Here is a 71794-nt window from a genome sequence, read left to right on the forward strand (position 1 = left end):
ACTTGACATGTCATTGGGAAGCACCTACAAAGAAATCCATCACAATGAGAACATGTTCAAACCATTTGATTTTGTGACCAAAGGTGCTGGTGTAATGACTTGTAATTGTGACAGCCCTGACACTTTGATTGATATAAGTACTTGCTTTTGATGGATATATTATCTGTTTTGATTAAAGGACTTGCTTTTGAAGCATTGACTACTTATTTTGAGCAACTGACTTGCTTTTGAACAACTGACTTTTCTTTTTGATGAAGTGACTCACTTTTGCAAGTTATCCACCATGTTTTGCAGTTTGCACTAATTGTTTTGAGAAGAGCCTTAGTAGTGGTGCAGAGATCAATTCTGTTGTGAGAAATGCACCAAAGCAACTGAGAAAAACTGTAATCAGACATGTCTTACCTGGTAGGATGGATGTTCCCTGGAGGAAAAAATTGGGTTAAATGGACATTTTTTCGCTTATACAATATTTAAATATGTGTTGCAGTCTGATTCACTTTCACATTTTTCCTCTATTTTCTTTTAAAGATGGTTTCATGGGAATTTGGTTGTGCCAGCTTTCTTTGAACTCGAAAGCTGCGTAGACAGGAATCCTCGCAATTGCCCCACTTGTTCAGTAGATGCAGCGTGATGTAGCGGATGAAATCTACACTGTGGTCCTGAGAGACAAAAAAAAGATGGTGATTATTATGAGGGAGGATATACAGATAGCAAAGTAAGAAAAGTCTATGTGCATGTGTCTAATGGTAGAGTGTACTCACGGGTATCCTGAATGCCTTGTACCTGCCTGTCCACCGAGTACTACAATTGAGAAGAGACCATTTACGTTTACGTAACAGCTTTATGACAATATTAAACTGGCATTATCTAAATAAATTTTCAGCAAAAAAGTATATTTCATATTATGAGCCTCATATGTTTTTCATACCTCACTCATGAACAGGGTGGAAAAGTCCATTTTCAGCCCTCTAATACTGAAAATCAATCCTGGTGGATGAAGAGAAACACAGAATAAGAAGAGAAGCTTAATCCAGAAGAAAAGCACTAGAAAGACTGTAATTGTTTGTGGAAGGAGATCATTTACCAAAACACAAGGCCAGCACAAGGACCAAAAGTCCCAATGCCTTGATGGCTCTAAAGAGACCTCTGCTGCTGCCACTACTGTAGTCAATAAAATCATCAGTGGTGTAGTCCACAGTGTCACGGTCATCATAGTTGTAGTCCACAGTGTCACAGTCATCGTAGTTGTAGTCCACAGTGTCACAGTCATCAGTGTTGTATTCAACTGTGTCTTGGTTGTTATTATCAGGGACTGGACGGGGACGGGGCTGTCGCCTTTTAAAAATTCAGAATAGAAAAAACAAAATCATGTAAGAAAAAATGTACATGGAAGAACAAATGGATTATGATTATAAAACCTGCATCTATGTCAGTGGATGACAACAAAGAACATGTAGACCAGCACTAACCTGTATAAAGTGCCCTTGTAGGAGATTATCGGCTCTCCTTGGCTGCTGTAATAGCCCATAGACTGAAGTCTTTCACTTCTTCTCAACATGGCTGTAAAATGAAAGGAAAACATGGGGTTAAGTGAGTCTCTAACACAAAGCTTATCAGACGTCTCAACTATGATTTGAGCATGTTTCCATTAGAAGCATCTCTGTACACATCAGTGCAGATTCTCTTATATATAAACTTTACGGTGCCAGCTTGTTCTTTTTAATGAACAGAATAATATTTGAATCACACCCATTTATGAAATCCACTCTTAATACAGAATTTTATTTTCCCAGTGTCTTCAAAAACAAAGCGTCATATTGTTATGATTAATATCATAGCAACAGATCACAACATTTTACTTGCAAAAAAAATGTCTTTCACATGTCAGTATGTCAGTTTGTTTGTTCACAATGTAGCTGTTAAAATTCAGAAAAAGAGGAAATCACCACAGCAGTAAAGAAAGAGTCAAAGGAACTAAATGAATTTGGCCCAAAATCCTGTCCAAGTCTTTAGAGACATTCACACTAAAACTAAAAATTGTTTATAGATAGATATTATAGTTAATATAGAATGTGGCCTAAAATCGTATAAAAAGGTCTTTAAGAATTAAAAACTCTTTGTTTTTCTAGTTATTATACAAAAGGAAATCAATATTTATCAGACAGGTAAGCAGTAAAATCACCTTTACAGTAGAATGCACTAAAAAGTGCTTTTCTGACATAATCAACTGGATATCATTTTTAAAATGTTCAGATTTGAAACACATATATTAAAAGTAAGATGTGAAGCCAAAACATACTCTGTTTTTGTACTTGTTGATTTTTAGTCTAAAGATTGCACTTACCTTCACTTAAAACGAAAGTTGAAGAAACTGAATCGCTAAGTGTGCTTTTCCGTAAATTAGGACGTTTAGCGCTTCTCACTGAACTCATCTGAACCAGAAAATTTAGGTGCAGAAGAAAAATTTCAAACCGCAGCTTTTTCAGTGACGTTTCAAACAGATACATGCACAAATCGAATATAACGCACGCGCGTTCCATAAGAGCAGCACTTCGTGTGCGCACGCGCAAAGGTGTGAGCGTAGATCTGTTTTTTTTTTTTTTTTAATGAAATTTGCTCGAAATTTACCTTTCCTTCTCAGTCCCTTTATAAACACCACATCATATTGTCAAAATTCATATAGCACAACACATGCGCTCACGAGCCCATGTGCAAAGGTGTGTTGCAGTGAATGAAGAAAACTTTTCCATATTCACTGTCTCTAATTTGTTTGATTTTGCTGTGAGAAAATTGTGACGTATATGAGAATGAGGGAAGACCACGGTCATTTAAATACGGTATTAAAGTGTAATGAAACTGTTTCTCAGAAGGAACGTGTGATTTTAGGAGACTCGAGCCAAACATTAGCGGGCATCATTCTAGCTTATAATCAACAACGGATCCAAAGGATCCGGGCTAGATGAGCTGGGAAGCGACCGATCCAAATCGGGTCCAGTCACGATCTGTTCCAAACTCGCTGTGCAAGTGGACTCCGATCCGGACCCGGTTCGCGGATCCGTTACAGAGCCTGTAATGTCTTATTTATTTTGGTAAAACACGTTACTTCTTTTAGGCCAACTAAAACATCTTTATTGTTGCAATTTCTGCTATCCTCTTTGCCAGATTACCCTTAAAAAACACTTTTTTTTCATGGTTCTCCCTGTTTAGTTATAAGATTTTATGTTTCAAATTACCATAAAATCACAGGAGACAAAGGGTGAAAAAACAACAACATCTAAGCAGAGAGAAAGACTGCTTAGTCAGTCCAAATCAAAAGTTCAAGAGAAATGCTAGAGTCTAAAGCAAATAATCTTCTTAAGTTAGACAGGGAGTTCACTGAGCCCAGAAGATATGGGGAACAAGTCCAGGAAGGAATCAGTATCCGGCAGAGGTGTAGTTTCACATAAACACAAAGTGCAGTCAAATGGGTTACAGATTATGTTGAATCACTGTTAATATGATTGACGAAAGGGTCAGAGATTTCAACAAATTCAAAAGTGTCAGCCAGATGATAGCGAACCTCTTCAATACACAAACGTGCAATCCTGTCACATAGCCAAACCCTAAACAAGGGGAGAGATGGTGATTTCCAGGCTCTTTTAGCTACAATCATGCTGGCTTTCTGAAGGGGACGATGTTGTTATGTTTTGAAGAAATTTAATTCAGCCCAATTGAATTCATTTTAAGTAGGGGCAATTCACAATAACACTGTGCTTAACAAAATTAGCTTCATATGTTTTTCATACCTCACTCATGAACGGGGTGGGAAAGTCCATTTTCAGCCCTCCAATACTGAAAATCAATCCTGGTGTATGAAGAGAAACACAGAATAAGAGATGAATAAGAGAATATGAGATGCTTAATCCAGAAGAAAGTGTTGTAGTCAACTGTGTCGGGGCCAGAAAGGGGCCAGAGATGTCACCTTTTGAAAATATACATGTGTATTGCAGTTGTTGAAGAAAACTTTTCTACAATCATTCCTGTGTCCCAAGTTAAGTGTGTTTCAAATATTAATAAATATTGTTCTTTTCATAAAATGTGGTTATATTTGTTCAAATATTTAGGGTACTTATATTAAAGATGATTACCCTACCACCCAGTCACCAGTAAAGCATGGTGTTTAGCATTATTACCTCACAGCAAGAACATCCTGGGTCAAATCCACCATCTAGCCAGAGCATTTCCGTGTGGTAAGCATATTCTTTGTACTCCAGGGTCCACAGTCCAAAGACATGCGGTTACTGGAATTAATGTTAATTTGTGATTTTAAAATTAGTGTGAATGGTTCTGTGTTGGCCCTGAATTGCAATAGCAGAAGAAAATGGAAGAATGGATCGCTTCATCTAATTAGGCACATTCCTCAATCCTTCTTTATGGTGTTAGAATAAAAATCTGATTTTGGACATGTGGGTCTAACAGGACAAAGATGGTAGAAAGACGTAATAACTGCTGATGTAACTGCATCTAAACACCTTGAACCCATTTTGCTTAATCCCACAGCTACAGTGAGCAAGAAAATCAAGATGAACCGCTTCTTCTCTAACTGTCCACTAGATGTCACTCTAGTCCAGAGTTTGAAACTGGCTTTAGAGAAAGTAGGGTGACAAAATGAAGCTTTTCCTGTAAAATCAAGAACTTTAAGAGCCAGGAAAGCTCATGTGCTCTCAGCAGCAAGAGCCGGACACTTAGAGAGCTGTATTCAAAAGTAGTAGTTTGTTTAGAAAGCTGATGGTAGAATTTCATGTTTTCATGTATGAAAACATGAAATTTATGTTTCATGCTACATAACATTTATGTTATGTAGCACAATGTCTTAGTCTAATTTTTTGCTGAGTGAGTTTTTGTAAATTCTATAATTTCTCGCAGCTGTATCAAAAACAAAATTTAGTGCAACATTATCTCAACTGGTCTTGATACTGTACATTATGTGCATCATATTTCTGAATCTTTGTGCTCTCTCTCAGATGTTGCTTATTCCCAAGAAACTTTATGACAACGGTTCTTTTCAGCAGCACAGGTTGATCTGAATCAGCAGTCTCTCCTATGAACAGTTTGTGTGTCAAACAAAATTCATTATCTGAGATAACAGACCAATTACATCTTCTTCTAAGACTACGTGCAATAGCGTCAGTGGTCGTCCTCTGAAGTAATAATGGAGCGTGGACTGAAATATGGATACAGCCTTCGGCATGCTTCGAGACTACATCAAAGAGGTCTTTGGTCCTAAGCTGAAATCAGTGCAGCGTTTGGGCTTATGTAGGTTTTAAGCAAAGTATGACCTCCTTTCAAGGGATTTTGGAAACACCACTGATCAGTCCGATCAGCTTCATCTTACCCTTAAAACGGAGAATGTTGGTACATCATTTATATTGAATTCCTGCTTAATTCTACTTTTAGTCTGGTAGTGAACACACCAAGACCCCAGGCACAAATAAACTGTCTCATTTTGGAACCAATTCAAGGATCGTTCATCAATGTAGACCTTTCCTGTTTTGCTTCAATTTCTTAACTGGAGCACGGGGAGGTCTGTAGATAACTTTAAATTCTGCAGAGTCCAGAGGAGAAAGTTCTTCTATGACAAGAAATCTACAAACTACAGCCACAAGCACCACTCATTTGAACAATGCTTTTAATGAAATCATATTTTTTAAACATCAAATTTACATATAATAAGAATTACAAGACATATTTAAATATATGAAAGTTACATTACATAGGCTTCCTGCAGATGAATCCAGCTCTTGTGAAACTACAAAAGCTGTTGAACTTATTTTGTGAGTGCAGCTTTGGAGCCAACATCAACAAGAGGCCATTAATAAGCAAAAAACAGAGAAAACAAGTGCTTGGGCAGAAGCCTCGGGTCAAACTACTGTTTACAGTTATCGTAGCTGTTTGTAATCATGCCACTTACTTTATGTGACAGGTTAAATAAAGTGTTATTAATACTGTTGAGCTCCATGTAAACATAATGGAGTCAGAGGGCTGTTATAGATGTCATAATAACTTGTTCATAAAAACAACTTGTCTGCTGCTGGTTCTCAATGATGGGTTATGAAAACCACTGGAGCATGCGGTCCCAGCTAAGCATACTGCTTGCACATATAAAAATAAGTTTTATCCTGGCCTTTCTGAATGTTGTCAGAGATATCAAAACATTTTTAACTTACAATACTTAAAGCAGTGTGTGAGCTGCAAAGGCATCAGAGCAGGTGATCACAACATTCACCATTCATTCACCTGCACGATGCCTAAGGAAAATCTTGTAAGACATAATATTTTGTTTGCGTAGCGTTAATAAAATAAAAGGGTTTTTAAAAAAATATTGCTTCTCTTTTATGTTTGAAAGACGATTAGCATACACCGTTTTACAGGTCTACTGGAAGTTAAACAAGCATTTAAATATGCTGCTTTCTCTGCTTGGGATCAGTTGTAAAATCAGCGATACAAGCTGAAGGCAGGGGTGCTTCCAGACTTTTTTAAATTGGGCGGCATGGAAGAAGCAACAGAAATGGGGGTGAGGGAGTAGCAAATCAGAATATTTCATAAGAAATAAGATGGATTATTATTTTGCAAATAGGAAATAGTATTTAGACTTATACTTGAAACATAAAACGTACAATTCTACTTAAGTAGCTTAATAATGCACAAGTTGTACATTCAAAATAGATTTAAAGTACTTAACGTAACCACACTCATTATACAGAATGACACTTTTTATCTTAAATGGTGCTATATGCGATTGATTGATCTGTAATCATGCAATTAATGTGCAAAAAGAATAAGTGACTAAAGCTTTAAAATAAATAAGGGGGGCATAAGGGTGTAAAAGCAGAAAGTAGCATAACAGAAATAATTAAACTATGCACAAAGTACTGCTGAGTTGATGTACTCATTTACATTCATACTGGCCCTACCCATGCTCTCATCCAACGGTGTTGGGCATCGTAAGATTAACAGTGTTATAGTCCAATCACACTGACGGGGTGGGGGTGGAAGGGTGTAGAGTTTTTCCTGATTATCACTACCCCTTCAAGGGTTAAAAAAATAACCGCAGCCAGTGTGAAAGCGCCAAAAACTCAGTTTTTTTTTTTATAAAGCACTTTGTGATCTTTGTCTTGAAAGTTGCTATATAAATAAAACTTACTTACTTACTTTAAAAAAAACTCAAAAAAGTCAGTCCCTGCAGACTTTTATGTTAAAACAGCAAACTTTAGCCAACTTGAGCCAAATACACATGTTTACAGCCTGGTACAAATTGCACTTTTAAGTCTCTGTGCCAAATTCTCTACCTCAGATAACAGTATCAAGGTCTGAGTTGCATTAAGGCTTAAAATTTGCATTATTGGAGCCCTTGCCACTGACAAGTGCTGGACTCAACTGGACTGCTTCACTGTGTTTTTCATTTTGCTGCCTTTGGGCTTGTTATTATTATTTATTTTTTATGTATTGTAACTAAATATGTCAAATATTCTAATTTGTGCTAACAGACAGTCTAAGAAGTCTGTACTGCAGCTTTGGTGTTACTTTGCAACAGCTGGCAAGTCTGAGCCTGTACCATGCACACTTGCAGCAAATCAAGCCTTCCAATGTTAACTGTTAGTATGCTTTACGCTTTCTTTCAAATACAGCCAGGCTTAGCTTCAACAAATCGAATCTGCCTCGGTGCTAAAATCGAGGCTTCAGAATGCAAGCCTACAGGCCGGTGGGGGATTTAAAAGATGACTATACTGATCTTTATACACTCTAGGAGTTTTCTGTATTTTACTCTGCTTCTTGACTTGTTGTTGCTTATCTTGGGTGGAAAACACTTGCAAAAAGGGTTTATCTCAAGTCATTCGCTCCCAGTTAAACAAAGAACAAGTAAAAAGTAGAAAAAAAAAACTTGTTGCTTCAGAGATTAAGATCGGTGTTAAACAAATAAACTGTGTCACTTTGCACCCCTGCTAGAATATCACAGATAGATATGAATCTAGGAAGTCGAGGCTTACATGCAGACCTTAAAAGCAGCATTCTGTTTTTTCAGAGCTTTCCGCCGAACAGTTAATGTCTCTGTTGGCCATCCTTTTCCTTCTCCTCCCACACAGCCAAACCAATATAAACATTTCTGTACAGTGAGGATACTCCCCAACTATCCTTCCTTGTTAGGTCGCCTAAAAGCGACACAGACAGACTGAGAGAGACAGAAGGAGGAGAGAGTGAGAGAGATGGCACTAACCGACAGCCAAAGTTCAACTTTTCCTGAGATAGTGGAGCTAAACGTGGGCGGCCAGGTGTATGTGACCCGTCTTGAAACTCTCACTGCGGTGCCCAACTCTCTCTTGTGGACCAAGTTCACTCAGAGCTCCCCGGCCGCCCTGCCGAAAGACAGCAAGGGCCGCTTCTTCTTCGACCGGGACGGCTTTCTCTTCCGGTACATTTTGGATTATCTACGGGACTCCGAGCTTTCCCTGCCGGAGTTTTTCAAAGAGAGGCGGAGGCTGCAGAAAGAAGCGGACTTTTTCCAGTTGCCCGAGCTGTCGAGGCGCCTGGCGACGGTGAGCAAAGACAGCTCGTACACGGAGGACAGCGGGGAGCCGGATGAGGCTGAGCTCTGCAGCCCGGTCACCTCTTCTTCCTCGGACCGAACCCTGCGGTCTCCCGGAGCCACTTCCGGCTACATAACCATCGGCTACAGAGGCAGCTACACCATCGGGAGAGACATCCAGGCGGACGCCAAGTTCCGCAGGGTGGCCAGAATAACCGTGTGCAGCAAGATTTCGCTGGCTAAGGAGGTGTTTGGGGAAACCCTGAACGAAAGCCGCGACCCGGACAGACCACCTGACAAGTACACCTCCAGGTATTACCTCAAGTACAACTTCCTGGAGCAGGCGTTTGACCGGCTGGCCGAGGCTGGTTTCCACATGGTGGCCTGTAACTCCACCGGGACCTGCTCATACGGCAGTAATGACCCCGGAGAGGACAAGCTGTGGACCAGCTACACCGAGTATATCTTCTCCCGGTGAACTGGCAGGAGTGCGCACGGTTGACCCGGGGAGAAATGAATAGGTTACAGTAGTTGCATTTCCATCCAAAAACTGTCGATTTGTCAACTTCGGTTTCTGTGTTCTGTTTTTGTGGCTCTCTGCTCTGTGCAGTTGGGTCAGGGTGCAGCTAGAATGAACTTTCTGCTATTTTCTTTGCTGGCTGCTTAACAAACAAAGACAGCGACCTTTCTGATGGCCCTGGGTTTGGTTAGGCTATTTTTATGCTCCAATTTGGCCTTCCTGATTTTCACAAAGCCTGCGTTGTTCTTAAGTAAATGTCATAAATGGCTCCATGGGACTGCAGAAATGTTAGGAGCTCCTGTTTTTCCTCATCTTTAGTGATCTGGGCTGATATATTCTCGCTACTAGGCTATACTGCTGAACACCTTAACCATGCACATGCGCTGTAAATATTCTAATGCACCTCTTCTTGTGTTCTTCCTGTAACTCTCATGTCTATTTCGTGCATTGACAGTGAATTCCTTTCATGGGGTTTTTGTTTTTACTGGTTATGCTGAATTCCTTCAGACTGACTGTGCATACATTGCTGTAGATGTTTTCTCTGGTGCATCCAATAAAGTCTGACAGTGTAACAAGATTGAACTCTTCATCCTGTTAACTTAAGTGTATTACGTCTTCCAACCAAGGTTTCTTTCTCATCGGATCCACAGTATCAAAATAAATTGATAATTTTATCCAGCATCCTAATCATCTATAACATTACTTGCGAATACTTTTACAAGTGTGGGCACATCAAAGACCAAACACACCTCCCCTGCTGAGCAGGTGCTGACCTCGGTAGCCTTATACAAGAGGTTTGATGAAAACCGGACCCGAATAAGGTTGCAGCAGTATTGTTATTAACATTAAATGTGACGTGAACAAAGCGCACTTTCAAAGGTCACTAAATGGAGAAGAGAGCGATGAGCTGTTGCACACTGCAGAATATCAGACGCAATCTCCCTCCGAGTCGTGTTTCCTGGAAAAGGCTGACATCACCAAACACACGAGATGTGCTAAAATACAAAGATGGTGTCTTGATTTCAAACCCCATTATGAGTTATCTGATTTATGCAAACATAACGCAATTTCAGCCCAATCGAATGATGCCACATTCTCATTTTTAAAGAGGTCCGTCAAGCACACCTCTATAAATAATTTACTCTACGTTTAAGATTTCAGCTCCCTGGCTTCCCCTTTAGTGTTTAGTTTTGCTAAATGTGAATGAACCAGAACGAGAGCTTGTTCGCTGATCAGGCAGACCACAGCGTCCTTTCCAACACAGATGAGGTCTGTTATCTCCCCTAGGCAGGATGGGGGGAGGTGGGGGGGGTGGTTCTGTTTGGCTGACAAGTACAGTAATCAAATGTCTGTTCCCTTGTGGGATCCTGAGGCACAAATCCAAGCTATCCCAGGATCCAGTCTAATACAAAAAAACCATTGTGTGGGCTGTATGAGAGTGTACTTGAATACAAATGTACCAAAAAAGGAAAAAACAGCAAAGCGAATCATCTGTCAGATGCCCACAAACATCGGAAACGGTTTACTGTACAATACCTTATAATGGGTTTGTTCCTTAAATCTCCCTAAGCAAATATACATTAACACAAATACACACAAATTCTGTCTCTCTTTCATAAACACACACTCTCGCTTCTCCAACCTCCCACGCACTATTCTGCAACCAAGAAGCTTCATAAGAGCTCTAAGGATTGACAAGAAAGCTCGTATCTGTCGTCAGCTGATGCTGCCATCTGGACAGGAAAAGGGAAGGATAGACCGCGACTCTTCCTCTGGTGCTATCCCCAGAAACAGGACGTAGGACTCACTGTCCTCAAGCAAAATGAAACAAACACACAGCTTAGGATAATCAGACCCACATGTCTGCCCTTAAATTTGTTATTATGCAGAAACAATATGCTTGAAAAATGCTCTGAGAGGCAAATTACATCCTCTGCTTTGGACTGAAATCACATGAAAGAGTGAAAGCACGTACGCACACACACACACACACGTTTAAAAGACTTGAATTTAAGCCATCTTTTTATGTTCTGAGACAATGGCGAGTTTCTTTGCCTAACAATTATTTCTGTTACTGAACTCTCGTTCTGTGTGTGTGTGTGGTCTGTGTCCTTGGTGATAAAACACCTCCAAAACACATTTCCCTCGACGCACACTAGTTTGTCTCAGTAAGAAAACTTGGTCACCACACGCTAAAAATGTGCACGCACACTTATGAATACACACGGCGCAGGAGGGAGAAGCCAGCCAAATTAGCCAATTTGAGGAGCTGGAGATACAACAGGCATGCTGGCTTTTTTTCATATCAGCCTCTATGTGCTAAATCTTTCACACTTTATCACAGTGTCTACTTCTAGCTCGCTGTGACCTGCTCGTCTTTAATACTGCTTTCAGCTCCTCTGATATAGACACATCACACTGCTCGCACAGAGAGAACAACACATAAATTATTAATTCAAGCTGTGTTTGTCTTTGTTTAGATCTGGTGTGAGAACTTGTATAAAAAATGATCGCCCTCAGGTGCGTGTAAGACTATTTTCCTTTCATTCTCGGTGTTATCTGAAATGTTTATTTTAGAGCTCCTTCGCTGCTAGTTTTCACATTAACGGCTGCTCTGTTGCTTTTATATATATATCTCAATACTGTGACATATACTATAGGCGCTTAAGCTCATGCTAAAGTAATACCTAAATGAGAAATGTAACATTAAACCTAAATGATTTTTCATTCAACAATAACAAAAGAAAACCCCATTAAACAACAGGAAGAAGTAATCATATAATTTTTCTGCATTTATTTTCTGAAGGTTGAAACTCTTTAATATTCAGATAATAAACAAGTAGCATGGCCACTACTAAAAACCAGCACACTGCAAAATGCTCCACAATCCTTAAGACATTTTGACAGTAGCAATAAAAAGAAAAGCAACAGATCTGCATAAACATGTGACCACATCTCTGAAACAAACAAACAAAACTGTTTGCAGAATGGACATATTCCGTTCATATACTGATGTATTACAAGATCTATATTACTATACCAGGTGTTTGACATCAATTAGTTTTCTATCCTCTAACTGTATTTTTACTGGATGTTTGTTTTTCCTGTCTTAGACTTTTTAATATTACTTTGAAAGGTACACCCGTTCAACTGCTTGTTAACACGAATATCTAATCAGCCAATCACATGGTAGCAACTCAGCGCATTTGGGTAGGGGAGACCGGGGATAGTTGTAACATTTTTGACATTTCTGTCTGTAATTTGGAGCTTGTTTAAGGTAGTGGATTCAAAATGTAAGGCAAAGTATTTACATGTCTCGGCTATTAAACAGTGCAGCTATTTTCTCTGCAGCACAATTACCCATTGTATGGTATGGTCTCAAACACAAAGAGTGAAATGTTACAATTAACCCCATAGTCTGGGTTAGTTGTAACATAACCTGGGGTGAAATGTAACACAATGAAATAAGGGTACTAACAAAACATTAACATGTAATCTTTGTTTATTCAACACATGAATGCACTTAGAGCCATTTATGTAGCTGTGTGTGTGTGACAGAATGCAGAAATCTAGCTTTTGAACATATTCCAACCCCCCAAAAAAGACAAATTATGGAATTTTCTGCAACTGAATATTTCATTAATTTTGGTTGGTCTTCCTTGAGTTTGGCCTCATTGGCTCAGTGGACATTATAACCTACAACTCTTGCACCAATTTTGAACATAACAAAGAAGCTGAAAAAATGTAGTTGTTCACCAGCATCGCAATTCCATTACTTTTTATCATGGCGTACCTTGGTGTGGTTTGCAAAGTGCTTCAGAAAGATGAGGAAATCTGTTTCTTGCACCCATCCTGATTTATTTCCACTACCAATACTTCCTACTGGTCCATCTCTGACACAGTGGTCTGCATAATGTATGTGTGGGGAACACAAACAGTGGAGGAATTGTGTTGCCAATGGCATTAACCACATATACAAATGCGACCAGTGAACCTCTGTCTGCTGATGTCATTGCCCCAACTTGTTTAATATAAGTTAAAGTAATAGTGTGGTAAGTTGTAACATCTGCATTATTGTTACAACTAACCCAGACTGTTGCTGTTACAACTGACCCAGACTCCTATAGCCATGAACTAGCTAACATTACAGCCAACGGCTAAAACACTAGCACTAAAGACCTACACAGAATATATCCCCATAGACATACAAATAACATAATTTAAGTTTGATGAGTTTAACTGCAAAGCAGATAATGCTATTAAACATTGAAATAAAGTAGAAAAACTTACTTTTTGGCATGCAAATTACTTTTTTTCATGTTAAATTGTCTGTGTTTGACAAAATGTGCTGATTTTTCACATGTGATAGCAGAACTGAGTTGGGCATGCACAGGATGAGTCACATCATTTGAAACTTAGCCCTGACTGGAGAAATTGGAAGTGTTACAACTGACCCACGTTACAACTATCCCCGGTCTCCCCTATGCAGACACGGTCAGGACGACCTGCTGAAGTTCAAACTGAACATCAGGGGTTTTCAGAAAATGGTCTAAAAAGATAACCTATTCCTGCTGACCATGGTCATCTGTTTATCACCATACACTGCAGTGATAAAGGGATGTAGCATGATGGCTGTACCGTGTCACAAAGCTTAAATAATCTCAAACTGCTTTCTTGAACATAACAGTGAGTTTGCTGTACTCACATGGCCTCCATAGTCACCAAATCTCAGTCCAATAGAGGATTTTGAGGATGTGCTGGAATGAAATATCACAGCTGCTAAATCTGTAGCAAGTGTGTGATGCTATCATGTTAACATGGACCAAAATGAGGAAGGTGCTAAGGAATGGTTCCAACACCTTGTTAAATCTATGCCATGAAGAAATAAGACAGCTCTGGAGGAAACATGGGGTCCAACTTGGTGCTAGTGCCTAATAAAGTGGCCGGTTTTAAACGTGAAGCTAACGCCTGCAACAGGTTAGCTTAGCACAGAGTAGAAATGGAAAGAAAGGAGAACTGTTAGCTTTGCTCACGATAACTTAATTAAAACAAATATATCGACTATTTTACTAAAGTTTCTGTAGCTGCAGGTTTCACAAATAAATCACTGGTTAATTAGTTAAATATCTTACTTGTTCAGCTGTGGCTGTAGCTTAACAAAAGTCAATTTGATACTGTCATCCTCCCTCAACACATCTACAGGTAAGTGTGTTTGTCAGTACAAAGAACTCCTTTTATGGTCTCCTGCAGGTGAACTGACTGATATTGAGCAGAACTTTTCTTATTAATTTACCCTAAAAAAAAAAAAAAAAAGCAAATATATTAAACAGCAACATAGAGACCCTGCAAGTTCATTTATAAACAGTTCAATTATAAACTTGGGCAATTTATGACATAGTTCCTTCTCAGCTGCAAAACACATAGTCAAGGGCAATTACCCAGAAAAACACTGCTTAATTCTATAGTCCTTAGGATGGGTCAGTGCCCTTTAAAAGTGCTTATTTTGAGCAAGGCACTGTTGACCCATAAGTCCACAGTGAGTCACAAAACAAATTCAGCATTTGTAATGGTGTAAAGGTCAAAACCTCCATCCACCCATGCAGTTCAAGGTCACAGCATAGCTATATAACTACATAAAGCGGTGTAGGCCATTTTTAACTCAGATTAAAAGTAGCCAGTTCAGCATGAGGCAATCCTCTTCTTTTTTCTTAAGATACATACCACCTTGGACCTATAAACAATAACAAACTAGTTTATCTCCATACTCAAAAAGTTTGTATGTAAGTTTTTTTTGTCATAGACACAGGGGGACAAGTCTAGTATGACACTGTTTTTCAGTGGTGATCTCCATTGGATTTTTCCTTTAGTCTGACAGTAGTCTTAATCCAAACCTGCTACATGAGTCTGCATGAAATCCAAGACTCCTTAACCATGTTTATTTAAAAGTTGTAATTTATTTAAAAGTTTTAATTCCATTCTTGACTTTAGAAACAGCAGTTGAGCAAACAACTTAAGCTCCACTTTTTCTGCAACTTTATCTTAGCCATTTAATCTCTTCACTAATCTTGGTAGTAGAATAAATACTTGACTGTTTGAATAAGCCTAAGGAGGCTTTCCATCACTGATGGCTAATGTAACAGATGAGCAGAGTCTTGCTTCACTACAGACATTTAATGTTTGCTAACCCCCTAACAGCATAATTAACACCGTTAAGTGTTTGTGTTACTAAGGAACGAATCCATTTAAGGTCCTCACATTCCTTAAATCCCCAACATTTAGAATTTGGCTCTCTCTACGTGCAGTTGTGTTTCATTATACGTTTATGTATAAGTGAACTTTTCTGTTAGTACGCTGGTGCTTTCATAGGAAAACAAACACTCCTTTTCACAAATCCCTCCCCGGAGCAGTAGTGTGGCAGAAGCAATAAAACACTGCTACAATCCATCATCTGAAAGCTGTACTACGCTCTCGAATTGCGCAACTCTAATCCACAACAGTTTAATACTGATATCTTTCATTTTGTACTGTCGTGCAGTTTTACAATGCGACATTTGGATTGCAGCTTGTGTTTTTTTTTGGTTTTTTTAACCGATTTTCTCTTCAGTTGTGATAGATTAGCTGGGCAGTACATGTTTGTGCTCAAGTACACTATAAATTTCAGATACACCACAAGAAAGGTAAGATGCAGGAAATGAAAGGAATAATACATTCCGGTCAGAACTCGGCTCTGACTCTACAAGCCTGACATAAGCCTGTTTCAGCTTACGAACTCCCAGCAGTAAGATGTACTTATGGAACCTGGAGACAAGCTTTTGTTCTTCTATGCCATTAGATGCAAATATGAGCACGGTAACACAATAATAATGTTTAAAAAAAACAAAACAATTTCACAAAAACTCCAAGGAACTTTTTTGCTGGACTTGTTGTACATTTGGCTGTAAAATTACAAAATAATTCTCATCTGTCAGGAACAATCGGAAATCTCCCTCTAGTCCATCAGCGTAACTTTGTGCTGAACATTGTGGGAGTCAAGATCTCTGTCTAAATAAATAAATAAATCTGGGTAAATTCCCAGATGATTAAACATGCAACTATTTTGCTGGTAATACCTGAAACGAGTAAAGTCATAACCCCCCTAAACCCGCTGGAAATTACTATGGAAATTAATGCTATCATATGATAATGTGAATGCTTTGTTCTAATGTGATAAACATCCCCATAAAGCTCGTCTTCTCTTCTTTCCTAAACTGCTTGAATTGTTTTACAGCCAGCTTTGATGTGCAAGAGGCCATTTAAAACTATTTCATTTGTCAACTTGAACGAGTAGAGCAACAGAAGTGCGCTGCTCCCCTTCCTAGTTTTGTAGTTTTGTTTAGTGTTGATTTCTCACATTTGTCACACCTACATGTTTCACATCATCAAACAAGTTTTAATATTAGACAAAAACAACAGGGTTTAATATGTGACAAAGTAATTTTTGAGACTGTGGTAGGTTTGAATAACTTTTTCCTTTACTCGTGTTATCTTTCCCCAATATTAAAATGTGTTTGATGATCTGAAACATTTTATTGTGACAAATATACAAAAAGCTAAGAATGGCTTTAATGTCTCTTGGTTATAAGCAATTACAGACGCTTCTCTAGGTGCACTCGGGTGACAAACACAACTCAAAACTGCAGCTAGGTAACATGGAAGCTGGCCTTCATCAAATCGAGAGTCTGGAGGAGGATAAAAGCCAGGTATAGCTACAGACAGAGAGATTAAAATCTGTGATCCTCCAGTGGCCATGTTATGTGTCTTCAAGGACATTACCCCCCTATCTCTGACTACAAAGCTTTTTCTCCTCATCTGCTCTGAGTTCTTTTTTTGGGAGTGTGGCGGGGGGAGTAAATGTCGCCAGTCTCCGCTGAGCTGCTCTCAGCACCCAGCAGCAGACCGGAGATTGGTGCAGCTCCCAGTGACAAAGCTGAGCCTTGCACTGTGCCGGTAAACTAAAAGGTAAAAGGCTGCCAGCATCAATCAGCTGCAGGGTATAGAGAGGAAGAGAGGGAGCATCCTCCTCCCCTGCTGTTGCTGCAGTGTGTTTCCTTTCACAAGAAGTGCAGCTCCCCTCTCCCTCCCTCTCTCTCAGGGGCTATTGGAAAGGGCAAGACGTGAAAGGAGCTGATTCAAAGTCCATCACTGAACTGTCTTATTCTCAGTGTGTTTAAGACATTTACAAAGGTCACTTTAATTTAAACCTTTATGCGCCATTTCAGTTGCAAGATAGTGCTTTTTTATTTATTTTTTTACTTGGTGTAATGTGTTTCAACAAAAAAAAATTTTGTTTTGGGTGTTTCACTTGGCTCATATCAATCTTTCTATTTACAGGCTGGTTTTGTACTATTGTACATATTTCAGTCTAGTTCAGTACATGCAAGCAAAGCTGGCTGGCTGTCAGAGTGCTATATTACTAAAGTTGACTGGAAGGGAAAATGAGAGGGATGACTGCAACCTTGGAGGGAGGATTGTTAAGAAGAGTTGACTGAAAAACTTGGAAGATCTTCACAAGGACTGCTAGTGCACCAAGAGCAGGCACGGACAGGAAAGGAGCTGCAACTGTCACATTCCTGGCTCCATATTGTCACATACGGAGCCACTATTGAACCAGAGAAAACACTTCCCTACTCAAAGTGTCAGCTCCCTCCACAGATTTCCTATAGGACTGAAGTCAGGGGACCTTGTGGGTGCTGCAAGATTTCAGTCCATTACTGATAGTGTGTTACCAATGGTGTTCTTGGTGACTGTGGTCTCTCCCCATTGTATAAGCCACAATTGTCAAAATTAAAACAAAAGGCTTGAAATATTTCCGCCTTTTCATGATATTCTGCTTTATTTAAATGCACCGATATATATTTTCAGAAAGTATTAGCTCGTTCATCCTCTTCGTGAAGTGTATGCCTGCCGGTTCGACCAACACTTCAGTCCAAAGTGAACTTGGTCATTAATAATAAAAAGCCTGCCATGAAAATTACATGTTTATGGTAACCAGGTGATGATTCCCAGACTTTTTTTTTTTTTTTAAATCAACATACAAGAATTTTTCCACTACTTTGACATACTATGATTAAATGAATTGAATGACACAATTCATTTAAGTACAACTGTTCTTAAATCTTAAGTGCAGTTTAAAAAAAAAAGTATGAAACACAATTTTAAACGGTCCTTAATTACATGCGAGGAAATGTAACCTTCATAAATGTTCATCATCTGAATAAATGTACTGGAATCACAGCTGAAAAACAGTCATGATTAGAGATGAAATGAGGATTGTCAAAACAGATTCCAGATCAGCCTGGAGGCCGTCTGTTTAGCTTGATTTCTGTGCCTGTCTGTTGGGGCTCTGGATAATGTTACAGCACGCTTCACTCATAGGACGCATCGATATCTGCAAGGCGTCGGCCCGCCCACTTCTTCCTCCTGGGTGCTTCCTGTGTTGCCCAGATAGGCAGCCAAATATGGGGTCATAGTGTAACAGATGATCTGCATGTAGACAAGAAGGAGGTTTTGTGGCATATTTGTAGCTTAAATTTCCTCATGTCAGCATCTTTCCTGCGAGATTGCACAAACACTGGCTGTTCAGTGCAGCAGGCTGGCAATGTTTAACTGTCAAGCTGTTTGCTGTGTTATTATAAAAACATCATCAGTTATGAGACAGGTGCTATATCTCAGTAAGACCAGTTTTTGTGTTGTAAAACATCACAAAGCTCAGAGACTAAGCGATGGTCTTTTAACTTTAGCATTTGCAGAGATGAAAACAAATGACCCCATTTCTTCTGGTCCTATGCCTTGGGATAGTTTTGTATATTTGTCAGACGGGGAATTTGAGTACAAAACTGTGTGGGAAGAAGATGCCAATCTAACAAAGAGAGTAGTAGTAGTCTGCACGCTATGATTAAATGTGTCCAGCTGAACAAATAAGCACTCTGAAATTTTGTGGGAAGAGTTTTGCATGAAAAACCCTGTCCTCCGAAACCACCGGCAGAAGCAATTTTAAATTAGTACCATAAATAACAGCCTTAGGACATCTCGAGGTACTTTCCCTTTACCCAAAGGAAGCAATAAGCCTTAAGAATTCTTAAGATTTCTTGACAAAGACCAGGGTCATGATTTTCCACTTGGCCACTCTGAAATCCTGTTTTTAAGAAAGAAAAACTGCAGCTGTAGCCCTTGTCATACACTATAGTGATGTTCAGCAGATTTTTCCCATCATGCATCCTTAGGTTAATTATTGCCACTTAAAGATTTGTCAGATTTAAAAACATAAAAGCTTTTTAGTTTAAAAATAATTCCACATCATTCAGCTGTCTACTTGTGGTCCAGAATTCTTCCTGGTACATGCTACACTGGTGACTGAATGCGGCCTTTTGTTAAAGCCTCACAGGTTTTGCTTATTTGACGCTCCAAACATCATGGCAAAAGCTAGAAGGGAAAAAAGAGAGACATACAGCAGACTCCTGCTGCATTCCCAGTTTTATTGGTGACTGGGAAAGCGTTAACATCTTGACATGTAAAGAATTCAAGTCTCAGCGACAGTTCAGTCATTATGGTGAGAGATGTGTTTTGGTATAACGTCTCTGTAAACATTGTCCTACTTCTGTTTAGTCTTTTAGCTCGTGGTAAATATGTTAAGGCTGCACATTGTGTTTGGTTCTCCGCTGTCCTCATCTTACTGTACTTCTGGTATTTAAATAGGTCACAGCGGATCCACAACTGTCATGCTCAACAGATGGAGCATGTCAAACTGAAAAAATGTCTTTGGGGAGCTGACCTCGCTCTTCCGAAAGACCAGATCACAGTAAAACATTTTAAAAAAAAATTCCTTCTCTTAAGCCCAGAGCTCCAAATGACCAGTGTTCAACATGTCAGAGCGAGTGTGTATTCCTAGAGAGCTCAGTGATCCAGCTACCTCTGACAACGCTGTTGCCGTATTCTCATTTTATTCATCCAGTGCAAAACAAAACATCAGGCAACGTTGTCTTTGTGTTGTGAATAACAACACAGTTGCATTGGCGCACAACTTCCTCCTACGAATGAAATGCTGCCTTTGTTTTGCCCCAGTATTTGCATAATGGCCATATTCATGCAAGTAGCTTTCCTCATGTTTCAAAGAAAAGGTCACCAGTAACCCCGAACCGACCTTTAATGCCCATATTAAGCTGGAGCTAACATTACAGCCTCTTAAAGCTGGATGACAGACAATCTACCACTGGACAGCACTTCCCCATTGAAAGGTTAGAGGACAGTAAACTTTCTCTTCCTTGTTGCTGCTTTAAGCTTGCTTCATCAGCTTCCTGTAAAACAGTTCACTCAAATGACACACGGACATTTTCTCTCTTACGCCAGCATTTTGGAGGCGAGAGAAGTTTTGTCTGTCACTGCTCATTTCAGAGGACATTTCCTTTTTACAAGCTTTGAGGGGATTGGCATTTGGTCCATAAATGGACAAAGTGTCCACTAATGTTTTGACATTCTTCAAAACTGTTTAAAAAGCAAAAAGTACTCCCTTCACACTTGGAAGGCAAAAAAAAATAATAATAATAATATTGCACCTTACACTGCACTGCAGCAAATTTGCCAAAAATGACTGCCATACAAGTCCTTTATGCTTAACCAGTGCTATCATTTTGTCATTGCTACTGCATGCAAGTGTAGCAGAGGTAAATAAAGTCATCGTCTAAATTACAGAACAAGTCCTCATTAATTCTACAGTCCTGCGAAAACATTTTTACATGACTGTAGAATTTTAGGTAGAGGCTAAGATTCAATAGCCTGTAAAACCACCTTCAGCAGCAATAACTTGAAGTTATCATTTTGTATGCGACTATCAGTCTCTCGTGTCGCTGTGGAGGAATTTGGCTCACTCTTCTTTACAAAGTTGCTGCAGTTCATTAAGATTTGCTGGCATTTCAGGTCGAGGTCTGGACTTTGGGCCATTGTAACATCCTGATTCTTTTCTTTTTTAGCCACTGTGTAGATTTACTCTGGTGTTTGGGATCATTACCCTGCTACATGACTCAGTTTGGTTGAAGCTTTAGCTGTTGGACAGAAGGCCTCATCTTTGAGTCCTAGAATACTTTGGTATGTAATTGTTCATGGTTGAACTGCCCCCAAGGTGTCCATGGTGGCTGAAAAACAAGCCCAGATCATCACCCCTCCCCTCGCTGTGCTTTACAGTTGGTATGAGGCGTTTGTGCTCACCAGTTGTGCACAACTGCTAAACAGCTCCACTTTGGTCTTGTCTGTCCAAAGGACATCGTTTCAGAAGTCTTGTGGTTTTGTTCAGATGCAACTTTGCAAACCTAAGCTGCGCTGCCATGTTTTTAGAAGAGGCTTCATCCTGGCAGCTCTTCCAGACAAGCCATATTTTAGTCTCTTTCTAATTGTACTGTCAGGAAGTTCAATAATCAGTGTGCTGACTGCGCGTGTAGAGTCTGAGATGTAGCTTTGTTTTTCCTTTGGTTTGCAGGGTGCCCACTCCTGGGAATTTTGCTGCATTGTGTTAACAAATCTAAATAGTCCAAACCAGCAAAGCTTATGCTTTTACAGAAGCACTCACACTTCCCAATGATCAATTAAATCAAGTGTTTTTTTTATTAGCAGCACCTGGCTGCTATTTACCCTCTGAATTACTAAGAAAGCAGTGACGATGTACTTGGCTTTTTTGATGTTTTGGGGTGTTTTTTTTGTTTTGTTTTGTTTTTAAAAACAGAAATGACTGGACTGCTTTCTATTACCTCATCATCATCATCATCATCGACTAAAGGTGCAACATCATCCAGTATCTGGCTGGGCGAAGGCTTTCAATTTGTTCCTTCTTCCAAATTTCTTTTACCAATGTAAAACACGTTGTGTAAATGTTCTGCTTCTTTCGTTTATTGATGACACTTTACTCCAGTTAGGACATTAGTACGTCCAGTAATAAAGGTGCACTGGTCATTGCATTACCTGAACAGTCAGTATGTTCACCAACATGTAAAGACAGTCAACTGTGAAGTCATTTCTGCCTACAGTGACAATTAGATCAAAGTGAGATCAATGCTGCCACCATGTGGTATACAAATGAACAACAAATAACACTTGTATATGTTCAGTCCACTTTATTTACAAAGACATTTCAATTAAGAGGCTGATTTGTATGTGAGACAGTCATACATTATATATATATATATATATATACACACACACACACACACACAAGTGATTTACCCCAGTGTGTATTCGGTGACATTACAACAGAACAGAAAGTGCTTCAGTACACGTTAAAATTAATTTCCATACCAGAGTTACACGAATAGCCTCAAGAAATATCTGATAATTTTAACACGGCACACGGATCTGAAGACACTAGCATTAAGATGAAGGCGTAAATCAAACAGTTCCCATCATATCTTTATTTCATATATTAAATCTAACTTGGAAATAAATTAGCAGGAGAAAGGTGGTCGAACGAGGCACCTCTTATCTCATTTAAAAAATAGAAGTAAAGGTTCTACTTTGCCAAAACTCTATATAAAGTTTTACCGATGCTCAGGAAGTAGAAGCTGTGAATTGGCTGCGATTTCCTCTGTACAGCATAGCTTTGCTCAGAGACCCCCATGCCACTGTATTTACTCTTCAATCTGGAGTACAGCAAGCTGCTCACATGGGGGTGACTAAAATGCAAGTAAACATGGTACCTTGAAAAACAAGCTCGAGTTTGTAAAGCTGTAAATATGTGACATCTTAAACACATTTTAAAGTATTATAAGAAAAGTTAGCTTTCAGTGAGTGATGGGTAATAATTCCAGTTTTTCTACAGAACAATAATTAAACAAAAAATGATTTTATAGACTAAGTCATGCATAATGCAATGTTAAAAAATGAAAAAGCAATCTGGAAGGTTAATAGATGGACAGAAACTAAAGTGTGATGTTCATGTCTCACAATGACCAATACTTACACCTGAGTTGGAAATAGCAGCGTTCACAGAAGGGCTTCCTGTTTCGGATTTGAACCTGGGCTCCATTCTCTCTTCCTCCGAGATGTTGACGGCAGCCCACGCACTGAGGGGAGGACGGGGAAGTGAGAAAGGATTCAGGGACCATCTAAGACAAATCCAGCCGAGCTGTGACGTGGGTCTTTAGCGTCTAAATTATTTCACCAGACGGTCCGCCACCCGAGCACAGGATAACCAAGCTTTGTTTTGCGTAAAAATCCCACAGCATATAAATATCACAACAAGTGTGATGTGCATCTGTGACTTACAGGGAGGCAGAAGTGAAATTGCTTTTACATCTACATGCTAATGAACCAAGGCCAGCTAAATCTAGGGGTCCCCTGCCAGTGAGACTTTCACAGCAAGGATCTAAAAGCAAAGCAGGACAGCAGGTTGGCTTCTTCCACTCTATGCGCATAATAAGTAACTGAGAAAATAATGACAAACATAACAGTGGGCTTGACCACCACCCCCAGAAGCTTCACAGACAAAGAGACAGACTGGCTAATGAAAATAGATTCATGAAAGTGATAGAAACGCTCCTCCTAGCAGATGCAAACTGATAACTATGATTGGAAAACAGACCACAGACATGAGACTCCTGCCAACCTCACAAGGCAAGTTGCAGTCACATTAGTCTCAACCCTAAAATTTTGTTCAGAATTAACCCCCAAAACACATACAGGGTTCAGTTATACTGGGTGTATGTTTTTCTTTTCTTAAATGTTCATTTTAACTGGGACCTGTTATGTTAAGTAGTGCGCAAGAATAAAAACTGAAAATTGGAGTAGAACTGAAAACTTGCATAAGTCATGTACATATTAGGCCTCTGCATAAAACACATCATTTTAGCGCCTCTCCCTTTAAATCAACTTTCTTCTGATAGGCTGTCCCTCGCAAACAGATTCAAACAGCAGATGGGTGTGGCTTCTGTTAAGCCAGAGCTGTGTGCTTGATATCACCATATTAAGATATACCTTAATCTGTATCATATATCTATCATATCATAATATCTATCATAAATCTATCATATATCTATCATATAGATGATAGATACCCAGATGAGATCATAAAGGGGTCATAAATCTAAAGTTTAGAGGAGTCTGAGCATTTAGCTCACAGGGATAGATATGCATACATGTGCAAGTTAAGTCCGAAACTTTACCTCTTTAGAAAAATATAAAATAAAATATGTCCATCTACCATAGGGCAGAAAATAAGAAAAAAAGCAAAATAGATCCACTACTGTGGTGGAAATCCTACACTCTGGCAGTATTGAACTTTAAAGTTCCAAAATTATGAGAACTTTGGTCAACACATAAGAAATCAGGACCAAGTCTGTTGTCTTCCAGTGACAGCTTTCTTGTCTCTTGCCTACAGATTCTGCAGCATTGTATGCAGATTCACAGAAATTATTGCTAATAAGTCATCATGTGTTTTGTGCATCATTTGCAGTTTCCATTTTGTTGTTGCGTTCAGAGTTTAAGTGACTGAACTATAAGAAAGTAAGTTCTGTGTTTCTATTGGCCAACCATGAACTCTGATCACATTTTAACTATAAAAACTGAAGGACCTCATGTCAAAAATGGAATAGTTTCCTTAGAGATGAGGAGCAGTTGCAGCTATTTGCAGGTATTGGAGCTATTGTGACTGCACCTTAACCCAGTTAAACCCTCTCACCTGAAAACAGCCAAGGTGGAAGTAGAGACTAAGGGCCTCTATGACCATAGATGGTCTACTACCAAGGATACGCCCACAGACAGAGCAATTCCTCCTGCCATTGACCATCCTGGGGCAGGCACATGGTAACCAAGTAAGGCCAAAAATGTCTGTAAAGACTTTTTTTTTTTTTTAAGTACATTTACAAGAGATGAAAGCTTGTAGTTTACATAAATGTGTACCTGGCCTGATGACAGGACTGTATGTAAGGATTTCTCAGGGATAATACTGATCCAGTGCTGTATCGCGAAGAGGCATTCCTACTCGGTGTAACGTAACCTGCAGCGGCCGAGTGTGGTCGAGGGTAACTATAGATTGAGGATTGGGGCTGACGCAAATTATCAAGATTATCCAGAGAGTCATATCTGCAGGTAAGAAATCACAGTAGTAGAAGAACAATTGGAAACACACAGACTGAAAAACAGGCCATTGGGCAATGAGTCCAATCTTAAATGCAGCTTGGCTGAGGTCTCACCTTTTCAGAGGAAGCCCAACAATCATGGGATCCTTGTACAAGCTGCTGCGCTGACGTATCCAGCTGTTGTCAGTCAGAAGCTGAGTCCTTTTCTTCATCTCCTCTAAAATCTGCTGCCTTTCTTTCTCAGCCTTGGACACAGACAGTCCTTTTCTTTTACTCTGATCCCCTGAACAAAAGCACATTGAACGGGTTAGAGAAGTACATCTCCAACACAGAAACGGATAATATAAGAGGAAGAGCTAAACTCACCTCTAGAATACTTGTGAGGCCCAGCTAATACTGGGGAAGACAAGGACTTTGTCCTATAGGAACAACAAACTCTGCATTATTCAACCCTGAGAGCAATTTTTAATTCAAGTCCACAACATTTTAATGTGATTTTCTTTTATTTCTTTTAAGAAATTGTGCTTTGAGTCATAAATCAAGCATTTGTTAAAAGTGTTTTTCTCTAAAAGAAAAAACAAACAATTATCTACCTTTATAATAGCTTAATTTACAAAAATCACTGAAGTGGTGTGCAAAACCTGGACCTGCGTGACTAAAACTACAAATACAGTGGAAATTGGACCAGGCTTGATCTGACCTGTGTGCAGGGGACAGCTGAGCAAAGCCACATGAGCCATCAGCCCTTAGGTACAGCATTAGCAGAAATAAGGCCCAGCAAAAGCAACAGGAGGCACAGCAGAAACAGCAGTAATGATGATTAAAAAATGCTTTAGAACGTTTTGCAGATGAGACTCTTTGTAATAAACATGCTCTTTGTACCACATGGATAAGAGCAGCATTAAGAAAGAAGCAAAGCTTTTATTTACCAGTCTTGTTGGGCAACCATCTCATTCTGCACTTCGTGTGCATTACTTTGCCGTTTTGGCCCCAACAACTCTTTCAGCTTTTCTCCATCAGTGCTCTGCTCTTCTTCTCTGGTTTTCTTCGGCATTGCATTCTCTTGCTGCTGGGTCCTGGCGAGGTCCACATCACCAGAGGTCACCTCAAAGGTTTTCTGGCGCTGAAACATGAATATTGTACATGTAGAGTATTTAGAAAAACGAAAAACAATATAACACACTGATAAAAGTGAGCAAAATAATTCAGTGCGGTGTCAGTGTCAGAGCTGCTGACTGAAAATGCAACATTATAGTGTAACCAGTGTAATCTCAAAATGTAGTAAAATGTCATACATTAGGATCTTTAAAAAAAAAAAAAAAAAAAAACTTCCCTTCTTTGGTGCCTTAGTAAGGAAAAAAACGATTATAAAAACTGCTGTAAAATGAACGCGACATTACCCCTGACTTCTTGGGGTCTATTACATCCCGTTGGTCTCTCTGCCACTCTGCCTCCAGCCTCTCCTGGTCCCGCTGATATTTCTCCTAAAAGCAAATCCAAAAACACCAGAGCACTTTCATAAAATTGCACTAAACTTCAAGCATATGCTCCTTAGTTCTGTTTGAAAGAGGCTTCACCTGTAGGAGGCGCTCCTGTTCTTCCTGCCACTTCTCCTGTCTCCTGCGATCCTCCTCAAGGTCCCAAGACCAGCTGGATGAGGGGGGGCTGAGCGATGGCACCTGGAGCTGGTGATGCACAGACAGACTAAGTTCAAACGTGATCACACTGCAGTACATCAACTCTTTAAACACACGCAGGTGACATATTTCTGACTGTGCACATCCTTTAATCAAATAGTACAGAAACTTACATCAGATATCGCAGATTCTGACCCTCCTGTGAGAGAGAATAATAGTTTAGGACCTGTGTAGTGTTTTGTTTTTTCCTAGAGTAGAGTACCATCATGCAGGTCTAAACAGATGCAATTACTGGGGACACATTAGAAGATTAAGGAAGACTGGAGAAAAATGTAGTGGATATTTGATTTTGTTCCTGCTTCAGTCAGGAAAGCTCTGCTAGAGGCCTTCATCTGGCCAATCCCAGACAAGCTATATAAAAAAATAAAATCAAATAAAATAAAAAAAAAATAAATAAAAAAAAAAATGACCCAAACCGGTCACTGAAGACTTACCAGTAGGACTGAATTAAACACTTCTCACCACTCATTCAGGATCATCACTCTCCAATGATCAGGGCCAACATGCCGACAGTTTATCAAAATTCAGCACACTATTCTGCTAATGTATCCCCAGCTAAAGATGCTGCACTGCAAATTCTGAAAAAGAAGCTGCAGAACAAAGCCTCAAGAACTTGTAAATGCAAGAAAGGTATCACAGTGTGCGGTAAAGCAAGCACAAATTTGCTGTGTTTGCTTGATGATGCAGCCTGACACACAGTGGGTCTTTAGATTTCAGCATCGCAACAGCAGCTACACACAGTGCAAATATTTACCACATAAGTACACCCACGAGCTGAATCCTGCACAGCCTGAAGAGAAAAGCCATCGTAGGACACACAGAATCATCAACAACCACAAAGGACAGCAGAGGATATCAGTCTTCGTGCCAGAAAGTTACTGATCAAACAATGAAAACAACATAAAGAACCGTTGCACACAGTGGGCTCTTCTCATTTCTCTGTTTTGTGCCTCCTTATCTCCTCCGCCTCCTGTCTGTAACCTGGAAATCAATTCCAGTGTGTCATTATTTAGGGATGCCTTAATTTCCAAAATGCATCTCAAGGAGAGAGGAGCCAGGAGAGAGGCAGGTTGCTGAAGGGACATATGAGTGAGGAAGTACTCTTGGTATATTTAAAAGAACCATCATGATGTACCTTTGGTATATGATTAAAGTATAGAAGCTGCCATAAAATATAACGGTAAGCTTAAACAAAACAGACATCACATAGTTATATGGGGGGGGGGGGGGGGGGGGGGTTAAAAAAGTAAAAAAAAAAAAAAAAAAAAACCTTTCATAGGACTACATACAGACCTATAAAAAACTAGGTAAAGGTCAGCAGCAGCAGATGTTGGTGATCAACTGCACTTGTTTGATGGATCACCAGCACGTGTGAGCACCTTTACAGAAGCAGAAGTTTTGGCAGTTTGCAGGTCTGGAGCACTGAAGTGTGCTAACACAATGCCATCATTTTCCCAGAAGTGAACATCCCAGTGAATTCACCCCAAGGTCAGACCGTGCAATGCTCCGAGAAAATGCAAAAAGCCCAAGAGATGCATCTTCAGACTCTACAGGAGCTGCCAGGAGAAAGGCTCTTCTCTCTAAGAGCACAGCAGCACAGCTTCTAAAGGTTTGCAAAGCTGCATCTGAACAAAGCGCACGATTTGTGGAACAATGTCTTTTGGACAGACAAGACCAAAGTGGAGATGTCTGGCAACAATGCACAGTGTAACATTTGGTGAAAACCAAACGCATGAAAACACACAAGCACATCAGCACAGAAGGATGGCGTGTTGGTCTTGTTTTTCCAACCACGGGAGCTGAGCACCTCGCAGTCAACGAGTTCACTAAACTCTTCTAGAGTCAAATATGAGACCACAGCCAAAGAAGTGTTGCAAAGGCCCGGTCAAAGTCCAGATCTTAACTTGATTGAGAGGCTGTGGTCACACCTTGAGGGACCTCTGCATAAACGAACGCCTTCACACTTAAGTGAACTGAACCAATGTTCATCCACAATGATTTGAGAGACCAATATCTTCCCCAAAACGATGAATTCAAGTTTTCGCTGCTTAAGATTATTCTAAGCTACTGAATCATGGGGCTTTCCACAGGACTTTATGCGGTCCTGGAAAACCTTTTACATAACTATTCATCTGCAATGACTTCAAGATGATGGCTGCAAAGCTGCATCATTGTCATTTTGTTAAATGCCTCAAATTCCTGACCCCTTCCTGCACCTGATAGGAACTAAGAGGAAATCAATGCAAAAACTGAGAAATGAGAGGAGATCATCTTAATATAGGCTTATATTTATTGTGGTCTCTATATTTTGGACATGATCAGTGCTGTATCTCTGTGGCTGTTTGGTTAAAATTGGCCAAGCACTGTGAAAAGCAGTACAGTCTGCGCCCCTGCCCTCAGTTCTTCTGCGATTTTTCTTGAACAAACTGTACAACGAACAGCAATTTATAGAAATCCTTTAATAGCTGATTTACTTTGGTGTAATTTGTGGTTACACTGCTCTGATTAAAGCACTGCTAGAAATTATAATAGACTGATGTTATCACAGTGGTTATCTAGTAAAAGGCAATCAGCTAATCACCATGCATCTTTTGATTCCTTATAATTAGCATTTCCTAAATATTCTTTAAAAAAAACAAAAAAAAAAACAAGCATACTAAAAATGCATATTTAGTTCTAATGACAACTCAAACCAAGCCAAGCACCAGCCACCGAAGCCGCTTCACATGAAGTTCAAACTGCCATTTTACCTTGCTGCCTGAAAAATTCTGCCCTCCTTTTCTGATTTTTTCTAATAATAGTACTACAATCTACATGAAGAGGAAGGGTGGGCAAAGTGAGAAATTACACATATTACACCCGAGTTATTTTTAGAGGAAGTGTTTTTTTTAAATATCACTGCAATTACACTTTATGCTTGGTGTTACCTTTATTTCTGGCTGTCCTATGTGTCTCACAAAGTTCTCCACCCATGACTTTACCCTGCATCACCTATGCAGGTGAAAAAAAAGACACCACAAACTATAAGAAGAGCTTTGATCATTTTTTTTTTTTTTTTTTTTTTTTTAATTGCTGTGATAGCTGCTAAAATAGTGCTCACGTTGTCTGTGTGCCCATTGCTTTTGAACCCTTGTGTGACTTGTGTGTCTGGAAAGGCAGCACTGTTGGCATGGTGATCAGGGCACCCTATCAGGACAGGCGAAGAAGCAGCAGTCAGATTGAGGGTCACCCTGCTCTGGCCTGGCTGGCTGTGATGAGTCCCCTCGCCGGTGCTCCAATCTAATTAAAAACAACTAGCCATCAACTCTAAGACCACGCTAATAATTTCAGGAAGTGGTAAAACAGAGCCGCTTTTACTCAATATCCTACCCTTGTTGCCATAGCGCCGAATGTCCATGGTCAAACTGCCGGTTTGCAGGGCAGATGCCATTTTATCCCTCCACTGGTCGTAGTTCATGTGTGCCACCGCAGCTCCATCGACAGCCACGATCTCGTCGTCGACACGCAGCTGGCAGAGCTCGGCTGGACTGCCTGAGGGAAGAAATGAAGAAAGATGAAAACGAGTACGGCATAACATGAAAAAACCAAAGTGCCAATTCAGAAATTATTTGCTTAGCATGAAGTGAGAAACACAGTAGGAGCTGTTCCTATCTGAAAGTGGGCCACTAAGCAGCGAGTAAGTGACACCTCTCTCATGTCCAATCCATTATTCATGGTTGCGTTTTAAATCACTGGCTACATTTGGTAGTTTGATGCTCAGAAGCCCTCAAATACTGTAAAACTCCTAGGTTAAAGTTTCTCTTCCCTACAAGTAACTGTATACATAATTACCATGTTCAGAAAACATAATCAAAATGTAGCCGTTTTGACATCTCTCCCCCTCCACCAGAATAAAAAAATAGCTTTGAAATTCTGCACTCTTCCCCTTCTGCTGCATACAATTTCCCTCATAACAAAAATCGACCCACTAACAAATTTGATGCCTTTTTAGTCTGTGACCTGAACTGTCAGTGTCATCCGTTACCGTTTTATTCTCTAAGCGTTAACCTGTGAGAGCAAATTTCCTCTATAAAAAGCAAAAAAGAAAACATCTGTCACTGACTTGTTCCTGTCTCACACAAAGATGCTAAATGTAACGTTCTGTTCTTGTGACAAAACTTCAGCACTCCAGAGTTACATTTAACAAGAGTCTTACCGGGCTGAATGAGCTTAACTCTCGCCCCCGTCGAGTCCCAGTGAGTATGGAAACCAAAGTCAGCTAGACTGTTGGGTTTAAGAGTAAGGCTCACTCTCATGTCACTGTGATCCACCTGGAAATACACACACACACACACACACACACACACACACACACACACACGTAAAGGTGACACCGTGTGATCCAATGTCGAATGCTTCCTAGTGGAAATTAGAGACTTGAGTGGCCCGCTACACAAATATAGTAAGGAAGGGATACACTGAATGACCAGTTACTGTCAGAAATGCCATATTAATGCTGCTTTAAGTTTGAAACACTGTAGTGAATGGTAATTTAAAAAAAAAAAAAAAAAAAAAAAAGAAGTTGTCATGACAACACCATTTCATCACACACCCATTTAACCTTATCTAATGATATAAATGACACCAGTCTACAAGTCAAAATGTCTGAAAATAAATATTTCCCAATATTCCAAAATGTTAATTTTCTGGTCGTCACTGAGCTTATTTAATGAGAACAATCATTCATTACACCTTACGATCCCTCTCCAAGTGTCTAATTTCATGATATAAAAGACGGGTGTAGCCATCATGGCTGTTCCCTACATCCCATCAAGCCCCATTTTAAAGCCTTGGGATGAGCACTCTCACCGTTGTTTTTTGGATAGATGCAAAGAGGAAAGTGAACATGTGTGCAACCTGTCAAACAAGTCATTAGCCAATAATCACACCACAGATAATTCTCAATTTTTTAAACATTTTTTTCCCTCCCAAGACAACCCAAAATAAGTCAAACTAATTTTGGGTCAAAAACTCCGCAGGAAACTGTTTACAGAAGTAAAGACAGAAAGCTGCTTTCCCAGACATCTATAGGACCAAAAGTCTTTCTGCAACCACAGCTTTTGCCACCTGGTGGCTTTCACATATAATGCAGGTTTAAGATGTTTCTGCATTGGCTTCATTGTCTAGTGTAAAATTGTGACCTTCCAACTTGGACAAAGATTGAGGAAACTCCCAGGAGCAGACTGTCAATGCTCTAGCTCTGGGACAGTGAAAAAACAAAACAAAAACAACAACAAAAAGAAAACCAAAGAAACAAAAGAGCCGCACACATGCAGCTGGTCAGGCCCCTGAACTAATGCACTTTGAGAGTGGAAACTGGATTTTTCCACTGAAAACTGCTGTTAGCTTTCACTGTAGCCCAGGTTCATGAAAGTCAAGTACATTCGATACAGAAGCTGATGTTTGCTCTCTGCACAAGTCTGGGGTCCATAGTGTAACTACACAATAACTGCAGGGGGTCAGAAAGTGACGTTGGGGAGTGATTTGAAAATGGCAGCAGCTCTAGAACTGGTCCAGATCCAGCCAGTTTAAATCTGATTTTATATTATCATCCTCCTCATCCTTTATTTATCCAGGTGAAAAGTTTAATTGAGATTTAAATCTCATTTCCAAGTGAGACTTGGCCATAGGGCAGCAAACTTTTATAGGAGTTTGTTTCATTCATTTTTTCTACAGAGCAGTGGGTAATCACATAAATGTCATTGATTTGATATGATCTTACAAGTTCAAAAATACTCCAGCATACCTTTGGAAGATCTGTGCTTCCATCAGCTGAGAAGGTCAAGCCTCTATTTTGACGAGACTGCAGATTTGAATAAGGTTGAGGCAGTATCTGGCTTTGAATGGAGGGTCGATAGTAATAGCCACTGCTCTGAAAGGAGGTCTGGCTGGAAAGATTGGAGCTAGTCACTTGCTCTTCCTGTCCTGCACCAGTCTGCTTCCCCTGGTTGGTCTGATACGGACCGCTCAGCTGGGCGGTCGCAGTCTGTCTTTTCAGAGATGGTGAAGATGGAGAATCCTCTCTCTCACTGTTCAGCAGCACACCCTGATTGTCATCTACCTAGAGATTAAGAAAAACAAGATGTGCTCAGAATCTGCAGCGCTGAAATGTTAAAGTAGGGCCTTAAAAATGTGTAAAACCAGCGGATTCGTGAGAAATGTGTAATCTGGGAATGAACTCCGCAGTGCAGCAGCACTTCTTTTATTAATGAGGAAGGCAATCAAAACAAAAGGTAACAAGTTAGCTCACACAGTGTGCACAGACAGACACACACATACATACATACATACACAATGCTCTCATTACACCAACTTACTTAAGCTTATTAGGCTGTCTTAACAAATCCCTGTACACCACCTCAGACACTAAAATGCCATTTAGCCAGAAAAATAACAGGCCGACTGTAAAATAATGTCAGAACGACAGGTTTTTCTGTTAAACAAAAAATTAAATAACACTTTTTTTAAAGTTTGGATTTAGACCCAAGGTTTCCTGGCATCCATGTTCATCACCATCAGCATTTTCAGCTCTTATAATTGCCCAAACATGGTTTTTAAGCTTGATCAAAAACCTGAATGAATTGCAGGTTTGACAGTGACATTGTTAATATTTAAACTGAGTCAGCTGAGGAGGAAGATGGGTGTTAGGCTGGATTAATGCAGTTAAATGGATACGGTGTGATAAAACCAATCTTTTTAAAGAGCAACAGGGCCACAGCGACCAGTGAACTCACATTGTACATTCTGGGCAGTGATGACACTCTGGACTGCTTGGTCCCAAAGGGTCTGGCTGTGATAGCAGAAGAGAGACGGGATGAGCCCTCAGACCGACGGTAACCACGGGGAAGGCTGGCTGAGCCAGACCAGGAAACAGTTCTGGGCAAGAACTTGTAGACGCCTGGAGTCTGCGGGGCCGTGCTTTGCTCTGCTGCTGCTTCCCAAGAGGACTTCTGTCCGTCTTCCTGAGAGTTGTCGTTCTGATGCGATAAATCCTCACCAGCAGTTTTAAGCTCCGGATGAACATAAAAAAATGCTTTTCGTTCACTAGACATGGATAAAGTGGGACTTTTCTTGCTTTTAGAATTTGTGGTCTCGTTCAGCTGTAAAGCTGTAAAATGAGTGGAGATTTGGTTTGTAAGGCCATTTTGTGGCTGGGAAAGTTCACAGGTGGACTGGAAAGGAGCTGTGCTGCTCTGGGATTTCACTTGGGTTTGAGAGATCACAGGAAAGCCTAGAGAAGGCATGCCAACTTTTGCTTCATCTAAAGCCGTGGAGGCAAAGTGGATCTCCTCTCCCAAGACTTTTCCATCAGGGACAACCACTGCTCCACCCTGAGAGGAAAGGGCCAACAATGAGTACAGTTATGCCATCTGGCAATATAATAAAAACACCTAAAAGGTTATAACACTTTTCACAACTCAGCTGTACTCAATAAATTTTTTAAAATCATAAGCATTTTTAATCCCATTATTAAAACAGTGTGTGGTGCTCATTAACATCAGGGAGGTAAAACTCAATAGTGTAAACCTACTTGAGCATGGGTTGAGCTCTGGGAGCTAAGAGGAACCGTGGGGCTGAAAGGTGCCTCGGTGGCATAGCTGCGGGCCAGCAGAGCTCGAGTATGTGGCCGGAGATCAGAGCTTGATTTTGATGGAGACGTTGTTGAGTAAGGACGAGGCGCTGTGTTCCTGGTCCAAGGTGACTGCTGGTATCTGGGGTATTAATATGCAGGGGAAGAGTAACCGAAGGATTACAGGTAGCAGAAAACATGGAGGAAGGACAGGAGTATATATACAGTTATAAAAAGGTACAGTGCTGTGAAACTGTATTTGACCTCTTGATTTATTGCATATGTGAAATGTTTCATATCAAACAAATATTAATATAAGACAAATATAAGCAGAGTATGAATAAAATGAATTAAGGTTAAATGAAAAGTTATCCAAGCCTACTTGGCTCTGTGTGGAAAAAGTAGTTGCCCCCTAAATCTATTAACTGGTTGTTCCACCCTTGACAGCAAGAACTGCAATAAAGTATTTGTGATAACTAGCAAAGGGTCCTTCACATCGCTGCCCACTCATCTTTGCAAAATAAGTTTCATTCAGTCACACTGGAGGATTTTTGTCCTGTTTAATATTATTTAAGAATGAACTCTGACTAGGCCACTCCTAAAGCTTCATGGTTTGCTTTGGTTTTTTGAGCCATTCAGAGGTGGACTTGCTGGTGTGTCTGGATCACTGTCCTGCTGCATAACCCAAGTGGTTTTGAGTTCTGATGGTCTGACATCCTGCTTCAGGATCTTCTGGTAGAGAGCAGAATTCATGGTTCTATCAATTACAGCAAGTCATCCATGTCCTGAAGCAGCAACAGCCCAGTGAAACTGAAATCTGCTTTCTGAAATAAATGTGATTAATCACAATTCTTGATTTACTTTTTCCACACAGGGCCAGCTTTGTTATGATCGCTTTCTGCCCTTAATAAATTAAATTATTAAAAAACCTTTTGTATTTATTCAGGTCATCTTTGTCTAATATTATTATTATTATCTGATCGATGATCTGAAACAAATAAGCCAAAAATAAATGAATAAAGAGTAAAAAAATTCTTTCATGCCACTGCAAATAGCTGTTTTCATACATTAGGCATTGTTTAAAAATATTTAAGAATTTATTCTTTTTAAAAACAATTGTAGCACAAACATACTTTAGTTTTGCTTCATTCTTCTCAATAGTTGTCACAGACCCGTTGATCATCTTATCCATTACATGCTCTCTGTCTTGTGATTTAGTTCGAAGTTCAGACTTTGTGCTCCTACGACGGGTCTTCCACTTTTTCAAGTCCTGAAAGAAATGCACAACATCAACCAACTACACCACTGCCTGTGTGCTTATCAAAAACTACCCCCCCAAAAAGCCACTTCAATTTAGACCACATCTGCATTCTTGACTTAGTAGTTTACAAATACTGTATTTGTAAACTACTATTAACCAGCATGAGTATATTCAGATATGCTCTTAACACACTGAGTTTTTTGATCTCTAAACATTCAACTATTTTCCACTTTTTAAGAGATGATTTATCCAAATTTCAGGAGCAAGACGACCATATTATTGCTAAAACCACTTTCTAGATGGATGCAAACTGCATTTCGTTGCCTTGCACTTGTAACGTGTCCAATGAAAATAAAGTTGATTTTTATTCCATTACTGCTCTACAGGCTGTTTTTTATTTATTTATTCTATTAACGTCATGTCCCACCTTCTTAGCTCTCAGGTTTCTCCTTAGTACCCGAGGACCTTCCCAACTCAGGAGCTGCTGTCAATATTCTTAATCCATTTGCCATTCTCTTACAACAAGTGTCTAATTTAGCGAATCTTGAATTTGTAATATGAAATGTCAAAAATAAGCTTTAAATTTCAACTTATAAGAATACGAAAGAGGAGTCATTTAAATGTGCAGAAAAAGCAAAATGTGAAGATCTACAATCACCATCTGATGACAAAAATGCTCAAAAGCTTCAAAACACCAAACGGACCGTGAAAAATATTGCTGTGTCAGCATTTATGCATCAACTTACATCCTGCCACTGAGCTTCGGCATCCTTGGCAGCAACGCTACACTTCCTTCTGTTGTCTTGATTCCACATTCTTGTCAATCCGGTGTCCTGACTTTCATCATGAGTAGTGTTTGCATCAGGAGCCTTTCGCACAGGGTACACCATCGGGATGTCACTGAGAGATTTGCTCCTGGTTCAGACACACGGGAGGCAAGGCACTTAAACAATGATGGATGACATTATATGATTACACTGCAGCTTCATATTGCATGAAAGTGACACTTCTGAGCACCACGTAGCAGGGTATGCATGATAACAGCCACATTGCTTGCATGCACGCGCACACACACACACACACACACACACACCAGGGTGCAGTTCTGCCAGCTGTAGCAGCACATTCTGCAATGAAATGACAGAATCCTCAGCAAAGTGCGAGCACGAATGTAGCATGCCAGTCAAGCAATGCAAAAGTATTGGAAAAGAAAAGAGAGAAAAAAAAATGTAACAGATGTTGCTGTCTGGATAACACAACAGTCATGACTCATAACAGGTAATAACACTGCTCTGGGCAACAGAGGATGTCATACATGACATTCAAATAACTTACAGCAGCATTTAGAAGGTGGTCTATCAAAACAATGACATAATCTGATGGGAGGAACCAAGACTGATTACAAACAGTCCTGTCATAAATTCCACTGTCAAGCCTGTGCCCAGAAAATTAATAGAGGTGATGTGCACCACACGCTCCACCTTCATGAAAAGGGAAACTATTCTGGTGGCATTATTTTGGTTCTTTAAAAACTGAATGCAAACAAAAGCATACCTGGATGAAGCGGCAATAAAGCAGTCACGTCAAAGCGGCCTCAGACATTTTTGCTACGATTTTATGTTTAAGACTTCGGAACTTACCAAATCCAGCCAGGATTGACCTGAACTGGTCTCTCAGGCTTGACCTGGGTTTGACTGGCTCTAAAGAACCAGAGAAACAGACATGAAGACTGATGAACATTGTGTGCCTACATGTAGTGGACCTGGTTTGATAAAGCATCCAGCAACATGCTGCATAATATAAATTTAAAAAGAAGTGGTCAGGATAAGAGGTTAGACCACAAAACACAAAGAGGTGCTGTATGAATGAGACCATGTTTTTGTAATACACACAGCTTCAAGACCACAGCCACTCAAACCCATCTCACACACTAACACACACCAGACAAAATGTTTTTGTACTGCATATAAAATACTCCACGCAGTTTCTTGACCTGTGGCATCATACTTTATTTTTCAAAAGCGATGACATTCACACAATAAACTGGAAAAAAAAAAATTGAAGGCACAGCTCATGTTATAAAGAATGTGAACAAACTAACAAATGCATCACTCAGCAATGTGGCAGATACAACATTTGGCTGGTTTAAAAAAAAAAAAAAAAACCAAAACAATGATCTTGATAATTTCATACAATAAATGAGAAAACTGTGCATGTTTTAACATCTTCTCATTAGCTGGATATTTGTAAATGTGTGGAAAGGCTTCAATCCACAACGAGAGCAGTTTGTGGTTAGGATTGTTATGATCGTGTGCTTGTTATGTACGGATCTTCAGGACAGCTGCAAAAGTTCAGGCTTCTGGGGCTTTCCAGATACGAAGTCAACGTCAAACTCTTCTGCAAAAGCCAAGGCTTTACGGCTACAGTCAAAGAAAAGAACAGCAAATATATGAAATGTGTGCAACACAATTAGCAGCAGACCTTATAGACACAGGTCTTACAATGAAAGATTAAAAACAGGATTAAAAAATATACACTGCAAGATCCTAGATCAGCTTTAAATGACATTATTCTTGCAAACTACTGCTAGCTAATTCCTTGTGCTTAGCAAACTAATATTTAGTTTGCTACAGCTGGCATATAAATCCACTGCTGCGTCACACTTTGTTATTTTAGCATCACATCTTCATGTTAGAGTTTAATGTAAGTAAAAACTAAGCTCAAGCCAGTAAAGGCAGCCATTATTTTATTTCTGCTTTGCAAAGCAATCCATGAATTATTTCCAGCTTTAAGTAGTACAATACTGCAATTTTACCATTGTTTTGTATTAGTTTTAAGCATATTTCTTTGTTAACACTGCTTTGAATGATAAAAAGAGACAGACCTCAGGCGCTGCATTTTATGGTACCAGGGGACGTCTTTGGGAGCCAAGGTAGATCCTGCGTACACGAACCTCCTCTTCAGGTGTCCAATATTGGGGTAAGAAGCGGTCATAATGCAGATTGGCAGATGTCTGATGAAGTGTCTGCTGCATTTGTCTGAAATGCAAGTCGTCTAACACTGGGTCTGCCTCAGTATAATCATCCTCCGAGTCTTCCTCACACAGAGCTTGCAGGAAAAGCTCTTCAGTGGCACACTCAGGAGAACAGATAGTGAAATGGCATTGAGGAGACGGAGGGGCATCTGCAGTGCTGCAGTAAACAGTGATATATCCAAATCTACGTTTAGCCACAGCCAATAGTGATCATAGATAAATCAGCTGGAATGAGCTTGAATGGAAGCGGCTCCAAATGTTACCAAGCAGACATTTGATTAATGCCTAAAAGCAAATCACTCTTTAGTTCTTGAGGATATTGTTAGATTTACAAAATTACTTTCATTGTTCATGCAGTGAAGATGCTTTTTATTGTGGCCGAGTAAATAGTAAAGCAGAGCATTTGCATCCGTATTTAGTTTCAGGGGAAGAAAGAGGAAAAAAAAAAAAAAAAAGGGACTGGCACAAGCAACAACCCGTGGAGTCAAAAATAATGTTTAAAACTACAGTTCCTGGAGTGAGCCTGACTCCAAAGATGGGTCCGTGCTCATCGACCTCTCAAGTCTGACGTCATTAGCGATTTCGCTCTTTTCAGTGACAAAACTCTTCTTTTGTTCCTAACCTCAAACACTGCAGCACCACTGAGACTTAAAGATGTCCTAAATTCGCTCAGTTTCAAAGTATCAGTGCAGATTCATGACATTTAATGGAGTTTGAAGTTAGCTTCCTAGTTTCCATGTAAAGATGATATCCTGCGTTCTCACTGTGAGATTTCTGGAAAACTAAAACATATGGCTCTGCCATCACTATGGACATAAATGGAGACAAACCTGAACTAAAACTAAACCATTTGCTCGCTATGAAAAATTCCTGATCTTCAGCTTCACGTACCCATTCAAATCTTCATCAGCTTTGGTGATTCTTTTTTGAAGCATTCAAACTTTTGGTGTCTGGCAAACTGTGAGCACATGTGCTGTAGTTAGATTGTGAGATTTTAAACCCTAAGCTTAAATATGCCACAATAACAGTGCTAATAAAAAGCCAGAGAGGCCTATTAGCTTATTTTAGGGTATTGCTTATGTTAAATAAAATAAGATACAAAGCATTAAAACATTTTTATTTTATTTTTTAAAGACAGCCTTAATAAACGGAGTAGGCCTTTATAGAGGATGTCTCCCTTTGTGACAACTGTACTGTGGATGTCTTATTAAAAACAAGTCAACCAGTTTGGAGAATTTCACTCCTCAAAACTGAATTGCAAAACTTCTAAAAGAGTGGATGCTATAAAGCAAACTTTTGTCAGTTACTTCGTACCTATTAGCAGAGGCTGTGTGATGCATGTATAAAACATCCATAAACTATACGCTTCATAGACAACCATGGCTTTTAATAGCCAACATGGTGATAACCCAAGCACTACAACTGAGCCTTTCAAATGCAGAATACAGAGGACAAGTCTATGAATTAGGACAAGAACATAGTTTCAAGCACAGAGGTTCCATCAGGGCAAGCAAAGCAAACTGTGCTTTCCCTGCGAGTTCTAACAAAAACACCATGCATCAGTTAAAACCAAGTGAAAGCAATCTCCTTTTACCTCAAGCAGCACTCTGTCAAAACCTTTCATCCAGTTGCTTCCATCTTTACATTACTGCCATCTTGTCACCACAGTGGGCTGAAGTATCTGGAGGGGGAACAACTCCACTTGCCTTCAATTTCCATGAAATCTATACCATGTTTTTAGTCTATGGGTGCGTCTGTGTCCTGTTAACAGTGGACTGAGCAGGGAAACAAGCAGCTTTTTCCATGTTTTTTGCAAATTGAGGACAAGCTGCCTGCGGCTCTGCTTTCATTGCTTTTGAGATCAGTTGTGTGGAAACAGCTAGCATTAGCAAGTAAACAAGCACTTATGATAAATTCTCTCTTACTGATACCCTTGACCAGCATCCAATAAAAGATCATTTTAATCACTTCTTTAGCAAGCAATGCTAATGGAGAGGGAACATGGCTCCTGCCATGTCTGATTTAATAAAACAGGCAAACTGAACAGGTGCTGGCTCCACCAGCACTTTCAGATTAACATGTATGACATCATCTCTGCTTGCCCTTCTGTAAAAGTCACTGCACACCAATGATTTAAACCAACACTCTTGTCAAAGACTGCAAAATGTAATTTACTCATAGAAAAATCGGATCAGAATTTATAGCAAATGACCCGTGTTGATAGTTTGGGAACTGCTATCATGAGAACGCAGAGGTTCACTTGCCAAGCTGACCCTTTGCGGTGACGTGTTACCAAGTCTGGTGCTCATCTCACACGAGCACTCAGCCACTGCTACACTTTGTTCATTAAAAAGATAAGTGAGTAAAATCACTAGCAAGTGTGAAACTCGAGAACCCAGCTGATCTTTACTGACAAGGAATTTAAAAAAGTGACAATATCCAAGCTCAAAAATAATCCTTAGAAGAATAATTTAAGTTGTAACAGACACTTAAAAAAAAAAAAATAAAAATAAAAAATAGGCAATTAGTCTTGACAGCGACGTTTTAAACAAGTCTAGCAGGCAAAGAACAGCTTAAATACCTTGAAAACAATAACCACCTTGTTTGTGTCATACCAAAGTGACTACTTGTGATGGCTGTGCCCATGAATGGATGCAGACATTGTTCATATTGTTAATTGATTTGGATTAGGGTTTAGTGTGAAGGAAAAAGCACTCCGCTGCAAATTAGAAACTCCAAACTGTCGGAAACCAAGCAGCCTTTAACAGTTCTGACAAGTGTGAAATTCAATCCAAACCGAGCCTGAAAGAAAAACAACCCGACTGTATTCCACTGACTAAACTCGGGCTCATATTTAAGGAATCTGAACTCCAGCTTCATATAAAGACAGAAGTATGTTATTCTTTTAATCATTTACATTATGCACTCGTCTTCATATCACACATAAAATAAGCAAGAAGTTAGAAATATAAAAGCTATTTTTTGAAAGGTCGCCTACGGGTAAGTTAGGCAGCAGCAGTTTGTGAGGAATTTTTATTTGGTCACAGAAACGTCTGGAGCACCTGGTAAACGGACTCGCGAAGCCACTTCCATTCTCCTCTGGTCCTTGTTTTCGTCTGAGTGGTGGGACATAGCCTTTGTTTTGATGAGCTGTCACCTGCTTGTTTTCCATCTTGAATACCTGCTCAGCTTCTGCGTCGCCTCCAAAACCTAGATATTACAGAGACACGAAAATTACCCCAAAAATATACATTTAAATGGGGGAAAATAAAACATGTATGAAAAACAAAAGCTGAACTAAACCTCATCAAAATACAAGGAAGGTTGCACATCAGAAAGAAACCTTTCCTGGATGACTGAGCCTTCACACAGTCAAGCCTTTAGGGAGTATCAGGGCAAGTATTTAACCTCTCCCATTACACACACACAGTTATCACACCAGAGTGCAGAATCCATCACTGACATGCACTGAGCCTGACATCAACACTTGCGGACAAAAAAAACTTGCATAAAAGAGCAGCAGGTCAGAACTTTGTTGATCCACCAAAATGACATCGATTAACAGTATTAACATGGAATCCCCCAAAAATGTGTTATTATAAGTTTGTGAAAACACATTTTTGGGGTACATTTCTGTCACTTTAGCAGTTTCAGGCTGATCTTACAAGGATAAAAAAAAAAAAGTTTCACTTTTGCAAAAGTTTCAAAAGCAGTTAGTGTAAAATCAATGAGCAGAGTTACATTTCAAAAACAAAAGACAGCAATAAAGGGGAAAAGAAAAAAGAAAGCCGTCATCAGCTATAATCTCCATAATCTTTCCACAAATTGCAGTGCCAAAATATTTAGCGGAAACCAAACAGATTCCTTCACACCCCAGTCATTGTATCACAAATGTACCTTCAACATTTGGGTGCAGGGCCCGGGAGTTAAAGGAGTCAATGCTGTCTGCAGAGTTGCCTCGCCTGTAATTTTTGTACTGACATTCCTCTTCTGGATTTTGGCACAAACTATCGCTGCCGTCTTTCACAGGTACACCACCCTCATCTAGAGCCTGGAGTAGGAAGGGTTAACAGAAGTATAAAAATAAAGTAATACAATCTTTAAATACTTATAGAGAAAAATAAAAAATTACCTTGGACAAGGCCAGCCCCAACAGGCCCTCAAAAGCCTTCAAATTAAGCTGAGGGCCATTGTACAATGTGTCCAGGTGAGCCTTGCGACCCAACCAGTAAATTGTTATCAGAACCTGAGAAAGAATAGACAGAATTACAAATATGACCAAACACACCAACCTACTTCCTTACTTAAAGAAAAAAAAAAAGAGAAAAAAAAAAAAAGAAAAAGAAAGAAAAGACACCACACTGCTCAAAACAAATTAAGAGAACAGCTGATCATTGCTTTCAGTTAAACTTGAAAGTGAAAACAGGCGTACTACAGATACAACAACACCAACAAGACAACTTTCCAAGTGTTGTTAAGACTCCTCTCTTCTGAACCACGTGGAAGAGTCCGGTGATGCTGTAGCAAATGTAAAAGGGGATGCCACTGAAAGAACTGCCAGTTCAGGTCCTACCATCAGGCCCTCATGCCATTCTGATGGAGTCCAATTCTGACAGTTTGGTCAGAAACGTGCTCATGAGCTGCCCACTAGCTGTCATTTTGTGCTTATGCAAGTAGAACAATTTCTTCCTCCTCACATAAAGCAACTTGGATTGATGCCCTTCTATGGCCCCGTCTAGCTCTCCTGGTGAAAAACCACCCGTCTCCTGTGATCCTGTGATATTTCTTGTGACAGCACAGCCTGAATGAGCTGCAGGTCCATCGTGGGCTACCACTAATGTCAAGGACACTATCAGAGAGCTAAACTACAGGAAACTCAGTCAGGAGGGATAAACGGAGCGAGCAGTGGTCTACAGCCCCCACCTGTAACACCACTCTGGTTAATTGGTTCTCTTGTTTATGCTTCCTAGCTGAAATTCAACTGACTTTGCTCAAAACTGTGATGATCGAATGTGCCTTTATTTCTTTAAAGCAGTGCAGTGAGAGGAAGAAAAAGATGATGATGAAGAGGAGGAAAATGAAGAATTGAAATATGCACCTCTAAATTGCATTCAGTTTTTTTGCCATGTGTAAGAATCAATTTTTCCTTTGAAGAAATCACTAGTTTCACTTCTGAATTTCAGCCATCAGTGTCAGTATCAAGGTGCACCAACGAAGCTACTTCGATTTTCCAAGTAAAACGATGTTCCACGACTCACTATAATAATCCCTTTTTCAAAAGTAAGCATTTCTGTTTGCCATATTAGACTGTTGGCGCCATTATAGCTGCAATTAGTTTTATTTTCCCCTAATTTGTACAAGCAGAGCGTAAACAAGCATTCAGGGCTTATGTCAAACTTAATTAGGATAAAATGTGTTTCTTTCTCTCCAGTTCTCTCTCATGCCAAGGAAATTACTTCACTGCTTGCAACAGATCACAGGTTAATCCTATATTAGCCATGCATGATTCCATTTTATTTAATAAAGCAAGAAACCCATAATTACTCTTGGCTTTTCAAAAAGTCCTTATAAAAAAGGGGAAAGTAGATGAAAATTAACAGAAGGTTGGATTAATATAAAAAAAAAAAAAAAAAAAAAAACTACCCTAATGTACATAAACCCTGATGTCAACATTATTCTGCAAGAGAAATCCTTGAATCAGGCTAATTTATCACAAATCTGAATCTCATCTAAATAAATATTATTTAAATATTTTTCTTTAGTCATACAATTTTTTTTGAATGTACTCACAAAAACAAAATGAGAACTTTAAAGAAAAGATCTGATGGATTATATAAAAGACCAAGTGTATTTTGTATTGTATTTCATTAACATTTTTATCTTAATTAAATGGAGTGCAACAGTTCATGCTGGTGTGCTGCATTCTTTTTTGGTAAACTGTTCCAATTGGTCCAAATTCACCCCAAGTGGTTCATTTGAAAGAATAATTAACTAAAAACATACAAATAAAAAGGCTACATCAGTGACTGTAGTCTGGAGGAAAAAACAAAACAAAACCCTCCGTCCAGGGTTAAAGTTCACAGCTACTGTGCGATTTAAACGAGGCTTCACACGTCCATGTGCATCACTCAGTTCCACACACAGACTTGAGGCAGTTAAGATGGGAGTTTCCAAACGGCCTCTGCCACTTATTTATTCTTATATTTCCATCACTCTAAACTCTACGAGGGCTTTAACACCAGGCTCCTGGGATTTGCCTCAACCTCAGCAAGCTCAGCAGCCCCTCCTCAAGGCCACCTTATTTGTCATACTTCTGGACAAGTCTTCAGCATCAGTAGTTCAAGCTAATATATTGATGGACACTGCTCCCTTTATGGCTTTATACCCAACTCATTTACCCAGAAAGGAAAAGACACCCCAACAAGAGAATAACGACTTACATTTTTGAGTCGTCTGTTGCCTTCGTCACGCCTAAAATAAAATTTCAAGACAGAAACAAGTACTTAAACAAAAGAGCCAAACATCTGCTGCTACAATTTACATTTCGATTGCGTCACTGAAAAGTCCCGGTGAATGAGATAACTGTGAAGGAAAAAAGTTACAGTGACATCTTAAGCCTTCTCATTTGCAATCCTCACTAATCAGCAACTTATCAGGTTTTATGGAGAACAGGCCATCAGCTCATAGAAAGGAGCAGCTTGTTAGTGAAAGTGCAGACATTTATTAATGCAAAGCAGCACGTTCACTTTTATCTTTTTAAATACACACACTGAAAACTCAGTCAGTGGTAACTATAACCTACGCAGAAAACATTAGGCCCTCGTGTATTTTGCCAGTACACAGTGGTTCTGCTCATACTGTATTTATTTTATTCTGTATATGCCTTTTCTTTTGATTTTCTTGCTTTTATAGCAAGATGTGGGACCGTACAACTATTTCACTGTACTATTGTACAAAGTATCACTGTGCAATTGCAATAAAGTTAGAGTTAAAGGTCCAGTTGCAGCGGTATGTGTTCATGCAACTTCACCTGAGTGTCACACGAGTGGAGATGTCCTGCAGGTCACCTGGATGAAACAGCTGGGATTCATTTAGTCCCAGTTTCTCGCAGGCTTTCAGGAAAACATTCACATTATCCTGAAATATCAGAACAGATGAAAAAAAACAAACAAACAAAAAAAAAAAAGCAGCATGAAAAACTAGAGAAACAGTTGATGTTTGTTCTGATAAACGAGTAATGACCAACTCCAGCCTCAAACAGTTAAAATCCACCTCATCCAAACAATTCTCCAAGTGAGAACAGCTGGGAGTACAACCTACAATCAATTCTGATTCATCATTAATCATCTATTCATCTGTCAAGAAACACTCAGTAGATATTATCTAATAAGTAACCCATTTGTTTAGAAATCATACTTGCTCTGTTCAACCACTACAGCAGGCAGGATTACAGCCAAGCACAACTAGAGCTGCAAACAGATCTATTTAGATTAGCTTAACATATCCTATCTAGTAGTCTGTCAATGTTAGTACAGCTACTCCTAAAGGTCACCATTATCATTTTTGAAGTAGTTCAGTACGGTTCAAAGTATTGAGAAACCACTCATTTCTTTACATTTTACTTCCAGGACTTTCTTGTCACTTGTAAAGTTCTTGTTTTCCTGTCTTTCAAAGGTTTTCTTTCCACTCATTTTCAGTTCAGGTCTTGTATCCTTCTTGCACCACAAGGCAATTTGAAAATGTTTGTCTACAGCAGGGTCTGAGAAATGCACATTCATTGGACTTTCATCAAATGAAGCTGGAATCTAATTTTACACCTGATTTTTAAATTCTAATCATCCAGTAATAATCTCACAGCGATAAAATGTAGGAGGCAGAAAACTGCAGTTTTCCAAGTCTTAAATATAAAGGATCAGAAAAGGCAAACACATAAATATCTCAGTTCAGGCCTGGTCCAGTCTGAATCTGTGATCTTTATCATTTTTTGGATCTGTCCTGGCAGGCAAGACCCTATAAACCCTTTGGTTCTGGGTTGACCCACCAACTGATTTAAAGACATTTCAGGGGAGAAACATACATCGAGACCAATACTCTAAATTTGTTCCTTTTTCAAGTGTTTGACATGTTAAGATGAAATGTTCAGAACAAACCATCTACAAATACATTTAGAGCCGTTTTCAGATTTTAAAGTAATTTCAACCTGAATTTCATACTCGAATCATCTCCAAGATCCAAATGTGAGACATCTGACTGCTTGAGTGTGACCACTTAGAATACGAGAAATGATTTACCATTGATCAGTGTGTAACGTATAGTAAGTGTCTGCATTGTGTTGTGACTGGCTGACAGCCTGATGGCACAGAGTTGGAGCTACAAAGGTGGATTATAGATTTTATTCTGAGCTGATAAATATGCAAGGTAATCACATTCTCCATCCTTACACATTAACACATGAAAAGCGCTCATGTTAAACACAAAAATAGGACACTAACATCGAACTGCACACAGCAGGTTCATGTGCAGCAGGAGGTTAGGAGTCAGAGAGAAACTCAGTTTGTTGAAGAAAACCTGCTCGCTGCCAAGTTCACAGACTTTATATACAGTAATCGACTCAGGTAAAGTTAGCTCTCTTTCTGGAAACAGAAAGCATTACTGAAGCAGTTTGAGAGCATCTTGACACAACAGAACAAAAAGGCAGCCAACATGCAAAGAATTTTGGTAGACTTCAAGAAGACTGGACAGCTAGTCCTGAAAACCAGTCAAATAAAAGTTTGCCTAAAAGCACTCAGGCTATGCTCAAGAATAAAGGTGCTCATACCAAATATTATCTTTCAAGCATGTTAGAATTGTGCAGACTGTTTTTGCCTAATATACACCGTGTTTCTGCATATGATTACACGCGTTTCAACAGATCACTACAACCATTTCTCAAACTAAATATGAAAACATGATTATTATGTTGATGATATTAAAACAGTCAGAGGTGGATAATTTAGCAGCCTCTATTGGTAAATAAACAAAGTGCATAATTTATTTAAAATAATGATCAATGTTTTTGTCCCCATTTGTGCATTTTAGCATGTAACAATTCCAACTCCCATGTAACAAAATATAATAAAGACTGAAAATTCACTATAAATAATGCCAAAGCTTCAAAGGCCGGACAGAGGATATTTATTGTGTTATTCAAAGAATTTCTTGATAGGTGTCGATGTTGATTTTTAATTTGTTTAATTTGAAGTTATCAGATTAAAAACAAACAAAAGCTCCAGTATTGCTCTTTAGGTTGTGAAAGTAAGAGCCGAACCTCTGCTGCATCTCCCTCTCCCACCCCGCCATCACCACCAGTGCATCCACTGCTGGGCTCCATCTATTGGGCCCTGTTGGGAGCCTGAAATTGATCTTTTCCTGGTCTTGCTTTGGGCTGTTTTGGCAATTATACTTGTATGAAGCTATTGAGAAACAGCCTGAAGCCAAAATAAAAATCTTCATTTGCATCAGTGCCCAATAAAAACAAGCTGAAACTTTGCAGTTGGTTGAAATGCACGTTCATGTTTAGTCAGACTACAACAACACTGTCTCCTTGTGCCTGCAACAGGAAACCACACAATGTTTCAACACTTCCTGGCTAACAGGTGTCTTTTTTGTTTTCTTGCATACTCTGATTATGCACACGTCATACAGCTGAAGTGTAAACTCACCAGACCAGCGATTGGAGTAGACAGCCTGTTCACCCTCTTGATTATTCTGGGTTTCAACTGATTAATTAGGCTGCGAGTGAAGACAATTAGCAAACAGATTACAAAATATTCCAGCCACAAAAGATAAGAACTGGTAAACAGTCCTAATTTTGACTTCCATTGGCAGACGGCATTTTAGATAAAGAACCACAACTTTTTCTTTTGTAAGCCATCATCCTAAAATCAACTTCTGGGTTAACCAGCAAACATCAGATTTGTGCGTCTGCACTTGTTAATTTATGAGTGTTTATCTTTGCTTACTTTTAAAGATACTCAGCAACCTCCAGACTGGAGTTTTGGATGCTACTGTTTTTAAAAAAATTGTTTCAAGGCTGCTGAAGGCAAGCTGGCAAATTAGCCTGCATACACTCACTAATGATAGGTCTGCATGATAATTATCTTTCAAATTAATTCTTACAGATAAAAGTTTGACCAAAGTAAAACTGCAAAACACTTAAAGTTTGAGCATCATTACTTACTCGCAAAGCAGGACTCCGTTCTCTAATGCGGCACGGAAGTCACTGCATCCAAACGACTTTCCAGTCACTTCCTAAAGAGGGGAGGAGAGAAAAAAAAAAAAGTCAATTATTTGCGTTTCTTTGCTTAATGACTTTTTTTGGGAAAAGTTGAAGTTAACAAGAGTGCAATTAAAAACACAGCTGGAGGTCCAACAAAATGAAAAATATAGGCTGCAGTGTGGCGTGTACAACTTCATTTCCAGACTCCTTTTGTTTGTTTCTTGTTGTTTTGGCAGCGCGCCTTTACTAGAAAGAATGAACAATAAAATGGACCGAAAACACTGGAAAAAAGAAAAGAAATTTAAAAAAAAGAAAAAAAGGCACACAGGACCGACTGGTATGTCGTTTTGACCAGAACCGGCTATATCACCACACCAGTCCAAATATACTGGAAAAAGCTTGATTCACGGCAGCTCAGCTTCACATGCGCTGCTAATGGATTACTGCTAGATGACACACTTTCAGAGGTCTTTTCCAGCTCACGTCAATCTCAATCAGAGCTTTTTTGGCACCCCACAATGGACCCACAGCCTATTAGGCAGTGACATTCAGGTTTGGAACAAGTGTTCAAAACCAGTAAGTAACAGAAATAAGCATGACTGTATGAATACGTATGACTGTATATATTTCATGCTACATTTTAAAAAGGTTCCAACATGCTTAAAATAGTACCACATACTTCTACAGTACTGACACCAACACCATATATCCACCACTGTCTGTATAAACTGGTGTAAACCAGCACATTAATGATTAAAGTATGTTAAGTGCTTGCAGAGTTCAACTATTAAAGATGACATTTGCCCTTTATACAGTCACCCATTATTTTAGCTATCACAAATATTCTAATCACCCAATCACTTCAAGCCGATAGGATGGAAACAGTCTCTCAAATGACTGCTGGCTACCACCATCAAGGTAAGCAGAAGGTATGCTTTGTATTAACAGTTTAGGCTGGTGGTAATGGTTTAAAGGTTTGGGGGATATTTTCTTGGCACACTTTGGGCTGCTTGATACCAGTTGAACATCATTCAAACACCACAGCCTACCTGAGTATTCTTGCTGACCATGTCCATCCCTTTGTGTCCATCATGTGCCCATTACTGATGGCTGCTTCCAGCAGGATAAAAAACGATGTCAAAAACTCAAATCATCTCAAGCTGGTTTACTTAACATGATCATAAGCTCACTTTACTCAAATGACCTTGGCAGTTACCAGATCTCAGACCATTAGAGCACGTTTGGGATGTGCAGGAACAGCAGAGTCAAATCAAGAAACCGTGTGATCGGAGCAAAATCTCTGGGAGATGTTTCCAGCTCCTTATTTAATCCATGCCAAGAAGAATTAAGTATTTTGCAAGCAAGTTATACCAGTATAGCAAGTTGTAGTTAATAAAGTGGCCAGTGAGTGTATACACACCACTTTGTGTCAAAAACAACTATGCGAAAACCATTAGGAAGCCATAGTTTCAGTTGAAGTTAATTAAAAAGACAAAAATATACACACTACCTCTTGTAGTTGTTGCTGTCAACTATAAGAGTAAATTAAGTGACTTGGGTAAGAGCAGCTGAAATATTCTCCAGCTGCCACATAAAAACAAATAATTACAATACATCTACAGAGAAAAGCAGCCATAAAATGTATGTAAACAAGCATTCACACAACCACTCGAAGGTTGTTTTTGCTCTGAACAACAAATATAGCACAACCTATGGAAATGATTTGACATGGCAGGAGAAAGAACAAGCCAAGCGGGGTTTTGTAATGAGGACATAAAAATGGGACTATTAAGGTTCGGCTCCATAACTAACACGGGGCCCCAAAAGGCTATTCTTCTCACTAATTAGTCCCCCCAGGAATCCACAATTACAATTCATTTTTAGTAGAATCGGGCGCTGGGTACAGAGCGAATGCGTCTCAGTGGAATCAGACAAACAATGCAGCGCAAGGTTAACACAATAACACACAATGCGGCTGTGCCGTGGCGTGCCGTCTGTTCTACAGCATCAAACGCGTAACGTGGTCATTTTAATGAACAATAGTCCCCGAGAAACCACAAATTAAATGAATTTTATCCGTGTGCAACTCGCAAACCTCGCCAGATTGCTTCATTTGTCTAAATAGAGTGTCTCCCAGCCAAAAAAGGATCAAATGACCCCGGGTGGGAGAAAAACAAGCATCATTACATGTAGTCTTTAAAATAATGTATTATTAAGAGCTGCAATGATCCGCCAATTAATCCGCAGCAAGTTGCTATCAGGAAATAAAGCAGGAATTTTTCAAAAATGCCAAATATTCACTGGTCAAACACGAGGTTTGTTAAAAAATAAAAAAAACTGAATTACAGTCAATATGTTTCATATTAATGAAGGGATGATGGTGTTACTCTAAATGAGGAGAATACATGCTGGACAGCAGGAGGGGGAATCTTCTGCTTCTCCAAGAAACTATGACGTCATATCAAATAGCCCAATTCATTATAATTTCTCTTGGAGTACAGCAAACACTTACATGATGTTGCTGCCAGTTCTGTGCCAATGATAAAACAGTTTGGATGCTTGAATATACGGAAACTTATTATCCCCCAACCTGTAGCTGGAGATATTAGTGCCAACACGTTCCCATTGTGATCTGGCTCAAGGAACGGTGCATTTACTTGTTTTCGAGCAGTAGGCCTCGCTATACTCCCGTCTAACACATACATGCCTCATCACGGTTCACCCGTTCTTTCATCCGTCAGTGCAGGAAAATAGACGTGCAAAACTGGCACGGGCTTTCTGCCAAGAGACCCCTGCACAAAATTCTCACAATGATCTGCTCGGACACAAGTGACATTAATGGTCCCATTTAGAGTTGGTCGACATCCAGTGCCCACCGTCTACAAGTTGTAGCCATCGGTTATGATTTAAGGATCACAGTTTCTAGTTTGGACAGGAGCAGCCTGAAATAACCTAGAAAATGCACCACACTCAAACCACATCCTCCACAATGCATGCAAGGCAAAGCCTGCCTGCCTACACCACATGCCAGGGTAGCGTGCAAAGTGTTACATTTAGCAAATTTAACCCATGCCTTATATAATATCAGCACACTGATACTAAACAAACCTCAAGTAAAGTGTGCACATTATTATTTTCCAGCTTCTTTTAAATATTAACGATTTATATGCCTTTCCTGTATTTGAATTTACCTCTGAAGCCCAGAGACCTGCAGTCAAATACTTTCTGAGCAAATAGACTTCTCAGATAGGTAAGGGTCATAAAAAAAAGCCCTGAGTCTTATCAAGGCATAGTTTGCCTTTGAAACGAAAGATTAAGTATGCAAAAGATGCCACACTTGATGTTTGAGAGCACAGAGCCTCAGTCAGTTTAAAAGTGTATGAGTTTATAGTGAGTTTCAACGATACAAATTATGCACAGGTGCTTTTGCATGGCTGCTTCTGGTTAACGTTAGATTTCCTGTCTTCACAGCGGGTTAAAATAAAGCGACATCAAACCTTCTTAATTGCTTGTAATTAATTGTCTGCAATAAGTGAAGAGAAGCACGTCTTAGAAGTAAACAAAGGGAGAGGAAAGAGTGAAGAACTGAACCTGCAGCTACCTCAATCCAGCGTTTGGCCTCGTTGAATGCGTCTGCACTGCTCACACTGGTCTGCTGACGCCACTCCATCTTAGTCTTCTGAACAACTCTAACGAGAGGGCAAAAAGAGGCGAGAATTCGTTACATTCATTAATTACGGAGCACGGAAGCCACGAACCTGCAGCAAGCCTATCAAATAAGGTCAATTAGTATCAGCACACACCCACATCCAAGTGATACTTTAAGAAAAGGCACAGTAATAATTTCTGTGTTTGGTCACCTTACGCTGTAGCTTGGCTGCTCACCGGTGAAAGTCTTCCGCTAATTGACACCCAGTTTAACACCGGACCGTCCGTACTCCTGCCACCCCGGAGCCCATCACTGACAGGTTCCGCTTATTGGATGAAGTGTAGCGGAAGGTCTCCGCCCACTAAAAAACTTTCAGGCAAAGTTTGAAGCGAAACCAAAGATGAGCCGAGGAGGGGACCGTAGACTCTTCATCCCCCTGCTGGCCAGCGGCTGCACTGCACCACCAAGAGATGAGGTTTTAACATTTCAAATACTGAAGAGCCTAATTAATAACAAAAAGTAGATAAAGATAGATAAATACATTAAATAAGGTAGTTTTTTTTAGCGTATACAGCAGAGTATAATGTCTTATTTTTTTACGTATCAAGCTTTCTAGGTGGAATTAATTTCCCAGTGTGATCATAGTGATGCAGTTCTGATGGAGAATATATATCTCTCTTGGCCTAAGATATCAAAATGAAATGAACTGTGTTTAAAGTATAAAAGCACCCCATTGAATTCTCACTTTGTATTGGTCCTTATTTTAGTTGCATGTCAGTGACACCACTGAGAGTCTATAATCTAACCCCTCAGATGTAACTACATCCATGTCTACATCCATCCATCCATATCCTTACCACCCCGGCAGCTCGAGCTGGAGTTTATTCTGTCTCTCATAGGGCGTGAGGAGAAGTACGCCTCTGGACAGGTTGGACAGTTCATGACAAGGAAAGGCAGACAACCGCTCACACTTACATCAGCGACCTATTTAGAATCACAAATTAGCCGGGCGTGCATGTCTTTGGACTGCAGAAGAAACAGAGCACCCGCAGGTTATCCACACAGGCAGAGGGAGAACATGCAAGCTTCATGCAGGAAGACCCCGAGAAGACAGTATATTTAAAAACCAGACTCTTCTTGCAACTACTGCATTACTGCGCCATCTACATGGCTACATACCAAATACAAACTGTCATCTGCAGTGCATTCAGTGGCACTTATTGAGCTTGCTTTCTCTCTTCTAGTTGATCCAGACATAACGTTCGATCACACAGTATGCAGAATGCAGGCCATGTAATCCATTAACTTCAGAGGATGGCTATATTTAAATAGCAAATGTGCAAAATTATATATTTGCATTGGGTACAGATAAAAAATAATCTCCTTCTCTTCTTTAATTCCATTTGTCAAAGTTATTTTCTGTCAGTCTCTGTAGCACCAGCCCTCTACCGTACGCAAAACATGACAGTATCATCAAGGGCAGGTCTCTTCACCAGCTATGTCTATGAATAGAAAATTGTTTTTCTTTCTTTTTTTTCCTTTTTATTTGCACATCTGAAAGCATAATGAGAACAGGGTGGACTGGCCTCATCTTGTATTACAGTACGTGCTTACTCCAATCTAATTTTCTGCCAAATGCCTAAGGAGGTGGACTGTATAGGAAACTGTGATGGAATCACATAATTGTAAAGTAAAATGAGGTGCAGAGGTGTAGGACACTGTAGAAAACTTAATGAGATGCCTATTAAGAAGAAAGAACATTATGTGAATCAATAATCTTCACACACCTTCCATTTATTACCTAAACTGGGAAATTAAAAGATAATTTCCTGAACCACCTGATATGCACACAGAACAATAGGGATTATCTTTTTCCCCACCTTTGTTTTTGGGCTTCAAACATAAATCCTCTGTCGCTCTTTTGTGAGAATTAAGTAAGGCTGTTCTCAGTGTTCTGATATTTTACAGAAGAATTTTCACACTTAAAAAATTCTGTGCACTGACCATCTTTAGAAATTCACTCAAGGATACAGCCACAGACATCAATTTTCCACTCATTTTTGAAAACAACAGGAAACTTAGAAGCAGCGGTGACTGAAAAGGCTGCCTCTGTTTCTGCACATTCAGAGTGGTATTTATGTACCAAAGGTTTTTTTTACCTTTTGTGTGGTTCTTGATGGAAGCTTGAATTACTCTAGGTTGTTAAATTCCTGCCCTGATGAGGCTTTATGTCAGATGCTGGCCACTGATTTATGTTCTTCATGAATAAAGTACTCTATCCAAGATGAAAAACAACAATGGTACTACACAACCCCTTTCACAAGTGCTGCACACTTGAAAAAGCAGAATGGCTCTTCATCTTTATTACAGGCACGAGGGTTTGTTGCACATACTGATCCACTGATTAGATAAGGAATAGGATTATAAGCCCAAGTACGAAATACTCATCAACTACAAGGATGTAAATAACATCACTGGTCCTCTGATGATCCATTTACATTGTGTATATAAAATGATAAGATGTGTGTTTATTGTGATTGTTCAAGAACACCTGGTCAATAAATAGATTAGAATAAAGCCCAAAAGGCTAATCTCTTTAGTTCTAATATATGCTGGATGAATGTTCAGTGAATGTTTACAGAGCATCCAGAAAGTACTCACAGTGCTTCACGTGGTCCACATTATGGCATGCTACACCCTTGATTTGTTCCAAAATTTGAATATATTAATTTTTTCACCTCAAATTTCTACACACAATACCCCGTAATTACAAAGTGAAAAATTTCTGCTTGAGATTCTTGCAAATATATTGAAAAAAAAAAGTAACCTGTACATAAATATTCACAGTCTTTGTTCAGTACTTTACTTTTTACAACAATTACAGCCTTAAGCCTTTTTGGATATGATGGTACAAGCTTGGGATGGGAAGCATCGCGCATGAGCAGTTTCAGATCTCTTCAGAGATGTTCAACAGGATTCAAGTCTGAGCTCTGGCTGGGTGGCTCAAGGAGATTCACAGTAGTCTCAAAGGCACTCCTTTGTTATCTTTGTGGTGTACTTAGCCCAGTCCAGGGTCTCTGGAGCAGGTTATCATCAAGAGTGTCTCTGTACATTGCCGCATTCATCTTTACCCCGATCCTGACTAGTCTTCCAGTTTCTACTGTCAAAAAACATCCCCACAGCATGATGCTGCTGCAACCATGTTTCACTGTAGGGATGATATTGGCCAGGTGATAAGTGGTCCCTGGTTTCCTCAAGACATGATGCTTGGCATTCAGGCCAAAGAGACCAATCACTGTTTCATCTGACGAGAGAGTTTTGTTTCTCATGGTCTGAAAGTCCTTCATGTGTCTCTTTTGCAAACTCCAGGTGGGCTTTACAGACTTCTGCCTGGCCACTCTACCATACCGGCCTGATTGGTAAAGTGCTGCAGAAATGGTTGTCCTGCTGAAAGGTTCACTTCTGTCTTTAGCAGAGCTGGTGGCTACAAACTTCTTCATTTTATGGAGGTCACTGTGCTCACTGGGACCTTTAATGCTGCAAACATTTCTGTGTGTGCTTCCCCAGATCTGTGCCTCAACACAATCCTGTCTTGGATGCCTACAGACAATTTTTTGGACATCATGGTTTGGTTTGTGCTCTAACATGTACTATAAACTATTAGACCTGTATAGATAGATGTGTGCATTTCCAAATCATGTCCAACAACTGAATTTACCACAGGTAAGACTCAAATTGAGCCCCCTCTCCTTTGGAACCAGAAAGAAAAACCTTCCATCTTGGATAAAGCTTAAAGTTACTTCTTCATCAGACCCTGAACCCTCGCTGCTGTTGTTCTGATATAGTCTCAGGCTCCTGGAGGATTTCCCATGATGCACTGAGCATTTCTTTTCCACTCACCCTTTTCACTCCCCAGGTGTTTAGAGACCACTACTTAATGTCATGAAATTGTGTCTTCTCTCTGCAATAGTGTGTGTTTTGTGCCTTTTTTTCTTTTACTTTCCCCTCACCTCCTAACTTGTTGTGTTTAATGGCTGACCCTCTCTGAGCCTGCCTCTGGGAGAGCTATCTTCCTGTTACACGGGAGTTTTTCCCTCCCACTGTTGCCAAGTACCTGCTCATAGGAAATCATCTACTTGTTGGGGTTTTCTCTCAAAGGTAGTAGATCTTTACCTTCCAGTATAAAGCACTTTGAGGAGACCGTTGATGTGTTTTGGCCCTGTATAAATAAACTGAACTGAATGTAAAGATGTAATGCCTAGTAAACTACAATTAGTAGTTTGAGTAATCACTATACTGAAATCACTGTAAAACGATCCAGGAGCTTATGATGTAATAAGGAGTCAAGACATTAAGCTAAATAAATAATATACACATAATTAGCATAATTATTTTTTGGGGAGTGAAAAAATAAATCACTTTTAAAAAATGATTTACCATTCAATTGTTTGGTTTCAGATTTTATAAGTACAATACCTTTAATGCTTCTGCTCTCTGTCTTTGAGTCCTTTTTACAAATGTGTCCTGAATTTATTGATGCATGAACAGCTAAATATAAAAAAGAAAGAAAAAGTACTGCAAAAGTAATGCATTACATTTTACTTATGTTATGGGTCCATATGAATGCATCAACTTATCATAGCCGATGAACTAATCTGTTGCACTGGGCTGCCACTGGGTGTTGCTGTAACTCTGCATCTGCATGGCTCAACTGGAGGGGGAGGTTTAGGGTGGATGAAGGGGACGGGGAAAGGGAGAGTGAAATGGACAATGACGACAGTCTGATTTGCCTCCACATGACGCAGTTATTTCCCATATTTTCCATTTATATGTTCCCCTGGGTCCAGTCCAGAGTGAGGTTAAGAGTAATGTGATGCTGCTCAGAATACTCAATTTTCAATTATACCCGCCATCATTACGGTTGTCAGAAGCTGCAAAGTCAACAGCTAATATGTCCTCCATTATTTTTTTTATTTTACAGGAACTGAGGAGAAAACCAAGGAAATTTTGTACCAATAAAATATTCTCCTTCTTTCTATTTATTACTTTATTTATTATTTATATTACCTCATGCTGTCTTTTTTTTAAAGCATCTCAGCTGAATTTCTAATGGATAACTGTTTTACGCAATGTGTTTATACATAGTGTTTTTTTAAACATAATTATCTGATCATTAATGAAATGTAATGAATTTATTAAGGTGTGTCATCTTAATTATATATATATTTTTTAAAGTTTAATATTGGTAAAAATATATCACACCAATGGAAAATGCTTCTCTCTATGTGTAGCTCCCTCTCTTTGTTGCTCAGACACTTTTTATCAGGAACTTCATCTAAATTCATCATACCTCCTCCTCCGTCTCCGACAATCAAACTGTTACTCTCACACACTGCTCATGGTGGAAACTGGTGGCATCAACCTGATATGTCTGTCTTCATAACTAATGTACTGTATATTGGCTTTTTTACACAAAGAGTGAGAGCTTTACAGTAGTAATGTTATACTTGGAGCATAGACTGCATTAGTGAATCATTAGGGTCCTGCACTTAAATCTGAGATCATTAGCTGGAGGGTTTGCCAAGAGTCCTCTTCTGTGAACTGCATAAAAAGGCAGAGAGAGGAAGAAGTTTCCCCTTACAAGTGTGGTGATTGTTTACATATTTTATCCAGATATTTATGCATACTGGAATTTTAAAAATGCATTAATTAATTTAATATGTTTTTTTTTTCATTTGATATTGCCTCCACAAATTAATTTCTATACATTTCTTTCTCAGCAAATGGAAGAAGACTGGTTCAGTATATTCAGGTGTTATCACACCTAGCCACCTTACCAACCTTTTGCCTTATTTTCCTGCTTAAAAACATGAAAAGTTCTATTGTATAAGACTGCAAGCATTAAAGTTAAAATGTTATGACCTTTTCTTTTGGTAGTTTAGTACTATGACCATAAAGATTACAAGAAATACTTAAAAAGGTGACAATTTATAGACACAAGAATGGCTGTTAACAACTACTTACCTTCTCGTTTTACAAATAACATATTAATGATTTCCAGATGAGTAAAGCAGGTTTAAAACAGTGATCTGGAAGTTTTGGTGACTGAGGACTTCCACTTGCTTTTATAAAGTGGATTAAATCATAAAATATTTAAATATATCCACGATTACAAGCTTTAATGATTCCTTAACATCAAGGTTTAGCCATAATACAGTCTGGCTTCTTCACCTCCTCTGCCCTCTCTTCCCTACTGTCTGGTCTATGTTGTCTCTGCCAAGGTCTGAAACACTATCACAACAGGATGTGGGCTGGGATAACACTGAGAGTGCTTCCTCTGCAGTGCCAGTCACCTGGGAGATTTTCCAATTATCATTGCATTTTAATGTAACTTCTGAGTCTCCGGCTGTGCTGCAGCTCAAAAGAACCAAAGAGTGGCTGTATCATGGGCATTTGAGGGAAAAGGCAGGATTGATCTTATTTTGTCTTACTGCTTGCCTCTAAAGTGGTTTTGAAGTATAGTGTCCTTTAATGTAAGGAAAATAAGTAGCTTGTGCATCAAGATGTTACATTCTGCAGCCGAGTGTCATCAACATAAACATTTTTTTTTAAATGGAAATTGCTGTAGGTCCCTCTTCAAGAGTCAAAATTATTAAAGGGTGGGTGAGTATCTAGTTCCTTAGGAAAACATTCTACAAAAATGTTAATTAAACTGATTTTCAACTCAGTTTAATTAAAATTTCAAATAAAATTAGTACAAGCAAATAGTGGAAATACCAATATTGCATAGGATCACCAGTCTAAGCTCCTGTGTCATGTCATGTTAGGAAGATAGACGCAAACCACAAAAACAAGTAATGAACCAGAATCCAAAAAAAAAAAAAAAAAGTAACACAAATAGGAAGAGCATAGTAAGTTGGAAGTACTGGCAACATGGGAAGGGAGACAATCCAAACAGGTCAAAGGGAAGGACTAAAGTATCTGTATGTTCTGTGTGCTCTAGAGTGACTGGGGTTGACACACAGGTGGAAACAATGAAAAGCAAGTCAAACTAACGACCGGGGGGGGGGGACAAAAGACATATGAGAAAACGAACTTTCAAAATAAAACAGGAAGTAACCTTTAAAAAATTAACAGAGGAATAAGACTAATACTAAACATGATGATGGGAACACATAACACAAAAGACACAAGACGACCAAAAACTACAATTTAACCCCTTCGCCACTGCCAGTCAGAAACAACTATGCTTTAGCAATTTGCCAATAGCTAAAATATAGCCTTTAGCACCAACTAGCCAAATATACTTGGAGAGGAGGAAAAAATGGATATACTAACTTCTCTTGGTTATCAATTTCAGTTGGGTGGTGCACTTTTCCAGTCAGACAGAGGAATAAGCTTTAGAAAAGCATTAGAAGAAGAAGCAAAAGCGGAAGTAAGATGCAATCGAAAAGTTGCAGGACTACCCTGGATCCCTGTGATGTGCCAGTGAAGGGGCAACAGCACAAAGTAAGCTTTTATTGATTATTACAATGTTGACTGTATTGTTGCTGTAAATATGCTGTGGTGATTTATTGATTGTCGCTCAATATGTGTGTTGAAACTGTTTTGTTTGGGGTGATTGCTGACCAGCCTGGTAGTTGTTACTATTTATATTCATCATGGTCACATGAAAAAGTTTCAGCTGACTTTAGTGATGGCTGCTATTAATTAGTCTGAGTTTGTTTGCATTGTTGGTAACTGATAATATATGTGCATGTCTGATGTGGAATAAGCATACTTTATTTGATGAATGTGTGCAGCAGTGTGCTGTATTGAAATTCATCAGCCACCTGTAATTATAACATTTCATCAATTTGCTATGCAGTTCAACCATCATTTGATAATGGACTTGTTGCATGTATGGGTTTGTCCATGTTATGACTCATGTTTTTCCTCTGAATCTTTATCTGCATTTTTCAAGTACAATAACCTCATGCCTGTAATAAAGATACGATACACACACATTTAATTACCACTCTATCTTACATAACTAATAAGCAAAATTAAAAGTTGTAAAGATAATAAACAAAAAACAAACAAGGATCAAATTTATATTTTTTTTAAAATATTGATATAAAAAATTAAATATGACTCGACAGAACATAGAGGTTTTTTTTTAAAATAAATGCCTTTATAATCCAGCTTTAAGAAATGGCACGTTATACATTTTACTTACAATTATAAGTCGGCGGACACAGGAATTGTGAATGGCACATCATGTATGCTTTTAAAGAATATTTTTTGCTTGAAGCTGTCATCACTGGGAAGCAATAGATGATTTGCAGCAGACATTAATACATGTTAGAGCAAGAAAAGCACAGATGTATTAACTGCAGCTCACTTACGGGAGGCCTAGCTTTTGCCATTGTTTATTGGAACTACTGTTAGAAATGAGTCATCCTTAAGTGCATCTTTGTTTCCCGTAATGAGACCTTTGTGAAAAAGGTCTTGACTCAACCAAATCTTTTCCCAAATGTGGTTACTACGATGTGGATTTGTGATAAGATACATACAATTAGTTCTGATCAGCAACAAGACCCCTATAGTGCCTTGTCTACAAAGTAAGTTCAGGTTATTTTTTTCCTTAGTTTTCTTACCCTAACATCGGCATTCTCACTAAGTGGTCCCATTACAAGCTGGTTAATAACTCACTGGCTGAATTCCAGTTCAGACACTACACCCTCTCCCTGCACACTTTCACCGTCACAGCCAAGAAACATAAAAAATAACGGCACACACAGTATTAGTACATGTTAATATCTAATTTATAAGCACAGAATAGTTTATTCTTCATTTATAATTTCATATATAACATGTTTATTAACAATATTTTTCTTCTTTCTAAATGATGGCAAAACTGTTTCTAAATAAAATATTAAACAAGGTGCAAATGAGTTATTTAGGAGCTATTCGTGGGTCATGGTATCATTTAAAAAGTCTGCGTAAATACTTATTTAGAAGCACATTTGTTCATATGGTGATTAAGTTACTGTATGCACCAATTCATGGATTTCGGTGGAATCTAAAAACCCCAAACTGTATAAAGCAGGGATTGTTATTGTAATAAATCAAGAAATACTAATCCTCAGTGGTCATATTTCATTTAAAATAAAAACTCTCAAAATAAAAATACTACTTTAACACATTAGTAAATAAATGCATTGAGTTATTTACTAAAGCACTATTATTGGTGCAGAAGTTCTAGTATATTCCACCTTTTTTAAAACAGTCATAACCTCTTTTTACCTTTTAATTTAATCAGTGATTGTGATCATAAAACATCAGCGATATAAGTGTTTATCTTCAACTTAACTGAATAACAACACAACATAATATCAATTCATTTTGTATAACTAAGGTTATAATTTTGAAGTTATTATTAGTACTAATGGTGTATAACAAGACACCTGCTGCAGTAGCACATAGTGTAACACTTAACACAGGATTGAAACTTCGTAACAGTGAAATTTAGTTAATTAAACGTCAAGTTCACCCGTCAACATAGGAAAATAGGAAAATGCAAGTCACCATGGCGTGCATCAACAGTACTTGTGAAACCTATTTTAAAAGACACACAAACAATTGATGCACACCTTAATCAAACTGTTTTTAAAAGCTGAAGGCAATGACTTGCAAATCACACAAGTCAATGAACACGTATTTTTCTCACAACAAAAGACATATACTATATTATAAATAAATATTTAATAAATGAAACTATATCAAATATTTAAACTGAGAAAATGTACTATTTTAAGAAGAACATTTGGTGAATTTAAATTTAATGGCAGCAAGACATCTCAAAAAGAAAGTGTGACAGAGCCGTGTTTACCAGTGTGTAGCGTCCCCTTTTCTTTGAACAAGAAAAGTTTAGGAATTGAGGAGCACCAGACTCTTCTACTATGAAGCAATGCTATTGTAACAGATGCTGTATGTGGTTTAGCATTGTCTTTCTGAAATATGTAAGACGTAGGCTTTTGAACTTTAGCACTTCAGTACAGTGGATGCACTGTCCATGTTTTCCAAAAGGAATTTCAAATTTCAGCTTGTCTGTCTACAGAACAGTGTTCCACTTTGCTTCAGTCCATTTTAAATGAGCTTTCGAATAGAAAAGACAGCGGTATTTCTAGATCATGCTCACATTTGGCTTCTTTCTTTGATGACGGAGCTTCTGGAAGTGTTCCTGAGTCTGTGCAGTGGTTTCCAAGAGATGATCGTGCCTGTTTTTAATGCAGTGCTACCTCAGTACCGGAAGAACTTGAGATATCCAATATTGACTTTTGACTTTGTCCCTTGAACACAGAGATTTCTCAAGATTCTCTGATTCTCTTTTGATTACTTAGATATTCAATGTTCTCATAAGTTTACAGTGAATAACTGATTCTTGGGGTTTTCTCAGTTTTACTTTGTTTTACCTTACATATAAAGCACATTGAGACAACTGTTGTGACTCAGTGCTATATAAATAAAATTTAATTGAACTGAAAGAACATTATTTTGACATTTTTTCCACTACAGTAATTTCAGCCAAAGCAGAAGTGTATGAGTTTTTATCAAACACACAGTAGTGTATGTAGTCTTATTACAAAATGTGCTGTATTAATAAGTGAGGTTATTCTTCAAAGTACTTTTTGTGTAGCTGTTTAAAGCCACCAAGGACAGGTGGGAAAAGAATAATGTGGACTGTGGAAGTTAAATGACACCATCTGACTATAATTACAGACAAATTAACGTGTTGCTGAGATCTATTCCTGTAGTTTGTGGCACACGTTTTGTCCAATTATAACCCTGGTGTTGTTAAGCTGTCTGAGACTGAGTAAGAAAAATTAAAAATCAGAATTGAAATGGTTAAATATGCTGATAGATTTCATGTCAAGTCCAGTGAAGTGCAGGATTTGCTGTTCTCAGAATTATACTGCCATACAGTAGGCTTTAAATTTGCTTGCAGCTGGCATGAAAGGGTTCAGAGAATCTTTAAAAACACAGATACCCTCTTGCTATCTGTGCAGTGAGGTCTGATGGATCTTCCAGGAATAATGCCAGTATTTTCCAGAGAATTGGTCACAGTATGTGGTGGTTTTGTATGTATGTGTTATCTCAAAGATAACCTGCTCTGTGGAAGAATGGGTGTGAAGCATGAGTTACCACAGCAATATAATGTACACTGATGTAACCTTGTAAATCTGAGTTACTCCACTCAGGCCCAAATACTGTCGTAGTAGTAATGTTGATGTGGTTTTTTTCCAGCATATTTCATGTGAAATATTTAGGCTGCACTTTCGTGCACATTATCAAGATAAACATTTGACATTTTTGACAAGCTTTCATTTTTTAAAAACATTGGAGCAAATATATGTGCAGTTAAGCAGTGCAAATAATTATTATACGCCACGACAATATATTATGATATAATTAATGGTCAAAAACGACATTGAACAACGTACCCAACAAAACAAGCCGATTCCAATGCAGCAATTTATCAGCCTGAAAACAAAATAAATACACGATGAAGAGGACCTGCACTACTGCTTTTGTTTTATCATTACTGTTTAGAAGTCGTATCATTCATGCTTACTAGTTGGCATGTACAGTAAAGATTCATGTGGTTGTACTGAAGTCCATATACAAAGACAGAGAGTGGTGACATCTCTGAGTTAGTGGGCAGAGATTAATGCAAGGATTTGCTTGGGAGAGAACATGTTTGGAATGGTGATAAAGGTGCTGCTCCTGCTCTGGGACAGCAAGGAATTGATGCAAATTCAATATGATAATAGAGGACCTGGGAAGAAGAGCAGAGGAGGCACGAAGATGCGTCAGCACCTTTGGTCTGGGTTTAGTTAAATATAAGTCAATAGTTATTTTACTGTTTCAGCTACAAGAGTTCATCTTTCAGATTCGGAGGCAAATGATTCATGCGAGATGCTCAGTCAGTAATACAGTGCACAAAATATTGTTCATAAAAAGTCATGCACATTCGTAGCTGTCTAACAGACTAAAACACAGTGGACAGCACAGCACTTAATAAAAGATGAATCGTTTGCACAACACACATACTATTTCAATACTTTGGTTCATCTGTACCACTAAACCAACACTCGAAAGAGTCTTTGTGGTTTATACTGTAGTACATTTTTCCTTCTTTGTCCGTTATATTCTGCACACCAATTTCCAGTTAATTGTAGGTGTCCCAGCCGCATGATCACAGGCTTTGTAGACCTGACTGACCATGAGTGTTGGTAATTAGTATTGTTCTGCACAGAGGTTTGTGCTTTGTGAAATATAGTAATGTAACACAGACACATTGAAATTGGCCACTTGCTCCTATGTGGGACTACAGCATTGTTTGCAGCTCTTAGGCATTTTTACAAGCTGTGTATTTAACATGTAAAATGTTATGTGTCGCTGTTTAATGTATATATTTAAAAAGCCAACCAATAAAAATACCTTTCTTTTTCCCAAGTGCAAACTGAATGATACCTCTGGCCACACAGACAGCATCGCTAAGTGAGAAGAAAGGCAAAAATGCAGCACCTGCCTTCATTTCATTGTGACACATCTATTGGCGCATTGAAGGTGGTGAGACAGAGAGCTCTCGCAGAAAAAAGCAGGGCTGCCTGACAAAAACCCACAAAAACCCACAAAAAACAACCCCCAAAACAAAACAGCCCAGTTGGTACAATCCAAATGCAAAGGTGATATTTACACCTATCCTCTGAAGGGCAACAGCAAACAGCATAAAACTACTGGACAGCACATATACCTAATACATGTAGAGTTGCTTTGAGTGCTTAGATAGAGTAGAAAAGCACCATACAAAAACTAGTCCATTTATTATTTAGTAGGGCTGCCACAATTAGTCGACTAGTCACGATTACGTCGACTATCAAAATGTGCCCTTCATTTCCCCAGATTTGAAAGATGGGTCGGGTGTATACTTCGTGGCCCAACCTATCCCAGAATTCATAGCGCGGCCCTGCTCAGTTTCCAACAATGGCGGCAGCTAGTTAGTTTTAATATTACTCTTATTATTCTTTCTCGGTCACAAAATAAACGTTTGACATATGTTCAGGCGAGAATGTAGCTGTGTAAACCTCAAATATCTGCTCAGTTTATCAGGACACCACATATTTTCAAAAGCGCTCCGACGTTTTCGTAGATGTCTGTTACCCACCAGCTTGATAGCTAGCCGGGGGCAAGGCTCACTAGAGCCGGTGAGAACACCGGACTCCCGGCTAATCGTTTTCAAACCCACCGCCATCTTTCGCTACTCAGGTTAAACATATATAAGTCACTTAGATAACTTAAAAATGTTATTGTTTGGCTTTTTTTAGTATTTTATTTGTTCCTGAGTAAATCGGTTTGGCTGAGATTAAAGTTATAGTTTTTACACAGCTGAATAAACATCAAGAAGACAACTGATTATCAGAAGTGTGAGATACTCGAGAATTTACTCCGGTGTCCTGTTATATTTTAGAAAGCAAGGAGCAGACGGCTGAGTTTATTAAACTTCACCGAAACAATCTGCAAATGTCATTAAAATTTAATAAACTGTCATCTTGTCTTTATTTATTTTTAGTTAGCACATACCTTAAACACTTAAAGCTGTAAGCTAATGATAGTTATATAAGAGCAGATGCATGCTGGTGCAATAAGCTGTACCTTTTACGTCCAATGGATGATGATCTGATTAGTCGACTAATCGCAAAAAAAATCTGTGACTAGTGGACTATCAAAATAATTGTTTGTGGCAGCCCTATTATTTAGTCATTATTATTAAATCAGTCACTTTGTGATTTTTCTGAATGAATGAATCATACAATTTTCTTGGTCATATCACTGGAATTGACACTACTGTATATGTATGTACTGTCTGTTTCCCATATTGGTCAGGCCTATGATTAACAGTAGTCTGCTGTCATCGTTTTTCTGCGGGCGTATGATGTACATCTTTGAATGGCTACAGAAAATCCAGTCACTGGTCTGTTGATTAACCCACCAGATTGACCTTGTGCTATTTGTATGGTAGAGAAACTGTTTCTACAGTCCTTTATGCTGATTTTGTCTGAAAAAGGTTTGAAAAGGGATTAATGAATTGGCTGCGTCTTTTTAAATATACACTCACTTCATTAAGTATACCTTGCTAGCACTGCCTAGGATGCTTTTTTGCCTTTAGCGCTTCCATAATCCTTCATGGTGCATATTCAACAAGGTGCTGGAAACATTCCTCAGAGATTTTGGTCCATACTACCTGTAACAAACCCCAAGCGGACCCGCGTCCACGTTCATGCTTTGCGGCATTCTTTATTTATATGCAAACACACACAGAGCTGCAGCTCTCTCCTGCTGCCAGCTCAACATTACCACCACCAACACCACAGGACCCAGTGCCATATTTAAGTCGGCGGGGGTGATTGCGGATGCCGTGCAGATGCGTCCGCCTTCCCTGCACGGCACCGCACCCCGCCACACTAACATCACAGGATCGCACAGTTTTTGCAGGTTTGTCGGCTGCACATCCATGATGAGAATCTCTCTGTCACAATACTTTGATCCAGAGTTTTGAGTTCTGGGATGGTTTGAGTTTTCTCAGAGCTCATGATTTGTTCTTTTGGATTTGAGATGTGGTTTATGTTTTAGCTCTGTATCTAGTCCTTTCAGTATTATACTGTTTCGTTGTGCGTCATAGTTTCTTTTTGCTTCCAGTCTGTGTTCCTCATGAGGCTATATAATCTTTGTGATCCCTGCAGTCAGTCATATATCCATGTTTGTTTATCTTCAGTTTCTCTCTCAGGTTCATGTGTGTGTGTGTGTGTGTGTGTGTTACTTCCTTTATTTTGAAAACAGGAAGTAACACAAATAAAACCGCTGTTTTCAAAGTTTGACAGCAGAATAGCTTCAGTCTTCTGTTCTTAAGACCTGGTGTGGTCTTCTATTACATACTACAAGGTTCGACATGTTTGTGTGTCCAGAGTTGCTCTTCTGCATACCTTGGTTGTAACGAGTCGTTATTTGAGTAACTGGTTCTCATATCAACCTGAAGACATCTGGTATCAACAAGACATTTTTGCCCAGAAAACAACTGTTTAATGGATTTTCTGAGTATTCTCTATTAACCCCTGAGGTTTTGGTGGAAAATCCCAGTAGATCCAGTAGATCTGAAATACTCAGACCAGCCTGTTTGGCACCAACAACTCTGCTACATTCAGAGTCACTTAAATCACCTTTCTTCCCCATTTTGAAGCTCAGTTTTAACTTCATTAAGTTATCTTTGCCATATCTATATGTGTAAATACACCGAGTTTGCAATAGCAAGTAGTTGAACATGTGCACATAAAGCACATGTACAGGCCACATATGCACACTAATTGCTGTTTGCAACATTCAAAAATGATAAAAATGACAAGTTATCATGGGACGAGTGAAATTTCGATGATGCACCATTTGTCGTGTACAGGAAAGCCAATGTGCCTCAGCTCTTCTGCTACAAAAAGATGTCCTCGGAAGTCTGCACTGAACTACATGTTCACCAAAATAATCTAAATTTCAAACTAACATTACCTGGTGATTCTTCTCTGGAACGTCCTTTAAACAGAAATATAGAAATTCTCTTGGGGTGGCGAGTGGCTTTAGATACTTTACCCCTAATTAATGCTTTTTAACTGCTGGGATTTACTCCAGTTGCTACTTATCTATAGCTTCCTGTCTAATGTTAAAAGGGAATATGCATTAGTGGAGAGCTAGTCTAAATTGGTAAATTTTTTTCGACTGACTGTACAAAGAACTTGGGCCCATACTTCCTTAAAGGTAGTGAAGCCTGCAAAGCAAATCCAAAATTGAAGCAGAAATAAATCCATGCGGCTCACTAAGCAGCAGGATTTGTACAGTGTAACTGGAATATTGAATGTGTACTTAAAAGAAAAAAAATGTGCATCAATGACTTGCCAGTTCTATTATACATGGAGCCTGCTGCTTCATGAGAAATGCACCCCTGTGTGTTCGGGATGGCTTGCTTTTTTTTTTAATGTGTCCGTTAGTATCATTATTATGATATTAGTACAGTTTGCATTGTGAGGAAATGGAGTCTGTATTCATACCAAAGTAGAATAAAACAGAATTTTATCTACCCAGTCTGAATATTTACAAGAATAGAATAAATCGAGGTAGGGGCTCTCTTTTTACTCTGGGTTAGAAACGACCATGATTTGGCTTCATTACAGTCAGAAAGAAAAAGTTAAAATTAAAGAAGGATGGTGGATATTGTTGTGGTTTTGAGGTTTGATTCTTTTGTGTGTCATTAACTTGTCTCATTTTCTTCCACTTTTTTGAGTGCCTGCCTTTTTCTACAGGAGTAGGAAAGGTGATTGGTTGCATTGTTTGCTCCTTGTGTATTTGTATTTGTTAGTTATCGACCTGTTTTTTGCCTGTAAACTTTCAGCATATTTCTTTGAATTCTCCTTTTGTACTTTTTTGCTGATTATTACTTTATTATCATCAGCTTTGTTGTAAGCAAGGTGTACACACGGGTGCTCACACACACAAACGACACCCTTTTTGGCTCCTACCTCAAAGCACACTGTGCGCTGTCGATCTTACACGCTGCACAATAATGTTTAATATTTAGTATTTACAGTTATATTCCCATATATCATCGTGATGTTGTTTATTGTATTGCTCTCGTTTTCTTCTGCTTGTTTTCTTTTTTCATTCTCAACAGGTGAAATTAATAAAGTATCTACTGTTATCTATTGTTAGCTAGTTTATTGTGATGGTGTTGTTTTTATTATATTGCTCTTTTTTGTTTGTTTTCTCTTCTGTTTTTTTTATCTCCATACAGGTGATCCAGGTGTTTTGTTTGTTTTTCTTTTTTTTTCTTCCCCCCTTTCTCACCGTCTCTTCTCGCCTCTATTTTTCTTTCTCTCCCTCTCTTTCTTTCATTCTTTCTCCCTGTCCTATCCCCCAGTCATGTCTGTCCCGACACGAAAATAAAATAAATACATAATTATAATAAAGGTCAATCAAATGGACCAATATGGCAAGGCCATGATGATCCACTTGGTAAAGTAAATCCACTTGGCATCTTTCTTGGCCTTCAGACAACAATTCTGATGGCTAAAGATCCAACGGGACAGGCCAAAAAAAAAAAAAAAGCTTTGTTGTAAGCATCATTTGAATTTTCCTTTTTGTTAAGGTTATATTTTGACTTGTCATCATTACCTACCATATGTCATAATTTGAAGATTTCTTCAGAGAATTGAGAATCTAGAGAAAAGTGCAGAGGTGCAGTATGTGCAAAATAAAACGTTTGATGACTTTGCTGTTGTGTTGATGGGTGACATTAATTTTGTCTCATAATGTATAAAATTCACATTTCTTCTCTACTGGTTCAAGAGTGTTTATTTTGGGGTCATTGTCATTCTGCAGAGTACGTTTGGGACCAATCAGATGCACCCTTGATGGTTCATGTGAAGGTGGTATGACTACCTTTATTCACAGCCTAAACTCTCTCAATCAAGTTTCATGTAATTCCTTTAAGTAGTCTTCAGGTAAAGTTCTCCAGGCTTCCCGAAGGACATTCAAAGCTCTTTGAATGTTGGCTGCCTTTTGTTCTGTTGTCTGTCTAGATGATCCCACACTGCTTCACTCCATCCTGGCTCTGGGGAGGCCAATCCATGACTAATAGTGTTCCACTGTGTGTGTTTCTGTAGGTTTTTTATTGATTATGGATGGTATTGTATGATGAATCAAACCCATAATTGCATCAGTTTTGATAAGGTCTCCAACACCAATGGCTTAAATGCAGCCCCCAAAAAACCATCACAGAGCATCCACGATGTTTTACAGATTTCTGTAGACACTCACTGTTCTACTTCTCCCACCTCCTTCATACATTTTGAACCATATTTGAACCAAAATTTCAAATCTGACTTCATCACTTCATAAGACCTGTCACCACTGATTTTCAGTTCTTGTGTCATTTGGCATATCTGAGCCTTTTCTCCCTGTCCCTGTTACCCTTCCCTAAGAATGGCTTCCACCCTTCCACTAAAATCATTTATGTTGAGGCTTCAGTGAACAGTAGATGGATCAACTTAAGGGTTCAACCAAAAGATTCAGTGTTTTTGTTACAGGCTGCTAGTACCAAAGCGGCTAAAGATACAATTTAAAATCGTCTCTTTATTATGTTGTCTGTTATACACTGGTTCATTCCTATGCCCATTTAAATGGGTCATTATAGGTCATCATTTGGTGGCTTAACAAATTAACAAAAGCATTCCTCTGAAAAATGATCAGTTTCAAGGACTGGACTGAAAATGAGTGAAAAAGCAGTTAAATGTTTTAAGCAATTTAAAGACCTCCAGAAAGCCCGGAGAACTGCTGCTCAAGAGCACTTTAAAAATGACCAGAAAGGCTAGCTACTCATAATCGTAATATAAAAAAAGTACACTACAGTACTGTATATCTTTATTTTTATAGAACATAAACCTTATTATGCAAAGCTTGTTTCAGTGTTTGACAACAGCATTTTTCTATATTGTATAGAACATTAATAGTATTTCAATCTGCTCCATTAGTGATTACATTAGGCATTAAGAAATATTATCTTTTATTGTTTTTTTCCTTCACCAGTGAAACAGTGAAATAGGATGTAGTATTTCAGGGAAATAACAAAGTGGACAAAATAAAAAAAGATGAAATTATATACATCTAGCCACAGTTAATAACTTATAACAGCAAAATATTTAATGCATTCAGTCAGAAACACAATGTAATCTAGATAAAAGTAGTAATCCATAAGATTGAAAAAGTTTTGTGCCATCTGTTAAAATTTCCATGAATAAATGCAATACTTTAACTGTTGAATTGACATTTTGACATGAAAAAGCATCAGCACCCCAGTTTTGAGCAAACATAAAGTGCAAGTCAGCGTGAGATAACATTAAGCACTATACAGTAACCTCTGAATGATAACAAGTCAATCAGGAATTCAGTGTGCAGCTCCATCCCATTGCTGACTTCAAAGTCTTTAAAACTTTAAAAACCGCTTACTGTGGTTTGGAAGTTGG

The 71794-nt window shown here is 39.0% G+C and overlaps 3 protein-coding genes across 7 annotated transcripts; 1 reads left to right on the top strand and 2 right to left on the bottom strand.

Moving 5' to 3' along the window:
* Positions 1–230: 230 nt before the first annotated feature.
* LOC120721423 lies at positions 231–4789 on the bottom strand. 2 transcript variants are annotated; one of them, XM_040011751.1, is made up of 6 exons: positions 3786–4789; positions 1470–1560; positions 1085–1335; positions 929–987; positions 762–801; positions 231–659 (listed from the first exon to the last, which is right to left on the bottom strand). In XM_040011751.1, the coding sequence occupies exons 2-6, from the start codon at positions 1556–1558 to the stop codon at positions 535–537; spliced, it is 564 nt and encodes a 187-aa protein (XP_039867685.1). In that variant the 5' UTR covers positions 1559–1560; positions 3786–4789; the 3' UTR covers positions 231–534. The 2 variants fall into 2 exon arrangements, with proteins under 2 accessions (XP_039867685.1, XP_039867684.1); XM_040011750.1 differs by lacking the exon at positions 3786–4789 and adding an exon at positions 2345–2987.
* A 3314-nt stretch (positions 4790–8103) lies between these two features.
* LOC120721422 (BTB/POZ domain-containing protein KCTD12-like) lies at positions 8104–9665 on the top strand. The gene has a single exon (XM_040011749.1). It carries the CDS (start codon positions 8244–8246, stop codon positions 9039–9041), a length of 798 nt encoding a protein of 265 aa, XP_039867683.1. The 5' UTR covers positions 8104–8243; the 3' UTR covers positions 9042–9665.
* Positions 9666–22207: 12542 nt separating this feature from the next.
* lmo7b (LIM domain 7b) lies at positions 22208–53035 on the bottom strand. Of its 4 annotated transcripts, XM_040011379.1 has the most exons (31): positions 52900–53035; positions 52641–52728; positions 49001–49071; positions 48483–48552; positions 45812–45918; positions 45222–45252; positions 42914–43027; positions 42679–42832; positions 41844–41991; positions 37388–37447; positions 36494–36662; positions 35620–35756; positions 34448–34628; positions 33651–34247; positions 32663–32977; positions 31073–31187; positions 30247–30408; positions 29978–30156; positions 29805–29868; positions 27632–27667; positions 26991–27016; positions 26758–26865; positions 26581–26664; positions 26110–26303; positions 25881–25925; positions 25547–25599; positions 25295–25463; positions 25002–25184; positions 24781–24889; positions 23065–23167; positions 22208–22777 (listed from the first exon to the last, which is right to left on the bottom strand). In XM_040011379.1, the coding sequence occupies exons 2-31, from the start codon at positions 52707–52709 to the stop codon at positions 22764–22766; spliced, it is 3867 nt and encodes a 1288-aa protein (XP_039867313.1). In that variant the 5' UTR covers positions 52710–52728; positions 52900–53035; the 3' UTR covers positions 22208–22763. The 4 variants fall into 4 exon arrangements, with proteins under 4 accessions (XP_039867313.1, XP_039867315.1, XP_039867314.1 ...); XM_040011381.1 differs by lacking the exon at positions 27632–27667; XM_040011380.1 differs by lacking the exons at positions 25881–25925; positions 27632–27667 and adding an exon at positions 29628–29687.
* Positions 53036–71794: the final 18759 nt, after the last annotated feature.

The sequence above is a fragment of the Simochromis diagramma genome, unplaced genomic scaffold, assembly GCF_900408965.1.
Source record: "Simochromis diagramma unplaced genomic scaffold, fSimDia1.1 OVJJ01000603.1, whole genome shotgun sequence".
In the NCBI taxonomy this organism is placed as follows: Eukaryota; Metazoa; Chordata; class Actinopteri; order Cichliformes; family Cichlidae; genus Simochromis; species Simochromis diagramma.

Excerpts from the sequence above, each read along its gene's own strand:
- LOC120721423 (XM_040011750.1), bottom strand. The coding sequence starts at position 2,540 with ATGGAACGCGCGTGCGTTATATTCGATTTGTGCATGTATCTGTTTGAA. Across the intron at positions 1,561-2,344 it reads AACTTTCGTTTTAAGTGAAG|CCATGTTGAGAAGAAGTGAA; the intron begins GTAAGTGCAATC and ends TTCATTTTACAG. Across the intron at positions 988-1,084 it reads TGTGCTGGCCTTGTGTTTTG|GATTGATTTTCAGTATTAGA; the intron begins GTAAATGATCTC and ends TTCATCCACCAG.
- LOC120721422 (XM_040011749.1), top strand. The coding sequence starts at position 8,244 with ATGGCACTAACCGACAGCCAAAGTTCAACTTTTCCTGAGATAGTGGAG.
- lmo7b (XM_040011379.1), bottom strand. The coding sequence starts at position 52,709 with ATGGAGTGGCGTCAGCAGACCAGTGTGAGCAGTGCAGACGCATTCAAC. Across the intron at positions 34,629-35,619 it reads AAGAATGAAGCAAAACTAAA|ATACCAGCAGTCACCTTGGA; the intron begins GTATGTTTGTGC and ends TTAATACCCCAG. Across the intron at positions 29,869-29,977 it reads GCAATGGGCACACAGACAAC|GTGATGCAGGGTAAAGTCAT; the intron begins GTGAGCACTATT and ends TCACCTGCATAG.